The following is a 60,948-nucleotide window of genomic DNA, read 5'->3' on the forward strand; positions in this document are numbered from 1 at the left end:
AACTGAAGGTAAAAAACTGTTTTCTAAGTTCAGGCCATAAAATATTGTGACCACATTCTGAACGGTGGATTTATTAAAGTTAATTACTTTAATTTAATTTTTATGAGCATTGAACGCCTCTTTTTACATGTGACAGTGCTCAATGGATCAATTGAATAAGTAATTGCTGCTTTTTTTGTCGTTTTGATGAGATTTTTATCATATTTTACGTTGTCCTGTGTTTTCTATGTATGTTTTTAGCCACACATTTGGCAGCTAAAGTGGTAATTTTTGGCACTATTGTTTTGCAGTACACCTTCAGATATAAAAACAGTGTTCAATGCTCAGAAAAAGCATGATTTATTTATTTTTTTCACAGTTCAGAAGGTTGGTCTTAAAATTGTGTAAAAATGCTTAAATTGGACTTTGGCATTATTTTTATGGAATCCTGATTTTCAAACTGCCATTTTTTACTTGACTTTTTAATTGAGCGGGTGGTAAAAGTGGTGAATTTTGTCACTATAGGCTTGTTGTACTTTTTTTTTATTGTTCAGAACATGGTGTTATGACAGGATTTTCATCATATTTTACGACGTCTAGCATAAAAACATTTTTTATGTTGCCCTCCTTTCTAATGCTCTTGCTCCTTACGTTTGGAATGCCATTAGGGCCAAAAATACGCAAGTGTTCATGTGTTTTTAACATGAAAGCAACTTTTTAAAATTGTGTTTACAACTTAAAGGGTAAGTAAAGGAGCCACACCACCAGCTGAGCACAGACAGACCGCTCACATCCAATCAGAGTATTCCCTGGACGAAAAAGAACCAATCACAGGCAGAACATCCTGTTTCCTGTCGAACCTCTTCGGTTCTTTCCTGTGGTACCCGTCTGTATCTTCAGTCATCCTCCGATTGTTCTCCTCCGTGGTTCTTCCTCTCCCTCGGGTTCAGCCTCTTCTGAGCCGTGACCGTTTTGCCCTCCGTGTTGTCTTGCAGACAGTGGGCGGGGCCTGTGCCTGTCGGAGGCGTGCGTCACAGTGGCCAGTCAGATTGTGGAGGCGATGGACCGCAGCGCCGACCCCTGCCAGGACTTCTACCAGTTCGCCTGCGGCGGGTGGATGAGGAAGAACCCGCTGCCGGACGGACGTTCGCGCTGGTCCACCTTCAACAGCATCTGGGAGCAGAACCAGGCGCTGCTCAAACACCTGCTGGGTAAATGAGATAAAAACAGTGGGTCAGAACCGGCCAGAACCAGCTGAACACACTGACGGGTTTTCTTCTCCTGTGCAGAGAACGGGACGTTCAACGGGACCAGTGAAGCTGAGAGGAAGACCCAGTCCTACTACCTGTCCTGCCTCAACACGCAGCGCATCGAGGAGCTCGGCTCTCAGCCGCTCATAGACCTGATAGCCAAGGTAGCCGCCAGTGGAGGGCGCACTTCTGCTAACAGCGGAGCTCATTTTTTTCTGTTTTACATATGAGTGTTCTTTCTAACTTTGGTAATATTAGCTTCCTCTGAATTACTTTAATTTAATTTTTATGGGTAAAATCTAAAGCGCCAAGCTAAAATTAGCTCCCATAATAAGCGCAGAACTACACAGTAAAAACTGCTGGGTTAAAAATAACCCAATACGTAACCCAGCGCTGGGTCAAATATGGACCGACCCAACGCTGGGTTGTTTTAACCCAACTGGGTTGGGTTGAGGGTTTGACCCAGCACATTGGGTCATGGCAACTAACCAAACGTTGGGTTAAATTGACTTGTTTAAATTGGTTAAACTGACCCAAAATTGGGTTGAAATTCATAACCCAACACAAGGGTTATTATACCACTATAGTTGGGTTAAAAAAAATTATTTTAAATTTCACTATATAAAAACAGGATTAAAAGACATATGAATTTAAAGCTTCTTTTATTTCCACATGATACATATATAGAGCCAGCAATTTCATTTACAAAAGTTACAAAACATAAGTAGTTAAATCACTTCAATTCATTTGGCTACAACTCCAGAAGTATCTGTTACTCCATATTAGAAAACATTTAATGAAAAAAAGTGTTTTAAAGCAAACTACAAGTAAACCTTTCAGCCATTAAACAAGGAGCATTTTTAACGACACTTTAGCATTTTGCCTGTCTCCCTGCATGAGGACATACGGGTTGTCACATTTTGTAGATGCACCACCAGGTTTGTCCCAACCTGATGGAGAGAGAAGACAGAAAATAACAGGCCATTAGTGATGAACTTATATAAACAGCAAACAATTTGAGCATGATTCAGAGATGAATGTTGACTTACAGGCTGGATATCAATGAAACCCTCTGAACTTCCAGGTTGATGGATCTGAAACTCTTCTCCCAAATGTGTAAGTAGGGAGGAGCACTGGCAGCAGCTGCAGGGCTACATCATCTTGTCTGCATGGGAAACATAAGCTTGTGTTAAAATGTTAAATGTTAACAGTTTATAAACATCTCTTGAGCTTCAATACCTTAAGGGAGAAAATTCATGTTGTTGAGAAGACGGCCGCTCCTTTCTCTTCTTGGCCATACAAAAGATCTTCGTTGAGAACAAGAGAGAGAAGCACAAAAACAGGCCTTTAGTGAATTTAAAGGTAAAGGGCTACATTCTCAAAAACTAATTTCTGACTGATTCTAGTTTAACACAAAACCTCACTATTGAATGTGATGCACTTAAACAATCTGAGCATTATTCAGAGATGAAGGTTGACTTACAGGCTGGATATCAATGAAAACATCTGAATTTCCAGGTTGATGGATCTGAAACTTCTCCCAAATTAGTAAGGTGGAGCAGGAAGGGGTACTGGCAGCAGCTGCAGGACTACATCACCTTCTGTATCAAACATAAGTTAGTGTTAAAATGTTACAGTAACTAAAAAGCATGACAACATTTTAGAGAACATTTCTTCTGAGCTTCAATACCTTGAGGGAGCAGACTCATGTTCTTGGTCATGCAGAAGGTCTTCGTTGAGAACGAGGAGTTTGGGTTTCGCTTAATTCTCCTGAAGATCCTGGATGTAAAATTACAAAATCTATCAGAAAAGACAAAATCACAAATCAAACTTTAAGAATGACTGAATTAAATCTTATAGCTGTCTCAACTGCAAATAACTTGTAATTAGCCAGCAATTTCAAATGTTCAGAGTAATTTTATGTTCCTAAAAATAAATATAGCACTTAATAAAATAAAATGACATATAATTTAATTTAGAAGTAAAACTTAACACAAACTTAGTGCTGAATAACTTTCAGCACCAACTTTAAATAAATGTATTTGTAATTAATACCGTAGTAACAATAATAATAAAATGAGCAAACATTAACATTAGATATTGTTTTAGTTTTGCTTTTAATTCGTTGCCTAAAACCAGCGGGAGTTTGAAAGCAATGTGCCGGGAGACGGTCGTTCTCTCTCGGCTTAACGAGCCGCTCCGCCCGGTCAACTGACAGAGGGCGAGACGAGCCGGCGGCTGGAGGGGAGCGATAAGTGCGAACACGTCCGAGCATGTTTGTAATTAAGCTATATGTTAATAAACCGAGCGCATAATTCAGGTTTACACAACTAATTTATCGCCTAATAACTTTGCAAAAGTTATTTTATTTTCAAAAAGCATAATATACCCACATTATTAAAGCTCTGCTCGCTCTCCTCCGCCATTACTGCTGGTGTTCGAACACGTAGCCTCAGCCCGCTGAGGATGCGCGCGCATATTGCAAAAATCAGGGGACAAACCGTCAACTACATTTTCTTTTAAAACTAAATCTATTTTTAAAAATTTGACTATGTTAAGTTACGAACAAATATGATTGAGGTTATATTAAAAACTGAATTTAATTTACTTGACAAATTGTGCCCTTCCCCTTCATCTATTTTTTCCCCAACATCCGTGTTGTAGCAACACCGAAGCTCTTTGTCAGAGGAACCTACCGTAATAAACATTTTAAATAACCATAAAAATAAATATCAAACATGTTTGAAATAAATTCAATTTATGTATAAAATTCTATTAACGTTGAAACTTTATCTTCTTTTTACTTACCATGTCTTATTTCAAAGTAGAGAAGTCCGATATGCAACGTTCACAGTCATGTTGAAAATGGAGGCTTGTGAAGAGGGGCGTGGCTTCTTCCAAGTTTCATCTTTAACCCAACCGTTTGGGTAAATCTACCCACCCAACTCCTGGCCCAACAGAAGTGTGCAAGATGTAGACTTCCGATAAATTTCTGACCCAACTCATGAGTTATGAATTTTGACCCAATATTTGGTCAAACTAACCCAACCTATGACCCAACAGCTTCAACCCAGAAATTGGGTTATGAAAATAACCCAGCATTTTTTACTGTGTAATTTTAGCTTATTGTCTTTTCCAACTTTGAAAATATTTAGCTCTACTAGCTTCTCCTAAATAGTTTTTTTCCTGGAGAAATTCTAAAGCTAAAAAATAAAAATACAAAATTGCTCCACTAATAATAGAGGAGCTATTTTTTTAAATTTTTTTAGCATAGCACCTATGTGGTAAATTTACCACATTTACATCCTCTAAAAAAATTCTGGGGAAATTCTAAAATGCTAAGCAAGAAAGTTTGTCAGCATTTTGAGAACTTCAAAAATATTTACCACAATTAGCTTCCGCTAAGTACATTTTTCCGGATAATTTTTTTAGGCTAAAAATTAGCTCTGGTTTTTCTATCTTAGCGCTGCTGCTAACTTTGAAAATGTTTCGCTTTCCCTAAATAAATTTTTCTAGTTGGCATCAATGTGGTTGAGCTTAGCGATGTTGGAAGCGAGCGTTAGCATTAGCAGAGGAAATATTTATGATTATCTCTCAAGGGTTAGCACAGCTAGCCTTTTAGTTAGCGGTGCCCACCCCTGGTAACCGCCCATTCAAACTGTCTCCATAGTAACTGCATTACTAAAGTTACGACCCACTTGACCTCCATGAAGATCGTTTCCTCCTGAATAGGAGGAAAATCAGTAGTCTTCCTCTCTGGAGGATGATGGTTTTCAGTCGTTATGGAGATGACCTTTTACCCTTCAAGTAACAGTGGCTGCCATCTTTCCACCCTGGTGTTGTGGTGACACACCGCAGTCTGCCAGAGCTGTCCTGACCTCTGACCCTGTGGTCCGTCTGCAGATCGGCGGCTGGAACATGACGGGTCCGTGGGACAAAGACAACTTCATGGAGGTTCTGAAGATGGTGTCGGGTCCGTACCGAGCCCAGCCGTTCTTCAGCGTGGGCGTCAGCACCGATCCCAAGAACTCCAACAGTAACGTCATCCAGGTTCTGTTCCCATTCGAGACATTCAGACCGTCAAGTTCTTGACCTCCAGGTAAAACAGCTCACCTGCTGCTCTGCTCTCCAGGTGGACCAATCAGGGCTCTTCCTCCCGTCCCGGGACTATTACCTTAACAAGACGGCCAATGAAAAGGTGAGGCTCCCTGCAGGAGTGAGTTCAGTGGCCCGGTATGGTCCGCCTGCGGTCTGGTGACCCGGTCCGTCTGTGCCCTGCAGGTGCTGGCGGCGTATCTGGACTACATGGTGGAGCTGGGGACGCTGCTGGGCGGAGAGAAGAGCGCCACCCAGCTGCAGATGCAGCAGATCCTGGAGTTTGAGACGGTGCTGGCCAACATCACCGTCCCACAGGACCAGCGACGTGACGAGGAGAAGATCTACCACAAGGTCACCATCGCCGAGCTGCAGGTAAGAGACCTTGTTCTGATTGGTTCTAAATAACCTGAAAGAAAACTTTGGACCGTTTCTGGTTCTGTTCTGAGTCCAGTCCTGCTGAAGGTCAACCAGATTCTGGAATGAATTTTGCTGCTGAAGGCTGCAACAGACTTTTTCCTTCCACTCATCTTTCTATGAATATGCCTGAATGCAGCTCTCTATGAACAATCATCAGACTCTTGAAGGATTTTGATTAATAATCTTCTCAAGGCTGTGGTTATCCCTGTTGCTTCTTTTCCTACCACACTTTTTCCTTCCACTCAACTTTCCCCTTCTATAAATATTTACCAGTGCCCTCCTGTGGCTTCAGTTTGGACCGCAGTGGAACTGATCTGATATAATCCAGTTTATATTTAGTTTTTTTTCCAACAGCTGTAAGTCAGAATAGACCAGTTAATGTTTTTTTCGTGTTTGTGACAGACTGAGTTCTGATCCGGGTCGGATATCGTCTCCATGAAAAGCAATGTGTCAGCCACCACTGGTTGGGGTCAAAGGTCGTGTTTGTTCCCTCTGATCTCTGCAGGATTTAATCTAATCTGATGGGAGAGCAGAGAGTTTTCAGCTCTGCGCCGCGTCGCATCCTCTGTCCTTCAGGCCTGCGGATGCTTCAGGGTCACCATGGCGACTGTTGCCATGAGCCGTTGCTATGCGCCTGTATCTGTTAGATAACAGCTTGTTGCGTAAGCTGGAGTCGGTTTGGTTGTTTTGGACTGTGCTGCTGCTGCTTCACCTGCAGATTCTGATCAGATTTGATTCTTAATCTGCTTCCTGCATCAGAATAATCCAGAATATTGGGATTAAACATCAACGAAGCTCAAGGAAAAAAACAACTGCGATCGATTATCTATCAGAAGTCATGTGACCTCTAACAAGAATGTGAGCCACTAAATAACTTATTTTATTAATTCAAATTACAGAACATTGATGTAAATGATGTTCTACGTCAGCAGGTCTGAACGGATGAATGGGAGATTAATTGCGTCACATTTCAGCATCTGACCCACAAAAAGTGCAAATAGTTATTTCCCTCTATTTACTTAAAAGTAAATGTAGATATTTGTCAGTATTTTTAAGTGATTTTTTTTATTTTAAAAAATTATTAGAAGGCATATTATTGGTCATTATTTAAGACATTTGATTTTCGACCCTCCACTTGTTGTTTTGCGACCCCACCAGAGATCCCGACCCCCACTTTGAGAACCCTGTTGTAGCCTGTAGCTCCATGTTGTTCCCAAAGAAATTTATTATAACTTAATAATTTTCAAATGCTTGAATATTGCTTACATTCATAGCAATCCCAAAATATGTCAAAAATAAATAAATAATAATAATGTTTTTACACATTTGTTCAAACTGAAACAATTTTATGATAGTTTGAGACAAATGATCTGTGAAAAGCTTGATCTCCTTCCTGAGCTGCTGCCATCTGAAGAAAAGCACCAAAATCAGCCAATCAGAGCCAGGAGGCGGGGCTTAGTGCTGTTAATCAACTTCATGTTCTCACTGCTAACTGTGTTGGCGTTCAATGTCCTTGATATTTTTTCACAGTTCAGAGTGTTGGTCTTAAAATGGTGTTAAAATCTCCAGATGGGATTTTCTTCGTATTTCATGGCTTCCTGAGGTTTTTACTTTATCACAGATGGTGACAGGTTCCACAAATATGTACAACTCATTTTTTAAAATAAGTAACATACTGCAGTTAAAGTAATAGTCACCTGACTGCAAAACATGCATCTGTAAACAATTAAAATAAATAAATAAAATTTTAAAAAGTCTATGCGACCACCTCTCCCAAAAACCTGCAGCCCTGGGCCGCTGCCCTGTCTGACGTCGGGTCCAGCTCTACTGCCTCCTGCTGGTGGGAAACAGCAGAAAACCTTCTCATGCGTTTCTCTGAACGTTCAGGTTCTGCCTCAGCGGGATTATTTTTACGCCCGTCTCTGCCTGCGGGGGGCGCCGTCTGGATCAGCGTCATGTCTGGTTTCCATGGCGCCCTGCAGCCGAGGCTCGTGGGAAACGTAGTGCTGAGTGTGGCCTCTTGCTGTTTTGCAGCTGCTGGCTCCAGCTGTGGACTGGCTGGACTTCCTGACGTTCTCCCTGGCTCCTCTGGACCTGAACGACACCGAGCCTGTGGTTCTGTACGCCAGAGAGTACCTGCAGCAGGTGTCCGAGCTCATCAACAAGACGGACCGCAGGTATCAGCTGCCGGTCCTGGCAGGGCCCGGCCCCCTGACCAGACCACACACGTCCACTCACAACAGCTTCTGATCCACAGACAAAATATGTGCAAAACATTTAAATCTGCTGGTTTTTTCTTCTCACTTTTAACTGTTTTGATCGTTACATCCATTTAGCACAAATGCTGCTTTGTACCTTTATTAAGACTTTATTAATCTGATGTTGAATCAGACCATGTTGTACCGTGTTGATGTAGCGCTTTAGCTTTAGCAGAACTAATTTTGTCTTGATAAGAAAATATGTAATATTTTTAGATTAATCCCATCATTTTTAAAATCTCTACACTTTAGTTTTCCACTTCTAGGTTGAGGAGCATCTTAATAAATTTGGCAGCCAATCAGAACAATGGAAATATAAAAAAATGTTTCCTAAATTTCCCCTTTGAGGGACAGTACAGGTTTACTAACTTATATCTCCATCTTTGATAAATTATTTAAACTATATTTTATAATAATGATTGAAAAACAGATTAAATTTATGATTAAAATGATTATTTTCCAGTGTTTTGCGGCCCTCATGGCGTCGCGGCCCTCACTGTTTCAGTCGCTGACCTTCCCCCTCCTGTTTCTGCCTCCAGTCTGCTGAACAACTACATGATGTGGACGTTGGTCCAGAAGGGCGTCGCCACCTTGGATCAGCGCTTCGAGAACGCTCAGGACAAACTGCTGGAGAGTCTCTATGGCACCAAGAAGGTACGTCTGCTAACGCTAACGCCGCCTCACCTGAGCTCAGTTCACCTGCTGACGGCCCTGTCTCTTCCAGATGGAGGTAGGAATCCCCACGGTTGGTAATCCTTATCCCTGGGCTTTGAACTGGAAAAACCAAACTGGTTTAAAGTGGTTTCCTGTGTGTGTGTTGATGGTTCCAACTGGTTCAGTTGTTCTGTATTAACTGGGGACACTTGATTCTCTCCTGTTGTAACTGGTTCTCACTGGTTCAGCTCTGCTCTTGGTGGAAATCAGGAGTTAAACTCAATTTCAGAGATGAAAGTTGTGTGAAAGTCTGAGAGGGTGTTTATTGATTCTGTGGTAAATAATTAGCTCCAACCTTCTTAAACTGTGATGGTAATATCAAAATAAAGTCCTCAGCAGTGGTGGGTAGACTTCCTCTAATCTGCCAACGGTGGAGCTGGTACTTTGTTCAGTGCTTCATCTAACATTGGAACTGTTCAGCACACATTCCTTCCCCTGGGCTTCAGTTGCTTATTGAAGGTGGACGTTTCTGCCTTGGATTAAGTAATGTTCCTAAATTGAAACGGTCACTTTTACCTCATTAGCCTGTGAGAACCAGTCCACATGACCTTTTCCTCTTTCTTCCTGTCTGCTGTTGGTCTTAACAGTCACTGGCCTACATTTCTGCTGCAGCTGAACCCGATGTCTCTTGAAGCCGTTTTTCTCAGGCCCTGAGGATCATCTTCCTCTGGATGATTGGGAATCACTGAAGCTTCCATGGAAGGCAACTGGTCTTCCTGAAGATGGTTCTCATCATGAAACCTTCTTCAGTTTTGGTCTTGGATTGGGCTGTTCAGACCCTTACACTAATTGGGTTTTTGAAGTCACTCGACTAACTCGTCTCTTCCTGATATAGAAGCGCTTTGGATGGAGGTGAAACCTCTTCGAGAAACAAACCGAGACCAGCTGCCCTCCACTGAGGGCTGTGGGTTGTCATCACCTGAACCACCGATATAACTCACCAAGTTGGCTGCGCTCACCCTGGTTTAATGGTCTCTTCTGTCCTCTCCTGTCCATCAGTGGGGATAGTCTTCTGTAATGGACTCTGATTCTTGTCTAATTTGGGTTTTTACATTTGTGGTTCAAAGTGAAAAATGTTTTTGTTGAAACTGGTTTTGGACACTGGATTCTTCTTTCATTGCTGCATGCCAATGGCTCTTAGAGGCTGGCAGGCTTGGCCTCACCTCTGGTTTGGCTGAACATCATTCAGCTGCCCCTACCTTTCTCTCTCACTGCCTGTAACTGCTGCACCACCTCCACCCGGACGTGGTCGGCTTCAGCTGGTCGCGGTCGGCCTCTGTTGGCTCCAGCCGGTTGTAACTGGTCATCTTTTTGCAGTCCTGCACCCCACGCTGGCAGACCTGCATCGGGAACACCGACGACACTCTGGGCTTCGCTCTTGGCGCTCTCTTCGTCAAGGCAACGTTTGACAAGCACAGCAAAGAGATTGTAAGTCCCTGTGTTGCCTTAGCCTTGGTTGGTCCAGGAGGTCCCACCTGGTTAACTTCAGCTCTCTTCCCGTCAGGCGGAGGAGATGATCAACGAGATCCGCTCTGCGTTTAAATACTCTCTCGACCGTCTCAGTTGGATGGACGATGAGACGCGACAAGCTGCTAAAGACAAGGTACGTGGGTCAAGTCTTAGGATTACCAACAACATTCAGACATGTCCTTGATGACGCCTGCCTGATGAGTTGTCGTCATGGAGACATGATGTCCTGAAGGTACTGGTGGCATCTGTGTCTCTTCGCAGGCAGACGCGATCTACGACATGATCGGTTTCCCAGAGTTCATCCTGGATCCCAAAGAGCTGGACGACGTTTACGACGGGGTGAGTGACGGCTGTCGGGACAGAACATGGCTCACTCATGTTCTGGTTCAGATGTTAAAGTGGACCTCCTCTGCCCCCTGCTGTTGGAGATGTGTCATTACTTCATCTTGGCTCCGTTTCAGTATGAGGTGTCGGACGATAGCTTCTTCCAGAACATGTTGAACTTCTACAACTTCTCAGCCCGAGTGATGGCCGACCAGCTGAGGAAGACTCCCAACAAAGACCAGTAACCCAGAAGCGCACCTCACAGAACATTTTCAGATCCTCCTTTCACCCAGTTTCACCCAACCATGTAGCTTCACCGGCCGAAAATCATGAAGCAACTTGATAAAACCTGAGCACGCTTTGTGTAGGCTGAGTCTTTTCCCAGCAGATTGTTTAACTTATTCGGAGACTGACTCCAGTTCAACAGCAAAGTAGGAACAATACAAAAAAAACATTTTATGCAAAACCTGATTTAATTCTTATTTGTATCTGTAGTCTTTAAGTGGAGATGACTGTTTACTGATATGCATTAAATCTGTCATAACAAACGGCTGCAAACACAACCAGCCAGGAATGGGAGCGGGAACTGGACTGAGAATATGTACGCGATGTGAAGAGTCACAGTTTCAGTTCATCTCATGGGTCACCACAACCCTGTTCTTGGGTTTCTAGGTAACAAAGCATTGTGCTGATGTGAAACCGGTCTCATTTCAGAGAAATGAGCCTTTGTTCTCTGATCATATCAGGGTCTGACTTTAGTTGAGCCAAGAAAATCAAAAGGCATTGCCTCTCTGTAGAAAATCTGTAAGGTCTGTAAACCCATCTCCTGATGTTTTGGTCAAGAACTGGACTTAAACACAGCAGCACACTGTTGCTTCTGCAGAAGTGAAGAATGTTTGAAACCAGACAGATTATTAACTCCAGTTTGCCCTCCTCTCCTCCTGCAGGTGGAGCATGACTCCTCCTACAGTTAACGCCTATTACATGCCCACTAAGAACGGCATCGTCTTCCCTGCCGGGATCTTGCAAGCTCCTTTCTACGCCCACGACCACCCCAAGTCCGTTTACCTCCACATCCACCCGTCTTCAGAATTTTAGTTCATGTTCTGTTCTGGTTGTTGTCGAAATATTTTAAACTGAATGAAATGTTTTTGTTTTTCAGAGCTTTGAACTTTGGCGGCATTGGGGTTGTGATGGGTCACGAACTTACGCATGCCTTTGATGATCAGGGTAAGGGCACCTACTTGATGTGAGGGCTTCTCTGAACCCCTGTATGTCTTAGAAATATTCCACAAACATTGTCCTTTCACTTTATTGCTCTAAAAAGAGGTGACTGAGGAAAAAGGGCATCCATGGTACGATACCAAAACACGCTTTAGTCCGTTCTCCATTGTCAGATCTCACTGTAGCCGGTTAATGTCTGGTTGGGTTCTAGCCAAGTTCAGTGCGTCTCCATTGGCAGCCATATTGGGATGATCCCAATATGGAGCCCTGTGGAAGAAGAACAAGCCCTTAGATTAACAGAGAGGCTCCTGCCTGTGAGGTCTGACCCACACAGGAAAGAGTTGTACCTTTTAATAGCAATATGTTTTAACCAGAACATATTGCAAAAGCACTAAAATGTCAGAATCCCTTGAGATTTCAGTTATAAGAATGTTTGTTAAAAAGTCTTAAAAGGGCTGAGATTAAAAACGAAACTCCTCATACATGTCACGAATTTTTAAAAACTTTTAGGAGTCTATTAAAAACCTCTTTCTCCAAAACTTTGGATAGAAAAGGCAGCTTGGATTTTGCCTTTCAGTTGGAGGGAACAGTTGGGCCGAGGTGGAAAATGAAAAGCTTTAACATGTTAAAATAACAGCCTCCTTTAATCTTTACAGGCCCTGCTGATTGAATCCAGATAGATCTCAATAAAGGCAATTCTTAACCATCTCAGCTCAGGTTTGTGACCAGCTTGAAGTCTACCAGAGGGTGACATGATTGGACTGTAACTGCAATATTATTATCAATTTCTAATATTCTGATAAGCTTCTTGGAGCATATTGTCCTAATAATGTAAGTAGAGTTCAAGTAAAAACATTTAGGAAAAAAAAAGGACGAATAGCTCCATCTGGTGGCCAAAGTTAGGAAGTTGCTATTCGAGTGATTTGGCACCCTTTCAGACAGTGCAGATGAAATGCACAAGCTCACATAAAAACATGAAAAACACAAATATTAAACCCAAAACCTCTAGAAATGAATATTTGAACATGATTGACAGACTTGTAGAACATTATGATCTATAGAATAGTGCACATTTCTGTGCTGGTCCAGTTATTTTTATAGCACATTTCAGCAACAGTTCAAATTAACCTCATAAAAAACATAATGTATTTGACAAACTAATGCATAAACATTGTATTTTGTCAAATGCCATCATCAAAATAATCAAGCAATTGCACATCAATTTTGTTGATCAATATTCCACTTCAGCAGTCTGATGGTAGTTGAAAAGAAATATCTTTACCTGCAATTCAGGCTGTGGTATCATCAGAGAGAACTTCTTCACTATGGTTATGTCCATACTGCAGGTCTTGATGCTCAATTCCAATTTTTTCCTGGCACCAATTTTTGTATTTGTTTGTTTTTGCTTGGTCAATCAGACTAATTATATGCGGCCGTAATCAGACCTCTGTGTGAAGAGTCCATGACCCCAAAGCAAACCCACAACCCACCAACCATAGATGTCGCACATCAGCGCTTTTTTACGGCAGTAATAATGGGCGCTACTGTCAATGGATGGATTTCTAAAGTTATTCAGCAATGGGAGCCGACAGCATGGTCAACAGATCAGAACAAGATGAAGGAAACTGGGTAAAAAGAAAGGCCAGCTAACGGCAACGGCCTTTAGTCGAGCATTGACTTCAGCTTCTGGAGAGAAGTCTGTTTGGATGTGGAGTTGGACCAGGAGTGGTGGGATTGGGATGTGATGCGTGTCATTGAGATTTTTTTCTTAAGTTCATAATTATTATAATTATAAATTGTGTCTGGATTTACTGCATCTGGTTTCTTCTGGTGAAGAATTTTGTCTCATGTCTCACATCAATAACGTAAGTTGGATAGAATTTGACATGACCATTCAGACTGCAGACACTTTGAGAACTATTGGATTCATGAAAAGATCAGAATTGGGTCATTCAGATGCCAATGAAAGTCTGACCACATCCCAAACCCTCAACTGAGGAAGAAGAGGGTATGGCTGTTGGATCTCCCTTCATGCAGTCCTTATTGGTTCCCTGAGGAGATTGATGGATAATATGAAATTCAGAGATGTGAGGAAACCCTCATTCTGAGATGTTTGGAACTAGAACAGGACAAACATGCCACCTGGACCCTGTCATACCTTTGGTTGTAGCCAAGTTTGGTGTGTCTCCATTGGCAGCAACGTGGATGGTCCCAATATGGAGCCCTGTGGAAGAAGAACAAGCCCTCAATGCTGAAGTTTAGAATGAGTTTTAGTCTGAAATGATTGAAATTGATTCAGAGTGCATGTTGTGTTTTAGAGTTCTGATGCAACACCAGGCTATTTGAGACCATCTTCTTGTTCATCAGGTCGGGAGTATGATAAAGAGGGGAACCTGAGGCCGTGGTGGCAGAACTCCTCAGTGGAGGCGTTCCGTCAGAGAACAGAGTGCATGGTGGAACAGTACAACCACTACACCGTCAACGGAGAGCCAATCAACGGAAAACAGACGCTAGGAGAAAACATTGCTGACAACGGCGGACTGAAAGCAGCTTATCATGTTAGTATGCGCACAAGATGTACCTACTACAAGCACCTCAAACCGCTGAGTTTTCTTATTAATGTCCATGCTTGTATTTGACTTCATCTCTAAGCTGATGTTGATTTTTCTTAAGGCATACCGATCATGGATCCAGAAAAATGGAGAAGAAAAGAGACTCCCTGCCGTCAACCTAACCAACGACCAGCTCTTCTTTCTAGGATTTGCTCAGGTGAGTTTCTTCCAAAACACAGTAAAAATTTGCTTATCTTTCCAGTAAAATTAAGTTATGCAGGTATTGATACTCGGCAAAAAACCTACAACAGAATGACTGACTGAAAATGAAAGGAGTCACAGTTGTCCAGTCCTTAATTTGATTGAAATTCTGTGTTGGGAGATTCAGAGAGATTCAGAAACATCAATAAAATAAGAATCAGATTTATTTGTCAAGTTTGTGGATGTAAACAAGCAATTTGACTTTGGTTATAGTTGTCTCTTAATGTTAAGAGACAAGTATAAACTGCAGAGACTGCTGCAGTCTCTGCAGCACTGCCTTAAAGGTAAAAGACTACACAGTTTGTGTCCAACATGTGTGGGGTCTGCAGTGATGCTAGCTGCCCTTTTCCTGACACTAGACCAGTTCAAGTTCTGGATTGTGGTAAGGTCAGTCCAGATGATCCTCTCTCCAGATCTGACTGTTCTCTGCAGTCTGGATGATTTTTGTGGACAATCCAAACCACACAGTGATGGATGAACAATAATGAATAATGACTATGGAGGAGACGACCGGCAGCCTCTGTCGAAGATTTGAATTCTTGAGTTGCTGTAGAAAGTCTAGTCTCTGCTGGATCTCAGGGTCAGATCCTAGCGACAATGGGAAGTGATCTACAGTAGACAAGACGATCCACCTTTAGTCTGCACTCATCACCGACTGATGGAGGTGTCATCTGCCAACTTTAAGAGTTTCACAGATGGGTCTGCTGAGATCCAATCAGAGAGAGAGTGAGGAGAGAACAGACCCCAGGAGTATCCTGATGGTTCTTATGCAGGAGCAGATGCTCCCAGCCTGGTGGAGTCAGGTACTGCGAGCATCTGGTGGAGGACATGTTAAAAAGCAAAATGAAGTCCACAAACAGGATTCTGGAGTTTTTCCCTGGTGGTTCAGGATGAAGTTAGTCCCAAGTTGGCAACGTCAACTAAGAACAGTGTGAGAGGTTAGAAAGTCAAACAGAAAACAAGTGCAAGTTACAAGTTATGCTGGTCATCTGAGGTTGGATATATTGTCCTGACCTATGAACCATCTCCAACACTGTGTCTTTCAGGTGTGGTGCTCGGTTCGAACACCAGAGAGCGCTCACGAGGGCTTGGTGACTGACCCTCACAGCCCCCCCAAATACAGAGTCATCGGCACTCTGGCCAACTCTCCGGACTTCAGCCGCCACTTCAACTGTCCAAAGGGCACGCCCATGAACACCGGGAAGCCCTGCGAGGTCTGGTAGAGGAGCGAAGAGGACCGGTGGTGGTGATACGGAGAGGTTAATCAGGTCAATCTCCAGGTTGGCCGCTGTTTTAGTGTCTTAGATTCTGCACGACCCCGTGTTGCGTTCGCGGCCCATGTGTAATCTTTAGTTCATCAGTTACTCGGCGACGATCAGACTGACTTCCTGTCTGGAAACCGAACGGCGTCGCTGGACTTCAGAGACGTGACGGACCGATGGCGATGAAGCCGCTGGAAGGGGGGCAGTGTTGCTGATGTTTGCTTTATCACCGTTAATATTAATGGGTATTTGTGGTTGTATTTTGTATGAGAGATCTCTGTATCTTCGTCTATCACTGTGATGACCTCATACCAAACTGGCCCATGACTTCACTCTGTGTGAGGAAGCTGTCGTTTGATTGGCTGGATGTCGGGAGGTGGATGAGTACATTTGTAAGAAATCAGAGGATTTAAATGATCAATCTGTACAGTCTGAGGTTTTATTATACACCAGATCGCTTTAATGTTTAAAGATCTATGTATTGTTTTCATTAATCCCACTGATGGCCAATTGAACGGAAAGTAATTGGCATTAGTCTTTTGGCTTTAATCATAAGTGTGAGTTTTGCCTTTCTTTTCATTGTTGTTGTTCCCCATTTTAAAATATTTAATTTCTTTTGTCTGTCTGTCACCTTGAATCCAAGTGGAATTAATCACCATTTTATTTGTGCCAGTTTCACAGTTGAGTCCTTTATAGTCCACTCTACCTAGAATCCATGTTAAACCCAGAGGTTAGTGACTTTTATTTCTTCAGCTGTGAGGAACAATGTGCCATGATCCAGAATGTTGCCTTCAAAGTCCAAAATAAAGTGTTGAAATGTTAAATGAGACCCAGAGAGTGTGGCTTAGACAAAAACGGCTGCAGGTATCAAGCATGGGAACTTCGGTAAAGAAATTATATTTTACAGATGAAACTTAGTCTCTGAAAGATGTAACCTTTGGGGAGGCTGAGGCATTACTGGGGATCAATTTCACACCGAATGAGGACCAAGATAGACTCCATGGTCTATTAGAATATGGCTGGATTACAGCCAATTTGGAAAGGCACTCACAGTGCTGCTATGCCCAGCACTCGACAGCCTACATCCCCAAGACTCTTTCACCATGATCTTTAAGGGAGAAGCAAGTTCTCCACAAGGGGTCTGCAATGCCAGTCCTCGAGTGCCACTGTCCTGCAACCTTTGGATGCATCCAAAGGTGCTCCAATACACCTGAATCATGAGGCCGAATTACCTTCCTGGCATGTCATCCAGTTCATTTGCAGTCCGAGCCTCACCTATGGTCATGAGACATGGATACAGAATTAGTGTCCTCTTATAGGGTGGATGTATTCTGCTTTAAAGAGGTGTGGAGCACCTTTATTTGGGGGTGGGGTGCTCAAACTAGAGTCATTACTTCTCCACATCAAAAGGAGTGAGTTGTGATGGTTTGGGAATCTGATCAAGATACCACCTCAGTGCCTCTCTTCAGAGGTTTTCTGGTTCTGTCCCACTGGAAGGTTACCCCTCAGAAGACCTAGAACTCACCAAAAGGACTGTGTATCTTGTATACCCTACAAATGCCTTCCCCAGTATGACTTAAAATATGTTGCTGGGAAAAGGATGTCTGGGGTTCACTCCTGGCCCTGTTGTCCCACGTAACCCAACTCGGATAAGTAGATGATGATGGATAGATGGCATATCTGTACGTTTCATAAAAGACTGGACATTTGACTCAAGAGTGTTGATTCAAGTGTGTTGGAGCATGGCTGCATCCAAAAGTTGCAGGATGGTGGTACTTGAGAGCCACCAATTGCAGCTTTGTCGGGATTTTCATTCACCATCTAGTCTGGGTCTATGAATTGGATGAAGACTGCTAAAGAGTTGCACCAAATTCATTACAACAGGTGTTATGCAACTCGATCTGAAGGCATTGTGAGAACTTGCTTGGCATCCTCAAGGGAAGAGTGGGTGGGATTGAGAGACATTTGGAAACTAACACTGTAGGAAAGTGGTTACCATCTAAAGTTTTTGTAAGGCAGAAGAGTTGGGTTTAACGTGAAATATTTATGTACCGACTACTCAAGATGTGTGAGGCGTTCAGTGAACAAAGTACCACCAATGATTGGTTCAGGAACTTTTGCTTTGAAAATATAACCAGACGACTTAGTCGATGCTATAATACCATCACATTCCATCACTTCCTGATTACATCATTACTGTGCAGCATCTCGTTTGTTTAAGAAAGCTGCTTCCTGCCAAAGATGTGTGTGTGTGTGTGCGCGCGCACTTCATCCATCCTTGTGAGGACCTGTCTTCATCGTACAGCATGTGGGACGCTTTGGAGAGTGGGGGAAGTTAGAATCCAATCCCCACTTCTTTGAGTTAAAGGGCTTTCAGTCAGGGTCAGGTTTAGTTCAGGGGTCTGGGGTTGCTCCAGATTCAAAGGGTTCCCAGAGAAATTTAAACGCAACAGAATGTATGTCCATATTCCTAAATTTGTGTTTGTGAGGACCTACTTGTGTTTGAAACCTTTTCTTCACCCATTCACTGGGACTGTTCATACGCTCATATTTAGATCGGTTTTTGGAGTCTACAATGGTCCTTACAGGAACAGTGTGTGTAATTATCTGTCAGAGACAAAACTGATGTAGTATAACGCTGCTTGTTGTAATCTGTCTGGCCTGAAGGGGGCAGCAGATGTTTTCTCTCAAACACAATAAATCACTTTTCTTTTCTGTCTTTAAACACACAGCATCCCACAGAGACCCTCCAACATCAATAAAGTGAAGTAAAAATGCTTCATTTCAGCGTCCCTTTAATAAAATTAAAAACTGATTTCAGATGTTTTTTGTTTTTTTTAAATAAATGTTAATTTTAACTGTAACAAAACACCCAAACATTGCCTTTTGCTTGCTGGTTGTTTGAATCCAAGCCAACTTCTAATTATACATGAAAATATTAAATATTGATTATGTTTCATGAACTATAACTGCTAGTGATGATCTTTCTCAGCCTCCAAAGAAACCAGAAACATTGAGTAAAAACAGAACAGCTTAAGCCAAAGTTAAGAAACAAAATTTTGCTTTGATTCTGAAAGTTTTTGTCATCTTCCCATTAACTGGGGAAACATTAGCTTCCCCAGCTAATGTTTAATGTTGCTGGTAAATGAGCATCTAGGCTGAAACTTCCATGAGTTCCACCAGTTTTTAAGGATTTTACTAAGCAACCCATCAAATTACTGCTGAGTAAAACTGTAAAGTCACACTGTCTAAAATTACCAGAAATAATTTAGGTTATTTAGTCTGTCATAACTAAAAAAATTGCTTATTTTTCAAGGTCCTGTTTTCCTTATGTTGTTTTACAAATGCCACAGATTCACACTAAATCCTTAGCTAGTAAGATAATTATTTAGCATGGAGCTAGACAGTTAAATGCTTGAACTAATTTAATAGGTAGTTATAAGCATTTTTACAGAGAAACCAAAAACAACTCTGTTTCAACTGTTTGATGAAAGAACATGGAAGATGGCAAGGGATATTTTAGCAGAGAGCATCTATCCTCTTATTTTTTGTCAGTTTGAACCTGTGAGCTCATGAAGGCATTATTGTGTCATTGTGTCTGGCACCTAGGAACATCGATTAGAAGTCATTTATTAACAGTACAAAAATTATTCTTAATCAAACTAAATGATAACATTTAGCTATAGCATGCTAACTGTTTTAATCTATGCACAAATTATTGATATTGTGATTCTATGAATGTTTTATTTTGGAGTCGAAGGAAATTTACACCTTGATAGACTAAATAGTGTCATCTTATTTTTTCATATATATGAGTCTGCCAACAAAAAGTCTCACAGAATAATATATATGGCACCGTAAAAGCAAAAATAGGAATTTTTGCTTGTATCTGTTTAGCAACCCTGGTTTAACCAACCAGATTTGTTATTTTGAGCCGCGGATAATATAGGAAATAGCGCCCCCTTCACTTCCGGAGTGCAATGGTCCCATTTCCAAATAAGGTATGAGACTGCCATGTGGTCCGTCCCCGCCCTTTTCTGTTTGCTGCAGCGAGGAGAGAGAGAGGAGACGCCACGGTTTCGGTATTGCAAGTTCATGCGCTAAACTGCCGGTGATCCTGCGCCGGATTACATAAACGTATTTTTTCATGTTGCATAAATGTTTTTTTCCCCATTTTTTAATTAAAAAATAAACATTTTCAAAAACAGCCTGAGCCAGAGATTAACCTCCGATAGATGTCTTTTGGTTAAATTTGATATTATACAAAACTGATTTATGTAGGTTCAGACAAAGTATTTATATTATTTAATTGACATCCATCCATCTTCTTCCGCTTATCCGGGGTCGGGTCGCGGGGTTAGCATTTATTAAATTATTTCATAAAGTTCTTTTGTAGTTCCAAATGTCTCGACTATTTTTAATCACTTTTCCTGGTCACGCTTGACCAAATATGCAAGTTATGCGTTGTCGTCACTCATCGAATTTTAGAATAGCCAATAGCTACTTTGCTTGCTGACCGGTTGGCAATGGCAACAGTGGCGGCGGCGTTCCTCACAGTTTGCTTGCCGGGGCATTTGCTGGTTTAGTGGATGTAGTTAGAAAACATGAACAGAGCGCGAGAAAGCGGGCAACCAACCGGTGTTCAATGTTGGACGAATACACCGCCTACTAAAATGAGGAAAAGTCAAATTCAGGTGAATATAAATGTACAGTTAAGTTAGCTGACGATGTAATGACTCCATGCCAGACGGTTCCGGTGTTTTGGCTAGCTCCGTTACACCTGCTAGTCCACCTAACATGCCGAAGAGGCAGAAGAAGACGAAGATAAACATGGATATTTGACGACAAATACGATAGTGGAGAGGACTTGAATCATTTTGAAAAAAAAAAAAAGAAAAGCTTCTTTATATAAAAGCTTCTTTATATATATATATATATATATATATATATATATATATATATATATATATATATATGAATCATAAATTCCTGGAGTGACTGATTTAAAATCCCACAGCTGATTTTGTTTCTCCTAATGACTTGCTTATTTAAACTGATCATTGATGGAGGATCATAAACTCTACAGAACCTGAACCTGACAGGGAAATGACTGGGAGCTGAAAACCAACAAGGAAACACAGAAAGTTAAAGTTTTTCTTGAGGAAACCGACACAAATCAGCCACAGAGACTCACAGAATGCATTGGAACCATTCAATGTATTCTGTTCATTGAATAGTGGTTTGTTTAGAGCAAACATACCTGTTTGCTCTAAATAGGAAATTTCTTATTGTTTTCCAGCAAGCATCGATTGTAAACAGGAACGTGTTCAGAGACGGAAAGACTCGAATTGGTGAGACGGATTTTACTGAAGTCCTTTCAGTTTATAGAAATGTTTTAGAAAACTTTGGTCATTTAACATCTTTTTATTGGAAAAAAACTGAGATTAATTTCAGTATTAATGATTAAAATATTCTAAATCAGCTTACTGTTGAAATTCTACAGCTTTATGTTGTTAATAAAACATTCATTTGTTCATAAAGAAGAAATTAGGAATATCTTTTTCCATCTGCATGAGTAAGCTTTTGAGTGCTGTTTTCCTATTGGTCAGATTTTGTCCTGGTGTGGGAGGAGCTTCGGGGTGTTAATGACAATGGCAGAGGTAATGGCGCCACCCAGAGGAAGTGGAGGGAACAGTTTCTGAGCAAACTGAAACAAGTAGGCCTGCTGCAGGAGCAGGTGAGCAAAACAAACACACCTGAGAATGAAGTCAAACCCAAACAGAGCGACATGTGAGTGAAACGGCTGCCTCTGATTGGCTGTGATGAGGGGATGGAAGGCGTCCCACATCATGACGCCTCTACCGTCATGCTGTTCAGGTGCTCTGTGTCCTAACATGTCCCCTTCAAGGTCATTCTGTCCTGTTGTCCACAGAGGGAGGTCCGCAAGGCGAAGAAGATGATCCACTTCATCCTCCTCAGCGCACCCTGGAGTGTCCTCTGTTACTACGCCGAGGAGATCAATCTCAAAGTCCCGCTGGAGGTAAAACCTTCCCATGCAGCTGTCACGTCTCTAGTGGACGTCCTCTCAGTGTGTCCTTTGTCCTCCTGCAGGTGGTCACCGTTCCAATCACTAACTGGTCCGAAAGCTTCCTGTCCAAGCTGTCCCTCCCTAACCCTCTGTCCCAGAACGTCCCCAACCCACCGCTGGAATACTACACCTGTCAGTTCAGGACCAACAAGCTGGAGAGGTCTGCAGTGTCTTTGTCCTCAGTCTCTGTCCTCAGTCTCTGTCCTTTGTCTGGGACCAGACTAGTTTCCGCTGCAGCATCACCTGTCCTCTATCTGCAGGTTCCTGGGAAGCAGTGACAAGGAGACGTTCTTTAAAACCACCCAGAGACACCAAGTGGTAAGTTCAGGCACCGTAGAACATCTGATTCTTCTTCTTCTGAGATGAGGACAAGAAGAAAATGAGTTCAAGACGAGTCTTGAGCCCTGCATCCCTGATAATCTGATGTACAACAAAATGACAAGGTGTTGCTGTCGGACAGAAGCTTTGTATCTCCAAAAATATAACTTATGAGGAAACAAATTAACTTGTTATATACTCAGTTATAATTTATCAGGGTCAAAAAATCTGAGTTTGGTGACAGTTATTTCCAGTCAAAGTATCTTAAGCTGTGTTTCTCATGGAACATTGCTCATTCCTCAGGGGCGTGTCCTGGTGTCCCTCATCTTTCTCTGTCAGTTTGAGTTTCAACCTGAAACGTTTCTCTGTCTCTGCAGCTGTATGAGATCCTGGCCAGAACTCCGTACGGTTGTGTGAACCGGGGCGAGGTGGGCATCGACCGGCTGATCAGTGAGGAAGTCTTCACAGCAGCGTACCCACTGCATGAGGTCTGAACCTGACATCCCTACAGTTTAAAATGGTTTAGAGGAACCTTTACAATGTCAGCTCTGTTTGCAGGGGAACTACAAGATGCCGGACAACCCAGTGTCCCTCCAGTCTTTAGGACTGAGGCAGATCCTGCATGGGTACTGGTCCAAGTGGTCCTGCTGGAGTCGCTACCAACCTCTGGGCCACATAAGGGCATACTTTGGGGAGAAGATAGCTCTCTACTTTGCTTGGATTGGTAATTACAGTCATGATTGAAATGTCCTGATCCAGTCCAGACATGCCTCGTTTCATTGAGCGGTACGGCTCGGTGCACTATTCTGTTTGTTTCCATCGTAAAGCCGGCCCATTCCACCGACTCCTAGTGCACCGTTCCTGGGTCCCCCTCAGTTGTATGTCCATAAGACAACGATATGGTGCGGTTAGGATGGCGCCACACCACACAGTCCATTGATTGTGAGACAGAAATCATCACTGTTTGCGAGAAGTTTGTCATTGCTCTCGTATGACGTAATGGTCCAACCGGTGGAGGAGTCGGCACTCCAATCCGGGCCGAACTGCTCAGTGGAAATGAGGCGATCGTCTTTCCCTGTTTTCCATGCTATGATCCAGTTTTTCCCTTAATCCTTTAAAGTGATCTAAATAAACCACTCACCAGTCTGACTGGTTGATATGAGATGTCTTTAAGATTTTCAGTGGACCAACAGCTTTCCCTAGGATGACGAGTTCCCATGAATGAGTACTGGAGTCCCTGGTGTGGCACTTTAAAAGATCTTAACGTGTTTTCTCGTCAGAAGGCAGATTTAACACAGACTACATGACTGTAACTCTCCTCAGTGTTAAGTCAGTGGGTGTCTGCAGGTTTCTACACTGCCTGGCTGCTGCCTGCATCTCTGGTTGGGACTCTGATCTTCCTGTTGGGTTTTGCAGATTTGTTCTCTGACGTCCCAGCGTAAGAACACATTCCAAATTTATTGTTTAGAGCAGTGGTCCCCAATCCCCGGGCTGCGGACCGGTACCGGTCCGTGGACCAATTGGTACCGGGCCGCGCAAGAAATAATTAAATATTTCCGTTTTATGTAATATTTGAGTCTGGAGGATCTTTTATTTTGAAAATCCTTTAACCGGATTCTCTCAGTTACTTGCGCGCCACAAGCAGCAAAATGAGTAAGAAACAGATCAGATGTCTTTGGAAAGTTTCTTTGCGAAGGGGAAAAGGCCCAGAGAAGAGACAGGAGGATGGATTTATCCCGGACCGGTAGGTGAGTCAAACATTACAAGCCGCTCTGTGTAACATGTGGCGACCGGCTGCTAATGAGGCAATGAAGCTTCAAACTGCTTCACCTCGTAGAGACCCAGCAGGCTGTGGATATAAGCAACTCTTTGGGTGTCGTTGTCTCCTTCACTCCCAGATGGACCGTCTGGTTGCAGAGAAACAAGCTCAGGGCTCCGTTAGTCTTTATCATGAGTTAAAATTTTCACAAAAGTAAAATGCTCGTTTTTGTGGCGCATCTGTATCTTATTTTGAAGGGATATGTAAACGTTACCATAGCGACCAGAGTCAGAGCGTTTGGTCGAGAGGAGATGAGTAGAGCTTGTGAGCCTTAAGTCTGGTTTAGACAGAAAGATTTAAGGATGTCGGCCGATTCTCCAAACCTCTGTGACCACAGAGCTGATAAAAGTCCAACAGGTTCGATCGGTTCGTGTTCAGCCTCAAGGCAGGAGCAACACGAACCGATTCCAGTCACGAACATCCCGATTCCAGAGGATAATCCAGTAAAACCCCCAACATAGCAAACGGGAATTTAGAATAACCAAACATGGATGACGATGTAGAAGCAACATCAGGATGTGGAGACATTTTAAGAGATAAAAGAAACAAAAAGAAAAGGCGGTGGATAAAAGACGACGGGAGCAGCCGCTCCATCTGCTGCACTATGATTTGGAGGCAACTATGTTTTTTCATAGTTAACATTTTAACTGAATAAACATAATAAACATATAATAATGACCTTTACATGTAATAATAAACATTTCCACATATCATCTCTGATATCCACCGGACTCTCAGTTGCGCGATATGTCAGCTGTTTGGGATTCCCCTCTGTTCTGACGTCACCGCGCTTTCTGATTGGCTACCTGTCACATTCAGCAGGTTGTATTCTCGTTCCCAGTCAGGGAAAACCCCACAGGCTGCGATAAAAAGGCCAAGACAACCCAAATGGGGCATATTCAGGATTTAGCGGGAACGCCAACATGCAGCAGCTTTATCTGACGGTTCACCCCCCGGGCCACAACAAAATTTGCAAGTCTTGACCGGTCCGCAGTAATAAAAAGGTTGGGGACCTCTGGTTTAGACTTTATGCTTTTGTAACAGTCCCAGTTTCTGTGCTGCTTGACTTCTCTGTGGTGAAAATGATTCACCACCCAAACAAAAGCCTGGATAGTTTCTACAGAAGATGTTTTTTGTACCTGCAGGAAGGAGGTGTGTGAAAGCAAAGATGCTTTCATCATGTGTCCTCTCTGCAACATCTGCTCCACCTGGAACTATTCCAGCATCTGCATCACCTATAAGGTACCTGTGAGCCACTTCATTCCTCTTTTTTCTGCCTAAACCAGCTTAACCTAACCGAAGCATCTTCAGGTACAGAGGTTGTCTAATCTAAGTGTTTTGATTCCTTAGCGGTGCTTTTAATGTCTTTCAGCAGTTTGCTTTAGGTCAGTTGACTTGGGTCTTATGATTGGATTCAATATTTTTTACATATATTTTCTATTGGTCTTTGATATTAGAAATTCAACGTTTTGGTATAAATAGGAGGTTTTGACCTAACGGCCCTGCGTTGTCTTGTAGTTAGTACTCTGGAGAAATGGAGCTGTAAGACACCTAACAAGGGCCATTTGAACTCCCTACAGTCAGTTAGACCTTGTTTCCAATGACTGATGATCCCTCTTCCCTTTATCTTTCATATCTGTGTGCTCCTGCCAGCTCAGGTTATAACAAGTAGTAAATAAGCAGCACGGCTCTGCCTCAGCGTGTCCTTCGTCTCTCTGCAGGCGGGTCTCCTGTTTGACAACTGGGGGACAGTGTTTCTCAGCCTCTTCATGTCTTTGTGGGCCGTCACCTTCCTGGAGTACTGGAGGCGAACTTCTTCAACTCTTACCCACCGCTGGGGCTGCTCTGAGTTCGAGGACATTGAGGTTAGACGCCACGATGCCTCGCTCTAAAATGGTTCCACTTTCCAGAAGCTTCTGTAAGTCCTTTCCTTCCCCGAACAGGAGCGTCCGCGTCCAGAGTTCTCGGCCATGGCGCCGATGACCATGAGGAACACGATCACTGGGGCTGAGGAACCTTACTTTCCTGAGAATAAACGCTTGAACAGAACTGCCGCTGGATGCATGATCATCGTCATCATGGTAAACCTCCTGATCTTCTGCGTATTCCATCAGAAGTTAGAATAAGAGTTTGAACTTCAGTTTCCTGTGTGCAGATTTGTGTGGTCCCGATGTTCCTCATTGCCATTATTTTGTACCGTACCATCCTCAGAGTCGTCCTCTACAAGTCAACTACTACTGACAGCGCCTCTGTGAGTCTAACAGCCAGGGCGTTCCTTCCAGTGTTTTCAGAATCTGTACAGACAGTACAGATTTCTGAGTACGCTGCCCTGAGGGACACCATGCATTCCTGATGTTCTGCTCCTGAGCTTAAACTGGTTTATGCTTTCAGGCTGGGACGATAGCCAGCATTTCAGCATCAGTGCTGAACCTGATCATTATCCTTACATTGTCCAGAATTTACACCTCGCTGGCCGGCATCCTCACACGCTGGGGTGAGTCTCTGTTCTTGGTGCTGAAATCACTGAACGGCCCCTTCAGGCATTCACCATCCCAGTAGTGATAATAACAGAATCACACCTGTAACATATCAGACAGATCAACCAGGGGATACATAGCCTGTCATCATCAGAGGCTCTCTTCCTCTTTTCGTATGCGGTTCGTTTTGTGTGGCATCAACCTTTTGGATCTCGGATCATTTCATGGCGTCCACCTGCCTGTTGGCTGGGATAGCGGTGTAGCGCCTCCTAGGAACTTTGATGGTCTGATTTTCGTTCAAGGTACTTTTGGTCTTTGTTGGTGATGACAACATTTGCGCCTCCTCTCCCAACTCACAGCTCTCATTTTAGCCAACCTTATAATTGGTTTTGAATTGAGCTAGTGGTGTTAGCCTCTCTCTTTTTGGTGTTTTGCTTTAATTGTTGATGGGAGTGTTTTCCTCTCCCAGTTTTGGTTGTTTTTTATGCACCGTGTTGACTCTCCTTCAATGCTTGTAGTGGCAGTGTCATCATTCTGGTATTGGTGGCTGTATGGTGGGGGGAACTAATCTGGTTTCTCTGTTTCTGCTTGGTGCTCATAGGTTGCACCCACAGTCGGTTCCACAAGCACCAGTGTGAGATCTGCCCTGGTTCTGGAAGATGTGTTTTACCCTCCATTAGAGTCAGGCAGACCTCAAGTGGAGAGCTACATCCTCTCTCTGTCAGCCCTTCATGTCTCAGATGGGTTTTGTTGGCTATGATGTCACCGTGTGGCCATACACTGCATTTGTGCCTAAAGTGTTACCTCATTGTCACTAGAACCAGCCAATGAGATTGACACGATTTCAGCCGACATCAGGAGGAAGTTCTCAGGCTCAGAGGGACTCCTTGTGACATCACTGGTATTAGTCACCAGGGTTTTCAGCAACGCCCTCTGGCGGTCAGTAGGGATGAAATAGAACAAAACTTATGTATGTAGCTATGTATCGATGAATCCCAGATGACCGTAGAGATTCTCTGACACTCGCATTGGATGACAAGATTCTGTAAGAACAGAGCCTCAGATGATGTCAGACTATCATATGGTTGATCAGCCAATATGTCACAGCTGTGACTCTGTATCTGGTGTTCATGTGGTGGAAACCTCTCCGTCTTCACCATCTTCATGCCTGTGTGTTCGTTGCTATTCAGAAATGCATCGCACTCAAACCAAATATGAAGACATGTTCATCCTCAAAGTCTTCATATTCCAGTTTGTGAACTTCTACTCAACTCCAGTCTACATCGCCTTCTTCAAAGGCAGGTGAGAGCTGCTCCAGCAAATCGCGACGGCCTCTAAGCTTCTTCAATGTAACATTTTTATCAAGTATTTGAGTGGTTCTGCTTATAATCATATGATTATAAGTCTTTGGACTTTCTCCAAAGACTTAGCCTGTGTTTGTCCTAACAAGCTTGTTTGTGGGTCTCTTCAGGTTCGTCGGTTACCCTGGAATGTACAACACTCTGTTTGGCCTTCGCAATGAAGAAGTGAGTTTGTTTTTGTTCATGTTTGAAAGAAAGACAAATGTTTCCTTAATCAGAAAATAATTTTTCAAGGGGCTGCCTGCAAATGTCATGTTAGGGGTTGAATCTACCTCAACCCCAAACATCCTGAGGCTCTTCAGGGATGGCAGGCTAGGCGGATCATAACTTCTTTCACAGGCGTGGACCAGGGCGAAGTTCTGATCCACGCCTGGTGTCATCTGATCAGGAGACCTCCTGTGGAGGTTTAACTTGGAGGCTTTCCAGGCTCATCCCACTGGGTTCAGACTCTCAGGCTGATCCAGAACTTTCTGAAGGGCCTATGAATGCTTATGCCTTATTTCCAAAATAGCAAACCAGTGCGGTTTGGTATTTTATAGTCTGACTTGTTTATTAGAGCGTTTCAACCACCAGCTGGACTCTTACTGGGCATGTGGGGTTAAACCCAACTCCTGCCGTTGCATCATATTAGTAGGATGATGGATGTGATGTTTGTGGCAAGCAGGGACCTTTTTCCAACCCCCCAATCAGTAGATGGTGGTGTGTTGTGTGATGCCAGTAGCTGTTCCCTAACTGGACCGTACTGAGCCATTACAACAGAATGGGTCGGTTCTATGGGTCAATGGAAACAGACAAAACAGTGAACCGACCTGAGCCGTAGCGCTCAGTGGAGATTCTCAGACTGAGAGTGTTGCTGGAGTAAGTCATGTCTGGGTTTTCCTCCTGCACATTTTGGACCTGCTGGTGTTGTACCATATGGACATAGGATCTGCCAGTTTGTTTAAATATGTTAGAGGACAGAAGCTGCTGTGAATATTGTAATGAACTCTGCAAAAAGTTCCAGCGGGTTGATTTTTCCCACAGGTAGATAATATAAATGAAGAAGATGATGTTCTTGTCTCTGTTCCAGTGTGGAGCCGGCGGGTGTCTTATTGACCTGGCTCAGGAGCTGCTGGTCATCATGGTGGGAAAACAGATGATCAACAACGTCCATGAATTCATCTCTCCGTAAACAACACACACAGACAACACACCATCTACCAAAATCTAATAATTCCTCTGCTGTTCACGGCTGGCAGGAGAATTTAAACTGGTATTCAGATTCAGAGTCCTTTCACATCCCAAAAACTTAGATCCAGGTTTAGCTTAGCAAGGCGCGCATGTCCACTCGCATTTCAGGTCTGGATTTATATCTTGTACTGTTTTGAGTTTCCGAAATGGCATTGATGATTCTGTTGTATCACAATATGTTTTGTTGTTATATAAAACAATTTAATTATTTTTAACTTACATTTTTATTGATAATAATAATAAACACCAGTTACAATCCGCCGGTGCTGGTCCAGGTCATTCACTCAACTCGTGACTCCATGCTAATGCTAGTTCTGGTCAATGTAAAGTACAAGCTAGTTACTTAAAAAAGGACAAGTGAGATTTGCGCACCAAGCCAGCTTTAAATTTGGCGAGTGAGCCAGGAGCCGGGTTGTGTGAAGAATTAAATAGGACCGTAAAAAACATATAAGGAAGAGGGTATAATAATTATAGCTAATTTCAGTGTCAGTACCACTTATTTGCTCATGAACTCATGACTCCATGCCATTCCTAGTTCTGGTCAATGTAAAGTACAAGCTAGTTACTTAAAAATATGTCAGATTTGCGCACCAAGCCAGTGTTTTAATGTTTCAGCTTCTAAGACTATTTCAGTTCCAAGAATGGACAATTTTCAAGCCACACTTACTCCAGCAGTGGAGAAATTAGTTTGAACAGCATTGACTTGATAACTTTACAGAGACTTTATGTAAATCAAGTTCCAAGAGTCTGACAACAGCTTTCAGACTAGACTGCAAGACGCATGAAGCAGAATGCCTCTTGTTTTGGCAGGAAGGTTCAAGCGTGGTGGCAGAGAAACAAAATGCGAACTCCACAGATGGCAGGGACTCAGACGATGATGGACGTTTCTCCTTGGGAGGCAGATTACGAGCTGCTGGTCTGTGAGGGACTCTTCGGTGAATATCTGGAGATGGGTAACCAAAGCCTCTGTTTGCTCCAGAATCAAAGAGCCTCCATGACTGTGGGTTGTTTCTGAAATCTAGTGCTTCTCTTCTCAGTGCTTCAGTTTGGTTTCATCACCATCTTTGTGGCGGCGTGTCCTCTCGCTCCTCTCTTCGCTCTCATGAACAACTGGGTGGAAATCCGTTTGGACGCTCAGAAGTACGTGAAGGAATTTCGCCGCCCGGTGGTGGAGCGAGCTCAGGACATCGGCATCTGGTTTCACATCCTGCAGTTCATCTCACACATGGCCGTCATCAGCAACGTGAGTCTCCGGTCCTGATGAGGAGCAGCTTTCCTGAGAGATAGAAAATACTTTCCCAAAATCTGTTTCCAGGCTTTTCTCATTGCCTTCACCTCGTCCTTTGTGCCTCGGCTGTACTACCGTTACACCAGGGATAGCACCCTGAGCGGCTTCGTTAACTTCACCCTGGCAACAGCCCCGCTCAGCCACAACTCCACCTGCAAGTAATGGCCTCAATCTGCCTGTCCAGTACCATTGTCCCCCCAATGGCAGCAGGTTTGGACCTTAACATTGGTTTTGTGCAGGTATAGGGGTTTCAGGGATGATAACGGTGATTATCTGCCGGAGTACTTTCACCTCATTGCTATACGACTCAGCTTCGTCGTCGTCTTTGAGGTCAGTGTCTCTTACAGTTTCTAATAGTGCAAGGGTTTGACTTCAGTGTCCAACTTGAGGCGCTGACCGCCTTTTTGACGTGTGAAACGTGTTCGGTCTGAATGCCCTGCTAGTGTCATGGACTTTCACTGGAGAAGCTTTAGTTGAGTGAGAGCGCCATCAGAGGTGAGTGAAAGAAGCCGCTGTTGTCTGACTGATGATGTGTGTTTCACCATCTTTGTACCTCAGCATGTGGTCTTCTTCATCGGCCGACTGATTGACCTGACGGTTTCTGACATCCCAGAGGAGGTGGAGATTAAGATAAAGAGGGAGTACTACATGGCTAAACAGGCACTGGCTGAGAATAAGGTCCAACATTTAAATCCTTGAAGTTTAGTTTGAGCATCATTTCCTTTCAGTAGGCCGTGTGTTTGGCAGGAATGGTCTTAGATACATTTTCTTGTGTACCTCCAGGCTTTGGGGAAAGCCATGCTGCCGAATGATAAGGATGTTGAGTCAGGTCATCGTGGATCCAAAGGCCTACTATAATGCGATCACTGCGTTGCATTACCAACAATCTGAACACGACCCCAGAGAAAACGGATCCAGCTGACCTGAAGCCTGGCTGCATCAGAACTGACCGGTTCATGTGGAGGTTTTACAACCTGCAGAGCTGGCTCCTTCTGGATGTTTACTGGACTTATATAAAATAATTTAGCTTTCCAACTTGTCACAGAACAGTGTGCCGGTGAAGTGTCTTCCTACCTTTACCTTCTGAAACCAGAATCAAAGACCTGTGAGATTTCTGAGTAACTCTCCTCAGAACCTTGACCGACCCAGAGCTGAAAGCTTCTCAGGAACTTCCTCAAACAGAGGCTTGAAGTAGAACCACTGAAAATGAAAATGTCTTTTCTTCTGCTGCTGGAGGGAGCTAAAGGTTAGTCCAAGCGGCTTATGATGTACCATAATATTTAGAACAAGTTACATCCAGCACAGGCATTCTGGATGTGGGAACTTAAATAAGGCTTAGCTTAGGCTATGAATGTTTGTGTTTTGGTCACTTGCAGTGATATAAATTAATCTGCTTCTGGAGCAGTAGGTTATTTCCATTTCTTCCGGCTGCTCAACTGTTGGTCAATTAATGTAGATTTTTTGAAGTATTTTAAGTTTAGCTCATTTCAAAGCAACACCAACTAGTCTTAGTGAGAAAAAGCAAATATTTACTGCAAATTTCTGAATGTTACATGTTTATTTTATAGGTCAGATGCGGTGTTTTATTTTTATTGTATTTTCGCTAATGCTTGATTAAAAATGAAATGTAATCGTTACATGTGAAATTATTCATTTTGTTGTTACAATAAAGAAACCATTGATTTGAAGGCTTGTTTCATTCAGGACATTTCAGTTCATGTGATTCACAATACGTCTGATTGGTTCATAATAATTTGAACATAAAGGTCAAGATTTACTGAGCCCACCTGAAGGGTCAGGGCCAACCACATCAGACAAGAACTGATTTCAGAAACATTAATGATGTTCATCATGCAGTCCAGACAAAAACAGCTTGGTGTGAGACACGTGAGAGATGAAAAGTCAAGAGCTCAGAGGAAATGGAAACGTTGTAGAAAATCTTCAGAGTCCTGCCTTCTTTGACTCCTGAACTGGTAAAGAAGCTGCAGCAGATTGAAGAAAAAAGCCTCTGACCTCTGACCTCTGACCTGGAGGCTTTGAGCTGCAGAAACATGATTAATATTCAGTGGTTAGCTGCTGTTCTTCTGCGGCGCCAGCAGGTGGCAGCATGTTGCCTCATGTGACCAGTTCATTTTAGATCCTGGACTAAATATTTCACATTACTTTAATATGTAGCCTATTATACAAAAAACAGCTGCCATGATTTATAAAATAATTGTTTTAAATATGATGCTTATGGCATATTGTTTTTTTTAATTTTATTATTAACACATTTTTCCTCTTTTTTGTTAATTAAAACTACTCACTTCACGATCTGGTCTGAAAACTGTCAGATTTTCTTCTCTGACTCTTCTAATAAAAAATACCTTTTAAAAAGTGAAATCCGTTAATGGCGTGCATGTGGGCGGGGTTAGTGTGAAGGGGGCGGAGCTTCGCGGTCTGGGTCAGCAGCTGCAGGTCCAGACAGCTGCAGAGGAGACCTGGACTGTCTGCAGGTGAGCAGCCTGAGGAAACTGATCCTTCATATCACTTTGACTCACTTTTAGTGTAAACAGGAAAATCATTTATCTTCTTAAAAGACAGCAAAACATGAAGTTGATTCAGGAAATTGTTTTTCTTGTACATATTTCTTCTTTTATAGTGATTAACAACTTATAATAATCACTATATTCTTTTCAATGATCAAGCAGTGATACGAGTTGAGATTTAATTAATTTTTGGTTGTTTATTCAAGCCGTTCTTTTTTTGTTTTTAAACTGGAATTAAGGACAATAATTTGAATTTGTTGGATTCTCTCTGATCCTCACAGGATCAAAACTACAAGCGTTAATCGGTGGCTTCAATTTAAAATTAAATCTAAACAGCAACAGAACTTTTAGACGGTTTCTGAATTTAAAACCACGATCTGAGCAGTTTTTGAATAAAAACCTCTGCGTGTTTCTGCTGAAGAATCAACAGCTCCTGGAAAAACGACTCCAGCACTTTGAGCTGCGCTGAATTTACTGGGGAAAGCGGTGGAAGTGCTCATTTAAGCAGGTAAGGCACCTGAACAGCGCGACTCGCAGCGACCGCAGACCTGATGACGGGAGAAAGACGACAGGATGTGAGCTGTGAGCTACTGAGCGGGTTTGTGAGTTTCCACAGGAGGAGGAGGAGAAAGGTGGGCGAGGATGAAGAAAAGCGCGGAGAAGAGAGAGGACAGTAGCACCCTCATTGCCATGGAAACGACCTCTCAGATGAACTACGGCAGTATCACCAAGGTATCGGCTTTCCATTCACCACAGACGAGGAAATTCAAACATTCAGAAGCTGTAGTTCCTCACGGTGTCCTGCTCGAGTCCCTGCTTTTTAAGTTGGGCGTTATTTTACCCTGAAAGCTGAACTTACAGTTTTTGACAGGCTAACATATCGGGGGCAGCTTCGTTCAGAAGGACGACGATTCATTCTCACTAAAACAGAAGAATAATTTGTCTCCGTGAAAATCTTTGCAGAACTTCTGGTTGCCTTAGTTTTGCTCCTGAGTCCTGGTCAGTGCTTATCTATTATCATACCGAGATGCTAAATGTTCTGCCTGATTTGAAATTAAAGCTATTGCTGGAAGCTAATTCATAACCCAGTGTAATCTTATTTTTACACTGAAACCCTTGTGCTGTAGGGAAATCTAAACATTGCCCTTCAGACACAGGAAATGTTTAAATTGTGTTCAGCTTTCGGCAGGAAGTGAACCAGTAAATCTACTTACAAATGTGCTCATAAGTTTACATACCCTGGTGATTTTTTTTTGACCATTTTTCAGCAAATAGAATCTAATAAAAGCTTAATAGATAGTTCCTACAAATCTAAACCGGATGTGATCCACACCATCTTAGTAGGCAAGTAGGAGGGTAGAGATCTCAAAAATTGTGTTAGATAGGGACGACGCTAGAGCTGGTTCAAACCTTGTGGCTTGTTTATTGTTGTCATAGCAACTCCATAGCAACTGTCATAACTGTTAGTTATGGTGCCTACCAAGATGGCTGTCAACTACAAAGTTGACGTTACATGAGAACTATGTATTGAAGAGGGCGTCAGTTTGCTGAATGTCCATCTCTACTACATGACCTTACAGCTCTTCTCACCAGCTTGTCCAGTAGCTCAAGTTCCTTGTCTGTGAGCTGCTTTTGTAGTCGTTTTGCTTTCCTCGAGACTCAGAAACCAGAAACGTCAGTGCAGGACTGGATGAAAGATACTAGGGTCTGTTGGGAGCCCGGTAACTCGCTCAGCTGTTCACACTCGTTTGTGTCAACATGAATGCACTTTCTGTGGCCAAAATCACCAGGGTATGTAAACTTTTGATCAGAGTCATTTAGGTAGTTTCTGTTGTCCTTACCATTCAAAAAGAGCAAACGCAGATGTTTGACAATAAATGGCTCGACCCAACCATTAAGTGAAAGGAACAGTTTTGGGTTGTCCTTTACATTCTCTTGAAAAATGGCCAAAAAAGTCGAAATTAGAGAAATTAGAGAACAGTGGGCTGTCTGTGTTCACCGGGGTTGGGATTCACAACCACCATGCACCTCCACCCAAGAGTAGCTATGACTGTTTTAAACCCCGTCTGTAAAATGTGCATATATTAAAGATGCTCAAGGAATTAAAGCACTTTGAACTGCCTTATTGTTGAAAATGAAAATGTGCTATAGAATATTTGGAATATTAAAATTGCCTATTTTAATATTCCAAAGACCAAGAACGGATATTCTGTCAACAGTGCCCGTGTTTAAATCTTAAATTGTCACTATTTCTTATTAGTATTGTCACAATTACAGCCTTCACTGTCAAATTGTTGTTTATATTTCTAATGTCTATTTTTGTTATTTCTGTGATTTGTCTGTCTTAGTGTGTGCTGCTGGTCAGCCTTGTGAACGAGGACTTGACCTTAATGGGTTTTTACCTGGTTAAATAAAAGATTAATAAAAATAATAAAATAAAAGACCCATGTTGGGAAATGTAATTATTACACTAAAAGCATAACCTAGTCCAGGTTTGAAGAGTCTATAAGTATTGAAGTTTTTAAACTGGACAAATTAAAGATGCTCCAGGAAGTGAAAAATTAGGTGGAATCACACAAATCAGAAGCCTACTTCAGCTCCGTGTAATACAATTTGTTTCTTCTTGATGTATCTTTTAAAAATCTCATGTCAATGAATCTAACGTGTCGCTTACAAGTGCTCTACGTCAACCATTGTTCTTGATAAAGTCCTTTAAAGAAAAAAGTACGAGTCGAGGGTGGCCAACCTAGAGATGCTCGTTGTTAGGCTGACAGTCGACATCCTCTCAGGTGTTGACTGTCAGCTAGAATGTCACCAGCCTTTCCAAAGTTTACTGAAGTGTCTGCTCTTCTCATCGGCCAGCGCCAGCCACTCAGTTACCAGTGCCAGCCTATCAATCAGATCAGTAGCTTCGGAATGGGTATATCCTCCTGCTACAACGAAGTAGTCACCGCTGGCTGCACAGTAGTCTTAATTTTGACCATAGCACCACAGCAGAGATGTTTCGAAACTTCTAGATGCATTCGTGGTCCAACACACTTGAATCAGATGAATGGTTAATGACCAGGCCTCTGGAAAACTTGCTTACTCGCCAAAGAGGTGATTCAGCCTTTCAGTTCAGGTGTGTTAGAGCAGGCATGGCGATTCAGTGACCCTGAATTGCGCTTTCTCTCAGGTGTTGACTGCCAGTTAAACCCACAATGATGAACCTGTTACTGACTAAAAACTCTGTTGGTTTTAGTTGTATGATTTAGTCAAAGCTTGGAATATGAAGAAAGTCTGAGATGTACATATCTAAAATGCAAAGATCAAACAAATTTGAGCTCCGTACCTCCATTTCAGCCTTTGTGTCTGTTTTTTAAAGATTCATATGATTACAGTTCATGATTAAAAGCATGATGTGACCTCAGTAAAGCAGGGTTAGCATAGCTTGGCATTAAGCTTGGAACTGGAGGAAAACTGGTCACTCAGAGTGAAGCCCCGAGGCTTTCTCCTTACTGATGAGGAGCTGTGATTCATCAAGGCTGCAGCAGGAAACAGGATATCTGTGTGAGGAAGTGAGATCTTTGTTTTCTTCATCAGTGACACGTCTGTCATCAGCATCATTACCAACGATAAAGACATAAAAATCAGAATTCATGAGAACAGACCAAAATATACCATGATGAAAAGGAATCAGATGAGATTTCTACATGTAGAAAGAGGGGGTTAATGGCGCAATCAGCAGCATGCGTCATGCTTACAATGTTATCAGCTAATTATTAAGGAGGGACAGATAAAGCCTTGAAGGGGGCAGACCACTTTAGCAAGTTTTGAAGTTGACTGTTGCCTGCTTAAATCCAACTCTAGTTCATTTGCCTAGAAAGTCTTCTTCGGTTGGGGAGGTGTGAATGTGTTATCAAACTCTGAAACAGACCAAAAAAAACAAACTCTGGTCTGCCTACAAACTTTGATCTGGGTTCGGCTGAAATGAACTCTGGTTCAGTTTGAATGCCAAGCGGACCGAAAACCGCTCCAAAAGTAGGAAGTGGCCTACACTGCAGGGCATTCTGGGTAAATACAACCAAATCAAACATGTAAGCTTAGTGCTAGCAGGAGAAATATCTTATGGTCTTTATTCAAAGACCACAAGAGGAGCTGAGATTCAGCCAAGCTGTGGTTCTTGCTGCGGTGGTTCTTGGTGCAGCGCCCCCACAGGCCAGGAGGGGAACCGGTTGGTTTGACTCAGAACCACAGCAGCTGGAGGAGGAGCAGATGATGGAGTTCTGGTTCCAGTTGAACCGGACTATCAGGTGGTTGTTACATTTAGCAGTCCCTCCAGTTTTTTACGATCCTGTAATTATGGAAAATGTATGCAAAATCACTAGGGGGTTTTTCCGCGTTTTTGCATGATTTTGATTTTATTGTAAATTTTTCACTAAAATTGTCAAAAATACTGGGTTTAAGAGACTGCTAACTCTCACCTACAGGTGGCAGTATTTATTACTTCTACTACAATGCTGCCTCAGACTTACTTGATGTCAATGTATTGTCTGTGATCATTATGGCATGCAACAGAAAATCTAGTTTACAGAATATTCTTCTTGTTTTCCAGAAAGCAGCGACTCGGGACAGGAACGTGTTCAGTGATGGAAAGACTCGAATTGGTGAGATGGATTTTACTGAAACCCTTTACCAGAATTTATGTTAGGTATCATTTAACATCTTTTTACTGGAAAAAACTGAGATTAATTTCAGTATTAATGATTAAAATATTCTAAATCAGCTTACTGTTGAAATTCTACAGCTTTATGTTGTTAATAAAACATTCATTTGTTCATAAAGAAGAAATTAGGAATATCTTTTTCCATCTGCATGAGTAAGCTTTTGAGTGCTGTTTTCCTATTGGTCAGATTTTGTCCTGGTGTGGGAGGAGCTTCGGGGTGTTAATGAGAATGGCGCCACCCAGAGGAAGTGGAGGGAACAGTTTCTGAGGAGACTGAAACAAGTAGGCCTGCTGCAGGAGCAGGTGAGCAAAACAAACACACCTGAGAATGAAGTCAAACCCAAACAGAGCGACATGTGAGTGAAACGGCTGCCTCTGATTGGCTGTGATGAGAAATGTGATGCCTCAATGTAAACAGTTCAAGGAACAGAACGGTCATAAATGTTTGTAAAGAGAGGTATGCAGGTCCAAGCCCACATCATGAGTCCCCCACCACCGTGGCGGCGTTCTGTTTCCTGCTGTGCCAAATATTCACTTGTCCCTGTGTGTCCTGTAGAGTTTCTGTGGGGTTGGTGGGATCAGCATCACTCTGGTGGTTCTGTCCTGTTGTCCACAGAGGGTGGTCTCCCAGGTCAAGAAGAGGATCCACTTCATCCTCCTCAGCGCCCCCTGGAATCTCCTCTGCTACTACGCCGAGGAGATCAGTCTCAGAGCGCCCCTCCAGGTAAAACCCTCTCATGCAGCTGTCATACCTCTAGTGGACGTCCTCTCAGTGTGTCCTTCGTCCTCCTGCAGGTGGTCAACATTCCACTCACTAACTGGTCTGAAAGCTTCCTGTCCAAGCTGTCCCTCCCCAGTCCTCTGTCCCAGAACGTCCCCAACCCACCGCTGGAATACTACACCTGTCAGTTCAGGAACAACAAGCTGGAGAGGTCTGCAGTGTCTCTGTCCTCAGTCTCTGTCCTCAGTCTCTGTCCTCAGTCTCTGTCCTCAAGTCTCTGTCCTCAGTCTCTGTCCTCAGTCTCTGTCCTCAAGTCTCTGTCCTCAAGTCTCTGTCCTCAGCCTCCGTCCTCAGCCTCCGTCCTCAGTCTCTGTCCTCAGCCTCCGTCCTCAGCCTCTGTCCTCAGCCTCCGTCCTCAGTCTCCGTCCTCAGTCTGGGACCAGACTAGTTCCTGCTGCAGCATCACCTGTCCTCTATCTGCAGGTTCCTAGGAAGTGACAACAGAGAGACATTCTTTAAGACCACCCAGAGGCACATAGTGGTGAGTTCAGGAACTATTTGTTTCGTGGGAAAAAATTATCTTCTCTTACTCAGATTTGAAAAATATAGCATTCCACCAAATTACCTTTAACACCTCCTCTAAGAAAGTGAGCAAAATGTTGTGTTTTGTATCATCATATGCAGATGATATTCAACTGAGCCTGAAGTTACTAGCAGATTACCTTACTGTCTCATTCAGACGGTATTTCAGATCAAACCGTCACAGAATAAGTTAAATTCAAGCTGAAGCAGCATTGAATGCTCCTCGCCGCTCTGCGCCTTTCCGGCCTAATGGCGTCCATGTGAGCTCCGGCACCACCAACTCGTCGCTGTTATCAACGCTCTCATGCCATTCCCACACTTTTTTACTAGGCGACGCAATGACTAAATTTTCAAAATAACCTTCAATTCAGTTCAGTACGAGTCCAGCAGCAAGCCTTTAAAGACAGGCTGAAAACTAACTTTCCACACACGATAGTTATTGTGACTTCCCTTGTGGTGATGTATAAATGATGAGGACTTCCTGTAGTTTTTTGAGCATGTGGTCATCATGGTTTAGTGCAGTGGTTCCCAAACTTTTTCTTCTGCGCCCCCCCCAGTGGTTTCCAAACATTTTCTGCCCCCCCCACCCCATGGATTACAAATGGCTGTCTGGTTGAAACGACGTGTGTGAGGGGGGGGCGGGAGGGGGCATCGACTTTTTGGGGGGCAAAATGAATGTACGTAGCTGAAAATAGACACCAGCATCGGTAGCCTACAAGGTACCTGTTAAGCTTAAGGTTCTGTATTGATATTAGCTAGTCATCTTTTAGCTAACATTAGCTAGTCATCTTTTAGCTAACATTAGCTAGTCATCTTTTAGCTAACATTAGCTAGTCATCTTTTAGCTAACATTACCTGCATCCAGCAGCTTTACTCAACTCAGTCGGTTAGTCTGGAGGGAAAAACTGTGAAAAGTTCTTTGCGTTTTGCTGGTTTGCTGCCGTGATTCTAACACAAACCTACGTAGCTCCGCCCAGCAGCAGCAGGTCTCCTTCACAGGTGGAAACCCAGCGCGAGCGTCGTAGCGCTCATGTTGCGTTTAAAGGCGGCTCGGAAAAACAGGTTACAACATGTTAACAACGGATTAAACAGTTTTAACTGCTGATAAAAGTGACAGAGGACACAAGTATGGGAAGTGTGGAAGCCTCTACTGTATCAAACTGACAGGAATAACAGAGAGTTGACCATTCTAAGGTAAAAACCCAGCGCATACAGTGTTCATGTTTTTTTTTTTTTCATCCAGACGGCTTCCCGCGCCCCCCTGCAATGACACGGCGCCCCCCTCTAGGGGGCGCGCCCCACAGTTTGGGAACCTCTGGTTTAGTGGATACAGATTCAATCTTTTGAGATAGTACAGTTCGTCCTGTCTCACCGTAGGGGGCGCTGGTGAGCTGCTTGGCCGTGACCACTTTTGATTCTATAAAACTCCAATCAAGCAGAGGACAATTTTGGGCAAAGTTTGGTGAATTTTCAGCCAAAAGCACCAAGAAAAATATGAAATCCTACAATAACAATACGCCTGTAGACATTTTAAAAAATAATTTATTTTTACAGATAATAACAGTTCCAGCTGCAGCAACAGCTGCCAGTTCAGATCCCACTCAGACTTCCAGCAGAGCTCCAGTGAACTGGACTCTGTGAACTGGTTCCAGTCCCATCATCAGGTCCCAGGTTGCTCCTCATCCCTCCTCAGATCCAGGATGTATCTGTCAGCGGACGGATGCCGCAGAGAGCAACGCCTCCTTACCAATACCAATACCAATACCAACTTTATTTATAAAGCACTTTAAAACAACCACAGTTGATACAAAGTGCTGTACAATTGAAAAACACAACATAATAAAAAAGTAATTAAAACAGTTTAAAAACAAAAAACATACAAATTAAAACTAGATCCCACTGGTGCTAAAAGCCAAGTAAAATAAATGGGTTTTAAGACGAGCTTTAAAAGTGGACAGAGAAGGGGCCTCTCTGACCTGCAAAGGTAAGTCATTCCATAATTTGGGGCCCATGACAGAGAAAGCCCTGTCCCCTCTGAGCTTCCTTTTTGTTCTCGGTACCTCCAAGAGCAGCTGATTTGCTGACCTGAGAGACCGATGGGGTACGTAGGGATGAAGAAGCTCAGAGAGGTAAGCCGGGGCAAGATTATGCAATGATTTAAAAACAAACATAAGAATTTTAAAATGAATCCTAAAATATACAGGCAGCCAGTGAAGTGAGGCCAGGACAGGGGTCACATGCTCCCTCTTTCGAGTTCCTGTCAGAAGTCGTGCAGCTGCATTTTGTACTAGCTGCAGACGTGAGAGCAGCGACTGACTGACTCCCAGATAAAGTGCATTACAGTAGTCCAATCGAGTTGAAATAAAAGCGTGGATCACTGTTTCAAAATGCTGCCTGGAAAGAAAAGATTTCACAGACGCCAATCGCCTTAAATGATAAAAGCTGGTCTTAACCACGGCTCTAATTTGGCTGTCCTTCTGCAAACACTCCCAGTCAAACACAAACAGAGCTGGAAATGCTGCAGGAAACCAGTTCCAGAAGTTAAACCATCAACCCCAAACAAGCATGAATCGAGAGCAGAAAGCTGAAAATAGGCATAATGTTGCTGCTGTACATAAAATCTAAGGGTTTTTTTTCTGTCTGGCTCTTTATAAGTTGCTTTGTTTGCAAGAAACTAATTTTAAAGTATAAAGTGATAATTAAAGGGTGCAGTACTTCCTCTGACCTGTAGGGGGCTGTATTTGACAAAAGAAGCTGAAAACACAGACGTTAGATTATGATTTTTTTTGCATTTAACATTTAACTGTATATTATTAAAGTTGGAATATTGTTGTCATTTAAAAAAATTACTTAAATGTTTGTATGTTACTTTTTAATAATTAAGACATTAAGGATATAAGAAGAATTTTCCCTCTCAAATGTCCTTAAACTCCTAAAAATTTTCAATTTTCATTGACAATTAATGTTTTAAATTAATTATATAATATTCTAATAATATATTTTATTTAAAAAGAAATCAGTTTGTCATGTTTTCAATATGAAAACAACATGGATGAGACTGAAACTCTGCATCTAAATCAGCAGCATAAAACAAGCAGAAAACAAACTGGTCACCTGTCCAGGTCACCTGTCCAGGTGACCTGGACAGGTCACCTGGACAGGTCACCTGGACAGGTGACCTGGACAGGTCACCTTTTGCCCGAAACGTTGCTGGAGGAACCAGCAGCCCTCCTGATCCCACTTGGGTCAGTTAGAAAATGGATGGATGCCAGGAAATTAAATAATTAAAAAATATTTTCAGTTAGCTGTGTTTTGTTTAATAAATCGAAGTAAATGTCTTAAGCTGTGTTTCTCATGGAACATTGCTCATTCCTCAGGGGCGTGTCCTGGTGTCCCTCATCTTTCTCTGTCAGTTTGAGTTTCAACCTGAAACGTTTCTCTGTCTCTGCAGCTGTATGAGATCCTGGCCAGAACTCCGTACGGTTGTGTGAACCGGGGCGAGGTGGGCATCGACCGGCTGATCAGTGAGGAAGTCTTCACAGCAGCGTACCCACTGCATGAGGTCTGAACCTGACATCCCTACAGTTTAAAATGGTTTAGAGGAACCTTTACAATGTCAGCTCTGTTTGCAGGGGAACTACAAGATGCCGGACAACCCAGTGTCCCTCCAGTCTTTAGGACTGAGGCAGATCCTGCATGGGTACTGGTCCAAGTGGTCCTGCTGGAGACGCTACCAACCTCTGGACCACATAAGGGAGTACTTTGGGGAGAAGATAGCTCTCTACTTTGCTTGGATTGGTAATTCATGTCTTGTTTAAAATGATCCAGTCCAGATTGTCTTTCCCCGTTTTCCTTGGTGTGATCCAGACTTTCCTGTGATCCTCTAAATTAACAGTTCTCTGGTCTTTCTGGCAGACTTGATGGGTCTTAGAGATTTTCAGTGGATTTTAGCAGCTTTCTGTAGGATGAGGAGTTCCTCAGGGATGTGTACAGGAGTCCCTAATGTGGCTTGTGTGCAGTGTGGCTTGCAGTAATCTATTAGCTTTAAATGGAAAACAAAACAGCACCACTTTAAAAGATCTTAACGTGTTTTCTTGTCAGAAGGCAGATTTAACACAGACTACATGACTGTAACTCTCCTCAGTGTTAAGTCAGTGGGTGTCTGCAGGTTTCTACACTGCCTGGCTGCTGCCTGCATCTCTGGTTGGGACTCTGATCTTCCTGTTGGGTTTTGTGCTTGTGTCCTCCGACGTCCCAGCGTAAGAACACATTCTACTTTTATTGTTCAGGCTTCATGTTTTTGTAACAATCCCAGCTGCAGTGGTGAAAATGATTCACCACCCAAACAAAAGCCTGGATAGTTTCTACAGAAGATGTTGTTTGTACCTGCAGGAAGGAGGTGTGTGAGAGCGAAGACACTTTCATCATGTGTCCTCTCTGCAACATCTGCTCCACCTGGAACTATTCCAGCATCTGCTTCACCTACAAGGTACCTGTGAGCCATCTTGCTTTCCTTGAACCAGCCTCAGTCGGTCCAAGCTGGGCTAAACAGCGAAGGGGTCAGTTATTGTCAGAACTAAAAGTTTTCATTTCTTAGCGGCGTTTTAATGACTTTCAACCAGCTGTCTGCTGCTGTTCAGGGTTGGGTTTTCAACCTTCTCCTGGGTTTCCTTAGACACAAAAATCTTTTTAAACTAAATTGAATAATAAACTTAATGAACTGTTTGATAACTAGGATCAACTGAAATTGTTTATTGGATCGAATTTACCTTTTTTTGTCAAGCGCATCGAGATGACACGTGTTGTGAAGAGGAGCTACATAAAGTAACTGACCTGAACTGCATTGAACTGGAGGCAGTTCAATAATAAAGTTTGTCTCTTTATTTAGGTGTGGCGGCCACACACTCATTCTCAGGGCGGTAACTTTTGACACGCCTGATTTAATGTTTCTAACTCAGCGTTGTGTTTGTGTTTTATCCTGACTCAAACTCTGTGATTTCCCAGCGTTTCCAATGTTTTCGGCTCTGCCTCAGCGTGTCCTTCGTCTCTCTGCAGGCGGGTCTCCTGTTTGACAACTGGGGGACAGTGTTTCTCAGCATCTTCATGTCTTTGTGGGCCGTCACCTTCCTGGAGTACTGGAAGAGAACTTGTTCGTATCTTTCCCACCGCTGGGACTGCACTGACTTGGAGGACATTGAGGTTAGACGCCACGATGCCTCGCTCTAAAATGGTTCCACTTTCCAGAAGCTTCTGTAAGTCCTTTCCTTCCCCGAACAGGAGCGTCCGCGTCCAGAGTTCTCGGCCATGGCGCCGATGACCATGAGGAACCCGGTCACCGGGGCTGAGGAACCTTACTTTCCTGAGAATAAACGCTTGAACAGAACTGCCACTGGCTGCATGGTCATCGTCATCATGGTAAACCTCCTGATCTTCCACATAATCCTACCTATAATGGTGTTGTCTTCATTAGAACAGAAAAATAATTTGCTAACTATAAAGACGATTGTTTCTCAGTCTGTCTCGCGTCTTCATCTCCTTCTAGTTGACGACTGAGCTGAAACTCAGTCCTGTTTCAGTTTAATCATCTGATTTTCCTAAATGTTGCTCCCTTAAAGTTGTATAAATTGGATGGCTATTGTTGAAAACATGTGATGTAACATAAACTTAATCCAAGTCATGAAAATGGATAACAATTTTATGAAAATAATTGGTTTAAAAAGCTCAAAAATAACGGCCATCTTGAAATTCGAGTGGCTAATGGGAAATATGAACAACCTACAATCTGAGGAGTGAGCATGCAAATATTTATGCTGGGATGTAGAGTTTTGCACCATAGTACCAAACTATTAGCACAGTTTAGATCAACATTATACAGCCCAGAAATGGAATCACAATCAGAATTAGAATAACTACGAACATAGAATCCAGAAACAGGAACATCACGGCTTAGATTATTTTACTTTTAACCCAGAAAAGGATTTAGCTCTCCTTCTTCTTTTTGTCTTTCCTTTGGTTTGTTATTTTGTTTGTATTTCCTTTTAATTAATGTAAAGCACTTTGAATTGCCTTGTTGCTGAAAATGTGCTTTATAAATAAAATTACCTTACCAAACAAAGGTGAGAATAAGAGGCTGAACTTGACTTTGCTGTGTGCAGGTTGCCGTGGTGCTGATGTTCCTCATTGCCATTATTTTGTACCGTACCATCATCAGCGTTGTCATCTACAAGTCAAGCAGAACTAACAGTTTCTTCGGCATATCTGTGAGTCCAATAACTGTGGCGTTCCTTCAGATGTTTTCACAATATATACATAAAGTGTAGATTCCCGAGTGCGCTGCCCTGAGGGACACCTTATGTTCTGATCCTGTCAAGAACTCTGAATGAGCTTTACCTGATTTCTGCTCTCAGGCTGTGACGATAGCCAGCATTTCAGGATCAGTACTGAACCTGCTTGTTATCCTCATGCTGTCCAAGGTTTACACCTCGCTGGCCAACATCCTCACACGCTGGGGTGAGTCTCTGCTCTCGAATTTAGAGTGTGACAAATGGGTTTCATTGCACCCTTTATCTACTGACAGTTTAAAGAATGCACCAACAACAGAAAGAGAGTAAAACCAAGTCTAATTTAAAGTTATCAATGCTCAAATAAAATCAATATTCTACTGAGCCAAAGTAAAAAAGCTGTGAATATCTTAGTCCTTCCTTTCTGCTTAAACAAGATTTAATGATTAAAGTAGCTGATAACATACATTTTTCAAAGTGAGCAGTTATCTGGTGTTCATGTGGTGGAAACCTCTCCGTCTTCACCATCTTCATGCCTGTGTGTTCGTTGCTATTCAGAAATGCATCGCACTCAAACCAAATATGAAGACATGTTCATCCTCAAAGTCTTCATATTCCAGTTTGTGAACTTCTACTCAACTCCAGTCTACATCGCCTTCTTCAAAGGCAGGTGAGAGCTGCTCCAGCAAATCGCGACGGCCTCTAAGCTTCTTCAATGTAACATTTTTATCAAGTATTTGAGTGGTTCTGCTTATAATCATATGATTATAAGTCTTTGGACTTTCTCCAAAGACTTAGCCTGTGTTTGTCCTAACAAGCTTGTTTGTGGGTCTCTTCAGGTTCGTCGGTTACCCTGGAATGTACAACACTCTGTTTGGCATTCGCAATGAAGCTGTGAGTTTGTTTTTGTTCATGTTTGAAAGAAAGACAAATGTTTCCTTAATCAGAAAATAATTTCTCAAGGGGCTGCCTGATATAGAGAAAGTCTTCCAGCATCCTGAGGTTCTTGAGGGTAGATGGATCAGAACTTCATTCGCAGGTGTTCATCTGATCAGGAGACCTCCTGTGGAGGTTTAACTTGGAGGCTTTCCAGGCTCATCCCACTGGGTTCAGACTCTCAGGCTGATCCAGAACTTTCTGAAGGGCCTATGAATGCTTATGCCTTATTTCCACTGACGTTACAGCATGGGTCAATGCAGTTTGCTATTTTATGCTCCAGCCCATTTAGAAAAGCATTTCCAGCATCAGTTGGACCCTTACTGGGCATGCGGGGTTAAACCCAAATCCATAAAGTTGCATCATACGAGTGCGACGATGGATGTGATGTTTTGACGTCTTTCTGTCCCCCAATCAATAGACGATGTTGTGTTGTGTGACGCCAGTAGATCCTCAAAACTGGACCGTACCATTGTCCTTAGGACCTACAACAGAAATGGGTCAGGAGTATTGCAGCATGGGCCAATGGAAACAGAGCCGTACCGCTCAGGAGATCCTCCGACTGAGCTTGAGAGTGTTTCTGGAGAAAAGCTCCATTCACACTGCAGCAGGAAGTGACCCAATTTCTATTTTTTTTTTTTTTTTTGCCTTAATGCGACCTGTATCTGACCTTTTTATGAGATCCGATACATATCCAGTCTTTTCAAATGTGGCCTGAATCCTAACGGCCAGGTCCCGAACGTCAATGATTCTCCATAAACGTCACTATTCTGTGTCCTGATAAGCAAGCGGGAAAAAAAACAACCATGGTGGACAATAATGAGGGTTAAGTTATTAATGTGCTGCTCCGTTGGACAACAACTTCAAAATTCGTAAGATGTGCTCCGCCGTTAGCCTCCATGTTTACTTGCACAGATCCTGACCACTTCTTTTTTATGGCAAAACACTCTATGTCTGATGTTATTGCGCCCTCTACTGTGCATGTGAGACACTTTCAGATCTGCAGTGTGAATGTAGCCTAAGTCTGAGTTTGCCTCCTGGACATTTCAACCTGCTGATCTGGCACCATAACTCATAGTTCCAACAGTTAGATTTTTTCCAGAGTCAGTTAATATAAATGAAGAAGATGATGTTCTTGTCTCTGTTCCAGTGTGGAGCCGGCGGGTGTCTTATTGACCTGGCTCAGGAGCTGCTGGTCATCATGGTGGGAAAACAGATCATCAACAACATCGAGGAGTTCATCTCCCCGTAAAGGACACACACAGCCACACAAACAACACACCATCAATAAAAATGTAATAAGTCCTCTGCTGGTCATAACTGACAGAGGAATTTAAACAAGCATTCCAAGTCCTGGTAGATCCCAAAAAAATATAAAATATAAATTCAGCAGTGCCACAGAGGAGCTAAGCCAAACCTGTGGCATCTAAAACAGCTTGTAAGTGAGAAGTGAGGTTAAAGCTTTTTGTGCAGTGAGAAATACTGGTGCCAAAATTAAAACCAGTTTAAAAATAGTAGAGTAACTCCAGACGAAGAACAAATCCAGCTTGAGGTATTGTCTTGATGTGGTGACATCTTTTATCTTCCTCTGGCAGGCGGGCTTAAGCCCAGATGCCTAACTGGGTATCATCCTAGTGTGATGATAAATGTGGCACATTGATACTTCTCTTGATTGTTGCTAGCAGTGACATTTTTCTTTCTCCCAGTCAGTGGACTTTGTTGTGTGGCCCTAACTGTACCATCGTCCTCTGGACCTTCAGCTGAAGGGGCCCAGGAGTGGTGCAGTACGGGTCCTTTGAGTGGGCCAGTTTTAACATAGAAACAGGCAAAACAGCATCGCAAACTACACCGACCCACTCATTGGAAACGAGGCACAAGATACATGATGGAATATCATCTGCAGAATAATGACGAGGGAAACTGAGGGAAACATTATCCATTGCTAAGGAGGCCAAGTGCTGCACATTGGGGAACATCTTAATGAAATTTTAGAAGTTCAGAACTTTTCTTTTCTGACAGAAACTCAGCAACCCAGAACTAGCATCCACCTGCATCAATGAGGCTGAACAGCAGATGCAGACACAGAGGTCCCTCAGTGGGCAGGATTACGAACTTGGATCTGATCTGGGCAGGCATTGCCTCGCCTGCTGGTGGGCCGGAGGGGCCGGAGGTGCCACATAGCAAACTGTGGCTACAATGCAGTAGCTTATCACAATCAGCTTGTGAATGACTGAATATACTGTGAAGCTTCAAGGTCCTCTGGATTTGATAAAGCACAATACAAGTAAAAGAGATGAACTAATATTACCCTTTTTGGAAATTTTTTAAGCCCTACTTACTCCAATAGAGGAGAAATTTGAAGAGTATTGATTTGATAACTTTACAAAGGCTTTATGTAAATCATGTTTCAAAAGAGTTTCTTAAGTCTGACAACAGCTTTCAGACTAGACTGCAAGACACATGAAGCAGAAGGCTCTTGTTCTGGCAGGAAGGTTAAGGCGTGGTGGCAGAGAAACAAAATGCATCCTCTCCTGAAGGCAGGGGAGGGGACTCAGACGATGATGGACGTTTCTCCTTGGGAGGCAGATTACGAGCTGCTGGTCTGTGAGGGACTCTTCGGTGAATATCTGGAGATGGGTAACCAAAGCCTCTGTTTGCTCCAGAATCAAAGAGCCTCCATGACTGTGGGTTGTTTCTGAAATCTAGTGCTTCTCTTCTCAGTGCTTCAGTTTGGTTTCATCACCATCTTTGTGGCGGCGTGTCCTCTCGCTCCTCTCTTCGCTCTCATGAACAACTGGGTGGAAATCCGTTTGGACGCTCAGAAGTACGTGAAGGAATTTCGCCGCCCGGTGGTGGAGCGAGCTCAGGACATCGGCATCTGGTTTCACATCCTGCAGTTCATCTCACACATGGCCGTCATCAGCAACGTGAGTCTCCGGTCCTGATGAGGAGCAGCTTTCCTGAGAGATAGAAAATACTTTCCCAAAATCTGTTTCCAGGCTTTTCTCATTGCCTTCACCTCGTCCTTTGTGCCTCGGCTGTACTACCGTTACACCAGGGATAGCACCCTGAGCGGCTTCGTTAACTTCACCCTGGCAACAGCCCCACAGAGCTACATGCAGCAGCACCACAACGTCTCTTGCAGGTAATGGCATGAGGTTCATGTTGAGAGAAAAACAATGGTCCATGACATTTACCTCATCTATCCATCCAACACTGTTTTCCTCCCAATGGTTGCAGGTTTCAGTCTTGATGTCGGTTTTTATTGTCTTCTGCAGGTATCGAGGTATGAGGGACGAGAAAGGTGAATACCTGCCGGAGTTCTACAAACTCCTCGTTATACGACTTAGCTTTGTCATCATCTTTGAGGTCAGTGTTTCTCACAAGCTATGCATTTCATGGACCTTCACTGTGAAGCTTTGAAAAGAGAGAGACATCCGTGAGATGTGAGTGAAAGAAGATGTTGCATGTCTGGGTTTGATGTTGTGTGTTTCACCATCTTTGTACCTCAGCATGTGGTCTTTTTCATCCACCGACTAATCGACTTGATAGTTCCTGACATCCCTGAAGACGTGGAGCTTAAGATGAAGAGGGAGCACTACATGGCTAAACAGGCGCTGGCTGAGAATAAGGTCCAACATTTATCATTTGAGCTTTATTTCCTTTAAGTTAGACTGTGTGTTTGGCAGGAGTATGTTTGGACACTGTTTGTTGTGTGCCTCCAGGCTTTGGGGAAAACCTCTATTCCAAATGATAAGGACATCATGTCAGGTGACATGTATCGTCGTGGATCCAGAGCCGTAATTCTATTGAATGACCGCCGACCACCAAATCTGAAGAAGGTCCCAAAAAATTATACCTGAAGCCCGACTGCATCAGAACTGAAGGCTATGAGACCGGTTCCAGTGGAGGTTTTAAAATCTCCAGATTGGGGTTTTCTTCATGGATCTTCTGGATGTTTACTGGATTAAATAAAATAATCCAGTTTTCCAACTTGTCATAGAACAGCGTGCCGGTGGAGAAGTTGTATCTTCCTACCTTTACCTTCTGAAACCGGAATCAAAGACCTGTGAGATTTCTGAGTAACTCTCCTCAGAACTTTGAACTTCCTCAAACAGAGACTTGAAGTAGAATCACTGAAAATGAAAATGATCCAAGTCGCTGCTGTTAGAGAGAACTAATGCCTGTTCCTTTACTAGCTTTCGTTGAGTAATTAAGCAAATGTTTGTGATATTTTATAATATTTTGAAAATAATTTTGGAGATGCTTCTGTTATTGCATTAAACTACTGATATTGACATTGTGTTTCTCATATTTTCTCCTCATTTTGCAGTTATAGGGTCATTGACCAATAAATAAAAACTCTGGAGTCAATGAAAGTCTTTGGATAGTGATCCTGTAGTCCAGCTGATGCTCTGGAAGTCGGTATATTACTGGACAGGACTTTGCATATTAGTAATGGCGCCTGAAGACGATCCTCAGGCGCCATTACTAGGCATTGAGTAATGTCCACAAAGCAATACTTCAATGCAGTATAAGTAGGATTCTGTCACAAAAATTGATGTAGCGCCTTAAATTCTTATCTGATTTCTATAAAATGTGGCTTAAATTAAAGCTGAGAACATTTCCAATTTTTTGATAAAAAATATATTTTCTACCTCTATATAAATCGATAAACAGTTTGGTTTATGTTAGTTCTGTCAAAATGCAAGAGAGGACTAAGCATATTTCTCTTTTGTATTGATCAACAAATTGTAGAAGTCATACTTGGGCTCTTATGCTTTATGAAATATTTCGACCAATTTATAATTGAATATTGTCACATTCTACAAATAAAGCTTGTTTTATTCAGGACATTTAAGTTCATGTGATTTACAATATGTCTGATAGGTTCATAACAACTTACACATAAAAGTAAAGATTTACTGAGCCCACCTGAAGGGTAAGGATCTACTACATCAGACAAGAACTGTGTGTGTTTGTACTTTAGTACTTCAGTAGTTTAGAAAGTATTGAATTCATTGTTTAATTTTATTATTTCATGTAATTTCATTTGTTTAATTCAATCCACATTAGTTCAGCGTCATTTACTGAATTGTAAGGACACGTACTATACTATTGTGGTTTGGTTTAATTTGTTGTTTCCGGTCAGGCGCTGAGCGGGCAGCTGAACCCGCTCGGCTGTGACGTGTAGGACCTTCCTCTCCGACATAGCAGCAGTAATGGCGGACTACGATGATCGGGCCTATGGCAGCTTCGGCGGCGGCAGAGGGTGAGTCCACGTTCCGAAACCCTAACGTACAGCCGGACCGGACCAGCTTTTTCTGAATCCCGGTTCCGGACCCCAACCACACACGCTGACTGGACCGGTTCTGATAACTATCGGCTCGGAGCTCTTTGAGCCTTTGCGCTCTGTGAGCAGGCCGCGCTGGGGTGTGGGGAGGCCGGTGAGGGCGGCCGGGAAACACCGGGGATCCTGGAGCTAACCGCTTCAAAGAATGCAGTGATGTGGCGCATCTGTCACCGACCAGAACAGCATGGTTCTGATCGGTGTTTGTAACAGTGATCGGGTTCCGGTGCCGGGCGGCACCAGAGGCGCGGCAGGTGGAGGCTGAGGTGGAGCCGGGTTGCTGCTGCAGGCTGCCCGCATGGCTGCATCATGTGTCCGCAGAGGCATCCACAGGTCCCACAGTGAGCCCGAGGATCGATCGCTGCGATCAGATACCGACACCGGGCGGTTCTCGTGGTCCTGGTCGGTGAGGCTGCTGGTTTCTGACTGTTTCAATGGTTTTATCTGGAAACCAGTTGGTTTTCTAAAGCATGTCTGCATCTTTCATTGGACGGCTCGATGCGTCTGTCGGTTCCCATTCACTCAGATTATTCATTCAAATTTCCGATTCAGTTACATTTTGAGTCCTGAAATAGATATTTTAATACAAAATAAACAAAAAATGTACGTTTTTAAATATAAATAGGTGAATTTCCCAACCCCCCAAATCCTTTGATTTATTTGTATTGTTTCCCATTAGTGGCACTTTTACATAAACAAAGTTTGGAAGTTTGTGCCCACGTTTTTTATTCCAGTTTGCTGGAATAAAAAATAGAAGTAGAGAAGTGCATCACTATTTAAATATGTGACATTTACAGGAAAATACCAGAAAATATTCTCATTCACCTACAAAACATGAACAATAAACGTATAAATCCTTAAATCTGCCAGTTATGGAAAACTCAGCAGGAAATGTAACCTGGCAACTGTCACTGGACAGTGGATCACATGATCAATACTAGATTTATCTGTGGTGATTGGTTAGAGGGATTTGTGGTGAAGATGTGATGCAAGAAGAGTTTTCAGGAGTGAAGTAACCTCAGGACATTGGATCATATTTTAAATCTTGCAGCTCTTTGGTTGGACGTGGATGCTGTGGGATCTCCAGCAGCAGTCAGTTTTGCTGTAAACCCGAATATGCCTCTGATTGAAGACTACTAATTTGGTTTTGCAGCTCGTCTTTAAATCTCTGCCTGGCCGTACGGTTAGGAACAGGTGGAGAGACGCTGGAGTAGGGGATACGATGAATGAAGGAGACAGTTTGAACTTCCTCCTTCTGTCTGCATCCATGAAGCCTCCTTTTCTTCTCTGGGATTTTGGGTCGTAGTTTGGGTATTGTTTCAGCTTTTGAGATGCCAGTCTGCTGCTCTGTTGTAAAAATACCTGGTTGCCATGGCTACACGTCATAACAGCTGCCTTAAAGTTAAGAAGTTGGAGCAAAAGCATTTTGGAGGGAACCTTTGGGTCGGCCATGTTTGTCTTTAAACTGGTTTCATGCAGAAACCAGTGAAAACGCCTCCAGTGCTCTAAGCTCTACTGGTGACTAGAAGCTCAGAGTTTTGTGTCAGAACTTTATAATTATTATTATCTTTATAACCAAAGGACCAAACGTGTTCCACCTACAGTTTGTTTATAGTCCACAAATGAAATGGAACCAAAACTTTTGGTTTTCGTAAGAGAACCAGACGGCAGCTCAAGAACAGATGGTTCATTTTAATATTTGTTCCTGTTTTTTCTCAAACAATATTTATTAATCTGTGAATGACTGTTGTTTCAGTGCATTATAATTATTTATATAATAAAACCTGCTGGGGATCCATGATATCTTCATCGCTCCGATGTATGAAACTGGTTAGCAACCGAAGTTTGTCTCCATCTTGCTGCTGTTTGTGTTTCTGGATGGTGGTATTTGTTTGGTCATGTGACACTGATGCAGCAAAGGATTATGGGATGTTTAACAGAAGCAGAAAAGCAAAGTGAGAGGTTCTGGTTGGTTTTCATGGTGACAAAAGGTTTGGGAAATACATATAAGACATTTAATATTCATCAACTGTTTATTACCCCAAATTTTCATGAGTGAGTTCTTAAAATCTGTGATGTGTCTAGATTTTACTTAATTTAAGTTTTTTTTTCCAATTTTAGTGTCTTGGAAAAAAAAGATGCTCCATGTTTTATTTGGCAATGAAAAATAAATGGACAATTTCATTTACATAATTATACGTGCTAATATTAATATTATTTCACTGCTGAAGTGAAATAAATTTGAAAAGCACTTTACTAAAATACATTCATAATTTTTTAAAATATTTTTATGCCTATCTTTTTATTCACTTTTATATTTTTGATTTTTAATTAGTTTTTATTCATTTTTATATATTTAATTTTCTTTTATTAAATGTGTTTTTATTCCTTTATTTTTATTCATTTTATGTATTTTTAAAATATATTTATTAACATTTTTTTTACCATTTTTGTGAGCTTTGCAGCAGCTTGATGGAGAGTTTATTCCGTCTGCAGCGAAACGCCTGATGAAACATCAAAGTGATTATTATTCTGATGAGATAAAAATCTAAATGTTCTTCTCCTGAATCTTGAGTCAGTGGATTTTCCTCTTTAAGGTTTATTTCCAGGATTAAACCAGATTCAGACACTTTGGTCCTGAAATGGTTCGGTTTGCAGAGTCTCCGCTCTGCAGGTTTTCTGACCGAGCAGAAAACTGTCAGATTGTTCAGGAGCGTCAGAAAAATGTGCTCAGGATGTTGAGCCAGATTTTGTGTTGCGTCCCCCTCAGGCCGCGCGGCGGCGGCGGGCCCGGAGGCCCCCGGAAGCAGAAGGAGCTGCCCACAGAGCCCCCGTTCACAGCGTACGTGGGAAACCTGCCTTTCAACACGGTGCAGGGCGACATCGACGCCATCTTCAAAGAGCTCAACATCCGCAGCGTGCGATTGGTCAGAGACAAAGAGACAGACAAGTTCAAAGGTGAGCGGATGTTATTGTTTTGATCTGGTCGGAGCGATCTGGGAACGTTTAGGGAACATGGAGGTTTGACTCTTCACTTCAACGGTTTAGCGATTAGCAATGAAGGAAAGTTTATTTTTACAGCACCAAAACTCAAACATCCGTCAAGTTCATCAGGTTTTTGGTCGGAACATGAATCTCAGGTTTTCATGGATCAGAGGAGAATAAAACTGAACATCCAGTTCATTATGGACCAGCAGAATTTTAACTTTGAATTAATTACTTAATAATTAATTATTAAGTATTTAAATTATTATTATTATTATTATTTAAATTATTATCATGATTTAAAAATGACAATAATCATTTTTAAATAAATAGCATGACAGTGTATTTAAGCAAGTAGAATGTTTTTTAATAAATAAAATAAAAACATATTCAAGTAAATATTTTCAAACATAAAAAAGTTATATTTTTAAAAAGAAATACTTTTTTAATTATGAAAACTAATAAATAGTTTCCTATCAATAAAATAAATGCGAAAAACAATAAATTCTAAAATATTAATAATCTGCTATATTCAGCGTTTTGCCCCGTGGATCATCAGCCTGGCGGGCCACCAGGCTTTACTTCTGTCCCCACTACGCTAAGCATTGTTTATTTATTCTAGCTTTTTACTGCCTGAGATTTTAAGACTTTATAGTTGATATTAAGGTATTAATCTTTCAATAACACAAAATTATCAAGTGACATTTTAAAATTTAAACATTTTTTAACTAAAAAAACTGGCAGTCATCTACACTGAGCTTAGCAGGTTTTGTGGGGGAAACGGTACGTTAAAATATATTCCAATAAAATACTTTCCTCAATAAATATAAATACATTTCTGAACACATTCATTACATTAACAGTTTATTCTTGGAAACTATAATTAATCATCTTAAACTGGAATGTGCTGAGCAACTGTACTCTTGATTTTTAAACAATTCATCATTATTATTATTATTGTTATTGTTATGCCTAACAGCTCTGAACTCGGTGAGACTCCTGACTGAGTTTGTTTTTGTCTCTTCAGGTTTTTGTTATGTTGAGTTTGATGATTTGGAATCCTTAAAAGAAGCTTTGACGTATGACGGCGCGGTAAGTATCTCCTCAAAACTGTTTTTTACTGTAATTATTCAGTAAAAAACAGGCCGACTCCAGACTGAGGCTAACCTGACCCTTTGACCTCTGCAGTTGCTAGGCGACAGGTCACTGAGGGTGGACATCGCAGAAGGACGAAGGCAAGAACGAGGAGGGAGTGGCTTCGGCTTCAGGAAAGACGACGGTAGAGGTATGAGCACCAAAACACCAGCAGATGGCGCCAGGTGTTTGGAGAACCAACAGCAGGAGAAAAAATCTGTTTAAGGTTTAAAGATCCCGGACGAGCCCCCAGTCAGATCACAAACAGACGTGGGTTATGTAGAACAGGCGCAGAGGGAAAACATCCAGATGACCGATCAGATGAGATGTTAGCCGGTGGTTCAGCTAGTGAAAGGCCTGCCAGGTGGGTTTACCTGGTTAACATGTTTCTGCTGATTCCAGCTGTGCAGGACGTGTCGTACACACGGCGTCTACGCCGGGCCCGGTTCTGGTTCTGTTTTCTGCGTCGTCCTGGTGTTTTAATGAGGCTGCAGCTTTGATTCATGATCCGGGACTTTATTCTCCTTCCTCTTGTCCTGAAATGTTTGCTGAAGGTTGAAGAAAGAGAAGAACAATAAATCATGCAAATGGAAGCTATTGAGTTTGTTTTAATTTATCACGTGATCAGTTGATCAATTGATTTACTGATTATTGCGATGAGCCTGACTCCAGCTAACCATGCTGTTTATTAAGCTACAGATTTAATATTAATCTATTATTTGGCTCTATAAACAGGGAGTTGGTAAATAATGAAAAGCAGCTGATTGTAGTAACACGGTTCGTCCTATAAGTGGCGCACCATGACAGGAATGTTTCAGACAGCTGAATTACTGTTTCAGCCAGCTGGCCGGCAGCGTGCAGCAGTAAACCTTAGACCAGGGGTCACCAACTCCAGTCCTCCAGTCCTACCATCCTGTAACTTTTAGATGTGTCTCTGCTCAAACACACCTGGATCAAATAAACTGCTCGTTTCCAGCCTATTGCAGAGAGGAATGAATGCTGGTGAGGGAATTCAGACATTTTGGAGCAGAGGTGAATCTAAAAGTTGCAGGATGGTGGCCCTTGAGGACTGGAGTTGGTGACCCCTGCCTTAGACCCACAGGAAGAATTGGATCAGAACCGGATCAGGACTGAACTGTGGGAAACAGAAAGCAGAATATCAGACAATAATTAATAATTATAATTACTAACAATAAATAAAGTTATGAGAGTTTTATTTATTTAGATAAAATGTTTTTAGGTTTTTTTGGTTCTGAAGCTCCTCTTCCTCCATCCTCTCATCCTCCCTCTCTCGCCTCCTTTCCTCTGACCAATAACAGCTTCTGTTTCTGAGCTTCACTGCTACTGCTTCTAACGCCTCCTCTGATTGGCCGATGGGCCACTAACAAGCTCCGCCTCCTCACTAGCTGCTTCTAGAAGGAGGTGCCGACTCCTCCCCTCCCTTCTTTCTGCTCCTCTCTCCCCCTAACCTCCTCTCCTCCTCTTCTCTCCTGTCGGTGTTAAACTCCCGTGTCATCTGCAGGACGAGGAGGTTCTCGAGGAGGCTCCCGAGGAGGAGGCGGAGGACGGGACTCGCGAGATGACTTCTACGACCAGCAAGGAGGAGGTGGGGTCAGATGATGCTGGCCAATCAGACGACTGCTAGCTGGGCCGCTGCCAATCAGACGGCAGCGGGGTAGTTTGAGTGGCGACTTTTTAACTGAAATCAGATCCAAGCAGCGTCAGAGCTGCTCTACTTGTCCAGCAGGTGGCAGTGAAGCTCGCGGAAGCCCCTCCCCTCGTATTGCTTCCCATCATCCCTTTCTGTCATCTCATGTTCACGGCGCCCCTGGTGGCGGTAAGCCGACTGACCGTCCACTCGTCTCTGCAGGTTTCAGAGACGAGGACTACATGGGGGGGCGGAGTCGAGGCGGCAGCAGTCGTCCCGGCGACCGGCCGCGGGGAGGCGGAGGAGGGATGGGTCGCTTCAGAGACGGGCCGCCGCGGGGCGGAACGACAGACTTCAGGGAACCGTCTGAAGGTGGCGCCATCTGCTGCTCACTGGGCTCTTTACAGATCAGAACAGAAAATTATTTGCTCACATTTAAACTTTTCTGAACAGATGATAGAATTTGAAAATCCTTCAATAACAGGAAAGTTTTCACACCCTGAATTATCTCCTTGGAAAAGGAGGGAATCACCATAGCAACCAGCTATTCAGTATCTTCTTTCAAACATCAGTCAGATCCATATGAGTCTAAAGTAGGAACAAAAACTCAATTTCTGAACTTTGACCCCAGATCACATCACATCGCCTACTCTAACATCTAGTTAATCGCAGCTTTTGCATCAAGCTGAATTCAGCCTGAGTTTGAACGCTGACATTAACCTGTGTGTGTGTGTGTGTGTGTGTGTGTGCGTGTGCGTGTGCGCATGCACAGAGGAGCGTGCACAACGGCCCCGCCTCCAGCTGAAACCCCGGACCGTCTCCGAACCGCTCAACCAGGTCGCCAACCCGAACTCCGCCATCTTCGGCGGAGCCAAGCCGCGAGAAGAGGTGATCTCAAAGGAGAAACCATAAGAGACTGACGGGTTGGGAGGGGGGAGAGGGAGGGTTAGGGGAAGAGGGGGGTGCAGGGGGCGGAGTCAAAGGATGACTGAACTCTGGGTTACAAACACAGAATGATTGAAGCGGCACAGTTAGCATTCCTTCAGACAGACGGCTGGACGGACGGCGAGGAGAACCTCCTCCTCTTCCTCCTCTTCCTCTTCCTGTTGGAGCAGAATATTTATTCTTAGTGGGAATAAATGGGAAACACTGACACTGTTCAGTAACACACACACAGCGAGCAGCTCGCCAATGCATGTCCAATCTGGGTTTCACCTCCGCTTACTGTGATGTCACACCTGCATCCACCCGTAGCCCCGCCCCCAGCAGGTCAAACCTGCACCACGCCCCACCCCTTAGACCTCATTGGTCAAGGCATAGACAATTATCTCTTTGCCTCGCCCCTTTTTATGTTTCCATGGTGACTGATCTTCAATTTTTATTTATCTGCTTTTATTCCTGAAGGGGCGGGGCTTACGCTACAGGCCCCGCCCCTTCAGGTTGATCCCTGGTTTCACCTGCTCAGGTGGAGAGAAACGTTGCCTTCACTGTCCGCAGGGTTTCCTGAAACGCCGACTCACAGGTTACATGGTGACCGCTGAGGGGTGTGGCTTGCTAAGCGGCCCGCTCTCATTGGTTGTGTCAGGCGGTGATGTCATCCACTCAGAGGAAGAGCTCTTCTCTGATTGGTCCGTTGATCCACACTGAAAACAGGAACCTTCCGGATTTTCTGTCTTCGTTAAAATATAACTGGGAAGTTTATTCCCAGTCAGCCAGGAATGGTTTTCCAATCAGTTTCATTTTAGACAAATTTCCTGGAAACTTTCCAGTTTATTTTCTCCCCACAGGGTGGCGCTCATGCTGCTTAGGTTAGGTTTTTACAAACAGCTTTAATTAGTGGTTCTGGTTCTGAGTCGGTTCTGGTTTGTTTTTTGAAGTCCTGAGCTGCTGAAGCACCAACTCTGGACCAGAAGAACCGGCTCTTTCATTTCTATTCTGACTTCTTTGACGGCATTTTAAATAGAGAAACAAGGAGTACTTTTCTGACAAAACACTCAGAAATTTTAAAAATAATTTCAGAAATCTGGGGAAAAAACAAGAATATTTCTGATCTCCAAAAGTCCAAAATTTGCTAGAAAAACTAAGGAATTAATTTCTGAACTGCAAGCGTTCAAAATTTTTAAAAAACAGAAAATAAATCAAAAAGTATGAGAATAATCTCCAAATTTTTTAGAAAAAAACTGGAAATTTTCTGAGTTTCAAAAGTTAAAACAAAAGACTTTGTGACTTCTTTTCTAGGAAATTTTTGAGATTATTCTCAAAGTTTGAGTTTTTTGGTGGGAAAGTACTCCTGTTTTCTGACTACAAGGTGCCGTTGTAAGTGTCTGAGTAGCAGAGCGGATTTGTGAAGTTCTGGTGTTTAGCTGAACGGATCGTGAATGAAGGAGGAAAGAAAGAGATTCTGAAATGTTCTGTTTAAATTCTCATCTGCTTTTTTCCCCTTCTTTCTTGCTGCGTCTCCTCTCCCCGACTCTGCTTCCACCTGTCTTTGAATGCAGCACTGACTCGTTTAAAGCCGCCGCCACAGACTCCCCCGACCAGACGGTGGCGCTAACACGCCTTGTTGCCAACCCAGAAGAAGAAATTAGAAGTTTTGTTTGTTTCAGTGTGGATCAGACGCAGACTTCCACCGAGATAAATGTTGTAAAGTCCAAACTCTTCCTGTCCAATAAAGCTGGATCTTTGGTTTGTAGCTCCAACTGTAGCGTGTGCTTCTTTTGGTTTGTCGGACCGGGTCGCCGGGCCACCGGGTCTGGGTGTCGTTGTGGATCTGGACCGGGTCTGGGTTCGCTTCCCGTCTGACAGAGCGGTTTTTCTTTAGCGGGACGGTGAAAGGACGACGTTTTACTTAATCTGCAACCTTTTTGTTCGTTTCTTGACCCAATCTGTTTATTGCAATAAAACTGTGTCATCATCATCCAACACCGACCCGGGTGAGTTTGATTTCATGACGGAGGAGGGCGGGTTGCTGCCGGATCCGTTCGGACGGACAGCAGAACCGGCCGGAGTTTCCTACCAACGACCTGGGCAGTAACGGCTTCTATTTACTCTAGTTACTTTTGAAAAGAGTACTTTTACTTTTACCTGAGTAATTTTATTAAGTATTTCTAGAGTAAAATGTCTGGATTTTCTCCTCACTGAATGAAAAACTAACAGGTTTTAATAACCAGGCAGACAAACCTGCAGTTTGTTAAAGTTTATAAAGTGTTTTTATTGAAAGAAACTGATTTGGAAAAACTTTTTAAATATTTTTGCTACACGAATTATTGTAATTTTCATCCTTAAAGTAACAAAATGTCTATGTAACTTTATATTTTGGTCCGTCTGATTATTTAATTTTTAAATATTGATTGATTGGCAATTTGATTTCAATCTGTAGAGAAAAGCAGCAGTTAGAAAGTTTTATTGACCAGAAGTTCTTTGGCGCTTGGATGATCGGCGCGGGGGAACCTCGGGGTGCCTTCCGGGTCCGGACACTGGAAGATGCCCGGCAGGATGAGGGCGAAGCGCGGCTGAAGCTGGAGGTTGTTTGGCCTTTTTAAGCAGCTCTGCGTGGTGATTGGCTGGAGCGGAGCGACAATCTGGTGCTGATTGGCGGAGGCGTGTTGATTAATGATGCCGGTAGGCTGGAGAGAGTCTCAGCTTGAATTTACGCCTGTAGGCTTCATCAGTTGGTACATAAGTAGAC

At 42.9% G+C, this 60,948-nt stretch overlaps 4 protein-coding genes and 1 long non-coding RNA gene across 13 annotated transcripts in view; 4 read left to right on the top strand and 1 right to left on the bottom strand.

The window, feature by feature from the left end:
- ece2b (endothelin converting enzyme 2b) overlaps positions 1–18,624 on the top strand; it is a 29,344-nt gene extending 10,720 nt beyond the window's left edge. For 3 of the 4 annotated variants that reach the window (XM_015006880.2, XM_088011537.1, XM_088011538.1), the window contains 16 exons: positions 975–1,190; positions 1,269–1,393; positions 5,133–5,279; positions 5,362–5,427; positions 5,511–5,699; positions 7,779–7,921; positions 8,542–8,656; positions 10,034–10,144; positions 10,221–10,319; positions 10,448–10,525; positions 10,648–10,751; positions 11,458–11,568; positions 11,673–11,740; positions 14,102–14,292; positions 14,408–14,503; positions 15,594–18,624. In XM_015006880.2, the coding sequence (XP_014862366.2) occupies positions 975–1,190; positions 1,269–1,393; positions 5,133–5,279; positions 5,362–5,427; positions 5,511–5,699; positions 7,779–7,921; positions 8,542–8,656; positions 10,034–10,144; positions 10,221–10,319; positions 10,448–10,525; positions 10,648–10,751; positions 11,458–11,568; positions 11,673–11,740; positions 14,102–14,292; positions 14,408–14,503; positions 15,594–15,770 (2,036 nt within the window). In that variant the 3' untranslated portion in view covers positions 15,771–18,624. Of the gene's footprint in view, positions 1–974; positions 1,191–1,268; positions 1,394–5,132; positions 5,280–5,361; positions 5,428–5,510; positions 5,700–7,778; positions 7,922–8,541; positions 8,657–10,033; positions 10,145–10,220; positions 10,320–10,447; positions 10,526–10,647; positions 10,752–11,457; positions 11,569–11,672; positions 11,741–12,390; positions 12,452–14,101; positions 14,293–14,407; positions 14,504–15,593 lie in introns of those variants that run through there. The other variant, XM_088011539.1, reaches the window with a different exon arrangement.
- Positions 1,875–4,346, bottom strand: LOC148155701 (uncharacterized). Of its 3 annotated transcripts, none has more exons than XR_015765026.1 (6): positions 4,038–4,346; positions 2,920–3,008; positions 2,713–2,830; positions 2,469–2,536; positions 2,279–2,394; positions 1,875–2,179 (listed from the first exon to the last, which is right to left on the bottom strand). It is a non-coding gene; the product is annotated as an uncharacterized LOC148155701 (long non-coding RNA). The 3 variants fall into 3 exon arrangements; XR_015765025.1 differs by lacking the exon at positions 4,038–4,346 and adding an exon at positions 3,623–3,686; XR_015765024.1 differs by lacking the exon at positions 4,038–4,346 and adding an exon at positions 3,623–3,680 and having other exon boundaries at positions 2,920–3,029.
- Positions 18,625–20,156: 1,532 nt separating the features above from the next.
- LOC106929758 (anoctamin-7-like) lies at positions 20,157–32,078 on the top strand. 2 transcript variants are annotated; one of them, XM_088011541.1, is made up of 23 exons: positions 20,157–20,503; positions 21,109–21,160; positions 21,419–21,546; positions 21,742–21,849; positions 21,921–22,057; positions 22,158–22,215; positions 22,593–22,703; positions 22,774–22,939; positions 23,563–23,653; positions 25,180–25,276; positions 25,756–25,899; positions 25,978–26,115; positions 26,190–26,285; positions 26,426–26,528; positions 27,702–27,813; positions 27,983–28,037; positions 28,942–29,039; positions 29,913–30,055; positions 30,140–30,345; positions 30,418–30,548; positions 30,630–30,720; positions 30,949–31,068; positions 31,174–32,078. In XM_088011541.1, the coding sequence occupies exons 1-23, from the start codon at positions 20,414–20,416 to the stop codon at positions 31,246–31,248; spliced, it is 2,550 nt and encodes an 849-aa protein (XP_087867667.1). In that variant the 5' UTR covers positions 20,157–20,413; the 3' UTR covers positions 31,249–32,078. The 2 variants fall into 2 exon arrangements, with proteins under 2 accessions (XP_087867667.1, XP_087867668.1); XM_088011542.1 differs by having other exon boundaries at positions 29,913–30,037.
- A 783-nt stretch (positions 32,079–32,861) lies between these two features.
- LOC106929757 (anoctamin-7-like) lies at positions 32,862–50,441 on the top strand. The gene is made up of 25 exons (XM_088011543.1): positions 32,862–32,885; positions 33,340–33,426; positions 33,535–33,650; positions 37,513–37,564; positions 37,811–37,926; positions 38,240–38,347; positions 38,419–38,555; positions 38,828–38,885; positions 42,378–42,488; positions 42,559–42,724; positions 43,095–43,185; positions 43,319–43,415; positions 43,982–44,125; positions 44,204–44,341; positions 45,082–45,186; positions 45,334–45,436; positions 45,766–45,877; positions 46,047–46,101; positions 47,294–47,391; positions 48,632–48,780; positions 48,865–49,070; positions 49,143–49,288; positions 49,422–49,512; positions 49,656–49,775; positions 49,869–50,441. Exons 3-25 carry the CDS (start codon positions 33,561–33,563, stop codon positions 50,004–50,006), a joined length of 2,631 nt encoding a protein of 876 aa, XP_087867669.1. The 5' UTR covers positions 32,862–32,885; positions 33,340–33,426; positions 33,535–33,560; the 3' UTR covers positions 50,007–50,441.
- Positions 50,442–51,291: 850 nt separating this feature from the next.
- On the top strand, positions 51,292–60,182 carry eif4h (eukaryotic translation initiation factor 4h). 3 transcript variants are annotated; one of them, XM_015006898.2, is made up of 8 exons: positions 51,292–51,415; positions 54,264–54,451; positions 55,506–55,570; positions 55,667–55,763; positions 57,135–57,218; positions 57,483–57,632; positions 58,033–58,148; positions 59,759–60,182. In XM_015006898.2, the coding sequence occupies exons 1-8, from the start codon at positions 51,366–51,368 to the stop codon at positions 59,762–59,764; spliced, it is 756 nt and encodes a 251-aa protein (XP_014862384.1). In that variant the 5' UTR covers positions 51,292–51,365; the 3' UTR covers positions 59,765–60,182. The 3 variants fall into 3 exon arrangements, with proteins under 3 accessions (XP_014862384.1, XP_014862385.1, XP_014862383.1); XM_015006899.2 differs by lacking the exon at positions 57,135–57,218; XM_015006897.2 differs by having other exon boundaries at positions 58,033–59,844.
- Positions 60,183–60,948: the final 766 nt, after the last annotated feature.

This window comes from Poecilia mexicana, unplaced genomic scaffold, assembly GCF_051168715.1.
Source record: "Poecilia mexicana isolate PSO_F unplaced genomic scaffold, ASM5116871v1 scaffold_13, whole genome shotgun sequence".
NCBI lineage: Eukaryota > Metazoa > Chordata > Actinopteri > Cyprinodontiformes > Poeciliidae > Poecilia > Poecilia mexicana.

Excerpts from the sequence above, each read along its gene's own strand:
- LOC106929757 (XM_088011543.1), top strand. The coding sequence starts at position 33,561 with ATGAAGAAAAGCGCGGAGAAGAGAGAGGACAGTAGCACCCTCATTGCC. Across the intron at positions 37,927-38,239 it reads TAGGCCTGCTGCAGGAGCAG|AGGGTGGTCTCCCAGGTCAA; the intron begins GTGAGCAAAACA and ends TGTTGTCCACAG. Across the intron at positions 49,289-49,421 it reads CACCACAACGTCTCTTGCAG|GTATCGAGGTATGAGGGACG; the intron begins GTAATGGCATGA and ends TGTCTTCTGCAG.
- eif4h (XM_015006897.2), top strand. The coding sequence starts at position 51,366 with ATGGCGGACTACGATGATCGGGCCTATGGCAGCTTCGGCGGCGGCAGA. Across the intron at positions 51,416-54,263 it reads AGCTTCGGCGGCGGCAGAGG|GCCGCGCGGCGGCGGCGGGC; the intron begins GTGAGTCCACGT and ends CGTCCCCCTCAG. Across the intron at positions 55,764-57,134 it reads CAGGAAAGACGACGGTAGAG|GACGAGGAGGTTCTCGAGGA; the intron begins GTATGAGCACCA and ends TGTCATCTGCAG.
- LOC106929758 (XM_088011541.1), top strand. The coding sequence starts at position 20,414 with ATGAACAGAGCGCGAGAAAGCGGGCAACCAACCGGTGTTCAATGTTGG. Across the intron at positions 21,161-21,418 it reads AGACGGAAAGACTCGAATTG|ATTTTGTCCTGGTGTGGGAG; the intron begins GTGAGACGGATT and ends CCTATTGGTCAG. Across the intron at positions 26,286-26,425 it reads CTACTACTGACAGCGCCTCT|GCTGGGACGATAGCCAGCAT; the intron begins GTGAGTCTAACA and ends TTATGCTTTCAG.